The sequence below is a fragment of the Neoarius graeffei genome, chromosome 4, assembly GCF_027579695.1.
Source record: "Neoarius graeffei isolate fNeoGra1 chromosome 4, fNeoGra1.pri, whole genome shotgun sequence".
In the NCBI taxonomy this organism is placed as follows: domain Eukaryota; kingdom Metazoa; phylum Chordata; class Actinopteri; order Siluriformes; family Ariidae; genus Neoarius; species Neoarius graeffei.
The window spans coordinates 75,459,271-75,531,359 of NC_083572.1; the positions used below are offsets into that span (position 1 = coordinate 75,459,271).

The following is a 72,089-nucleotide window of genomic DNA, read 5'->3' on the forward strand; positions in this document are numbered from 1 at the left end:
ATACATTTTGTATGTTCAGAAATGATATTTTCTAAACATTTTGTCTTCAACATGCATATTTTAGACCTGAATGTAAAAAAAATGGGGATTGTCAAAGTCTAGACATAAAATATCCATGAATTAAAAGATACACTGTATTTGAGCGTGAACAGAGTCAACCTGATAAACATGCCGTTTAAATGTTTAGTTGACTTTAATCAACCCAGAGCAACACCTATGGTCACTGTAATGCTAGCTAACTCCAAGTAACAAATCAAAACAATGTCCCCAGAATGTCTCATAAAGGTCATCTCTGGAAGTAAACTGAACATCATGTTGGGCTCCCATTATGTCCTGAGGACATGATTGCACCAGGGACATCTAGGGGATGTTACAGGGACGTTATTTTGTGATGTTCAAAGAATGTTACAGGGACGTTTGGGAAAAGTCCTCTAGACTCTCTATTTATTATTATTATTATTATTATTATCTCATCTGGCCGACAGGCTTATGCCAACAGCTTGTGCCATCATGTGTTGTCCGTTGTCCGTCTGGCGTCGTCCACATTTCACGAAAATCATTTCTTCTCTCTCAATTCTTCACTGATTTTTATTCTTTTTGGCAGGAAGGTAGGTATGTAAATATGTATGCCTGGGCTCCTGCAGGCTCCTGTGGGCTCCTATGGGCTCGGAACGCCGCCTTCAGAGCTGGGGACGAGGTGGGCCTGAGGACAGCTAGGGCCAACCTGTCACGAGGCATCAGGGTGGCCAAGAGACAGTATTCCAGGTACATTGCTGACTATTTCAAGGACAGCAGAGACTCCAGGAACCTGTGGCGGGGGATTCAGACCATCACAGACTACAAGCCCTCGCCGCAGACCTGTGACAACTCCACGTCTCTACTGAATCAGTTGAACAACTTCTTCGCTCGGTTTGAGGCAGACAACAGCACCACGGCACAGAAGACCCCACCACCTCCCGGCGACCAGGTGTTCACGCTGTTCCCAGACAGCGTGAGGAGAGCTCTCAGGACGACAAATGCATGAAAAGCCCCGGGTCCTGATAACATTCCTGGTCGTATCCTGAGAGACTGTGCCGAGGAGCTCACAGATGTCTTTACAGACATCTTCAACATCTCGTTGAGCCAGGCTGTTGTCCCCACGTGCCTCAAAGCCACCACCATCATCCCGGTCCCAAAGAAGCCGTCTCCCTCCTGCTTCAATGACTACCGCCCTGTCGCACTCACTCCCATCCTCATGAAGTGCTTCGAACAGCTAGTCATGCGGCATATCAAGTCTGCCCTCCCCCCCGCCCTGGACCCTTTCCAGTTTGCATATCAGTCCAACCGTTCGACCGATGACGCCATCTCCACTGCCCTCCACTCAGCTCTCACCCACCTGGAGACAAAAGACTCGTATGTCAGAATGCTGTTCATAGACTTTAGCTCAGCATTCAACACAATCATTCCTCAGCAGCTCATTCATAAACTGGACCAGCTGGGACTCAACACCTCCCTGTGCAACTGGCTGCTGGACTTCCTGAGGGGCAGACCACAGGCTGTATGGGTCGGCAGCAACTCCTCCAGCACCATCACATTGAACACGGGGGGGCCCCCAAGGATGTGTGCTGAGCCCCCTCCTCTTCACTCTGCTGACTCACGACTGCACACCAACATCCAACTCTAATCTCTTCATTAAGTTTGCGGATGACACGACTGTGATGGGTCTCATTAACAATGGCGATGAGACAATCTACAGGAGTGAGGTGAGCCACTTGGCCTTGTGGTGCAAGGACAACAATCTCTGGCTGAACGTGGAGAAGACGAAGGAGATTGTTGTGGACTTCAGGAGAGTGCACACCCAGCATGCTCCACTATCTATCGACGGTGCTGCAGTGGAGAGGGTGAGCAGCACCAAGTTTCTGGGTGTGCACATCTCTGAAGACCTGTCCTGGAGCAACAACACTGCATCACTGGCCAAAAAAGCCCAACAGCATCTATACTTCCTCCGCAAACTGAGGAGAGCAAGAGTCCCGGCCCCCATCATGCACACATTCTACAGAGGCACCATCGAGAACATCCTGACCAGCTGCATCACCGTGTGGTACGGCGCCTGCACCATGTCCTGCTGCAAGACTCTGCAGCGCATCGTGAGAACAGCTGAGAGGATCATTGGTGTCTCTCTCCCTTCTCTAATGGATATTTATAACTCCCGCCTCACCTGCAAAGCCATCAGGATTGCAGGTGACCCCACCCACCCATCTCACAGCCTCTTCAGTCTGCTGCCGTCGGGGAGGAGACTGCGGAGTCTCCGGGCCAAAACCAGCAGGCTCAAGGACAGTTTCTTTCACCAGGCGGTCAGGAGGCTCAACTCCCTCCCTGTTCTGCCCCTCCTCCCCCTTCTGCCCCTTGCCACAAATTCTGCCCACACCCCCTGCCCCCCCTTCAGCATCTGACATGTCACCCTCATAGTTCCCCCCCAACACACACACACACTCTCAACATTCATTAACACACTGAACTCAGGGACTGCACATTTCACTTTACCTCGCTCATTTGCACTATTCCGCACTACCTCACCTTAACAGCTACTAGTTTATTGTTTATGCTGCTTATTTCATGTTTACCTGCTATACCTCAAGTGCCCTTGACTGTTTATTTGCACCAATTTATGTGTGTGTATACATATATGAGTGTTTAGTCTATGTCTAGTTCTTATCTAGAGTGTTTATACTGTGTGTGTGTGGATAGATAGATAGATAGATAGATAGATAGATAGATAGATAGATAGATAGATAGATAGATAGATAGATAGATGAGTGTTTAGTCTATGTCTAGTTCTTATCTAGAGTGTTTATACTGTTTATATTGTTTATTTCAATTATTCTATTTTTATTTATTGCATTGCCTGTTTGCACCGTGGGTCAGAGGGGACTGAAATTTCATCTGTGCTGTATGTCGAGCATGTATAGCATATTTGACAAGAAACTTGACTTGACTTGACATAGCCTCTACCCAAATCTGCATAATTGCAATTAATAATGAAGATACAGTGGTATGCAAATGTTTGTGCATCCCTGGTCAAAATTGCTGTTACTGTGAACAGTTAAGCAAGTTGAAGATGAAATGATCTCCAAAAGGCATAAAGTTAAAGATGACTCATTCCCTTTATATTTTAAGCAAAAACAATTTTTTATTTTCATCTTTTACATTTTCAAAATGACAAAAAGAGAAAAGGGCCCAACGCAAAAGTTTGGGTACCTTGCATGGTTAGTATCTAGTAACACCCCCTTTGGCAAGTATCACAGCTTGTAAACACTTTTTGTAGCCGCTAATAATCTTTCAGTTCTTACCTGGGGGATTTTCACACATTCGTCCTTGCAAAAGGCTTCCAGTTCTACAAGTTTCTTGGGCTGTCTTGCATGCACTGCTCTTTTGAGATCTATCTACAGATTTTCAATGATGTTTAGGTCAGGGGACTGTGAGGGCCAGGGCAAAACCTCCAGCTTGTGCCTCTTGAGGTATTCCATTGTAGATTTTGAGGTGTGTTTTGGATCATTGTCTTATTGTAGGACTCATCCTCTTTTTAACTTCAACTTTTTTACAGATGGTGTGATGTTTGCTTCCAGAATTTGCTGGTATTTATTCAAATCCATGCTTCCCTCGACCAATGAAATGTGCCCTGTGCCACTGGCTGCAACACAACCCCAAAGCATGATCGATCCACACCCATGCTTCAGAGTTGGAGAGGTGTTCTTTTCCTGGAATTTGGCACCCTTTTTTCTCCAACCATACCTTTGCACATTGTGGCCAAAAAGTTCTATTTTGATTTCATCAGTCCACAGGACTTGTTTCCAAAATGCATCAGGCTTATTTAGATGTTCATTTGCAAACTTCAGACGCTGAATTTTGTGGCTCGGACGCAGGAAAGGTTTTCTTCTGATGACTCTCCCATGAAGGTCATATTTGTTCAGGTGTCGCTGCATAGTAGAACAGTGCACCACTACTCCAGGGTCTGCTAAATCTTTCTGAAGGTCTTTTGCAGTCAAACAGGGGTTTTTATTTGCCTTTCTAGCAATCCAACGAGCAGTTCTTTCAGAAAGTTTTCTTCATCTTCCAGACCTCACTTTGATCTCCACCATTTGTTAACTGCCATTTCTTAATAACATTTTTTGTGCCTGGGCTTTAGGAGAGGCTTCTTTTGTGGACAGCATCCATGCATGCCATTCCTCTGCAATGTACGCCATATTGTATCACGGGAAATAGTCGCCCCAGTTTGGCTTTCTACTTCTTTAGATAACCGCAGTGAACTTGCATACCGATTTTCTTCAACCCTTCTCATCAGAAGATGCTCCTGTTGAGGTGTTAACTTCCGTGGACGACCTGCATGTCTCTGTGAGATGGTTGCAGTTCCATCTTTCTTAAATTTTTGTACCACTTTTGCTACAGTATTCTGACTGATAAGTAAAGCTTTGCTGATCTTCTTGTAGCCTTCACCTTTGTGGTGTAAAGAAATTATTTTCTTTGGGGAATTCTGAAGAGACAAGTTGAGCATCACTCTCCATCCAGCATCCAGTCACTAAAAGAGGTCATTGTTGAAGAATGGAAAAAGATTGATGTTGCAAAATGTTGCCAACTTGTTCATTCCATGCCTAGAAGACTTGGTGCTGTCATTAAAAATCATGGAGGCCATACAAAGTACTAGATGTAGTAGTTTTTGTTGTGGGGTGTACTCATTTTTGCACCACCCTAATTTGAGTAAAACTGAAAAAATGTGCAATCTAAGTTATATTATTAACCTTACTTTCACGCTATAAGTTAAACAGATGTTATATTAAACTTTGTCTTGTCAACATTTTGGAAATTGTTTGTGTTCATTGAGATATTGTTTAAAATGTTACTTTTCAAAGGGGGTGTACTCATTTACGCTCAGCACTGTAGCTTGCAACATTTATTGCACAAGGTGGCCCACTTTAGATCGTTCCTTCTGGACTAGACCGGGCCGGAGTGAGCTGTGCCATCACTCACAGTCTAGTTTTGATATGTTTAAATATAACATATATTTTGCTTGAAAACTGTGCTTGTGGTATGTTTCTTTAAAATAATGGTTTGATATGTTGATTTTTAATGCAGTGAATTTAATATATCCATCACTTATGGGTCCATATACGTTTTAGGACCACTGTATTTATTCTTAGTGAGCATTTAATTAGAGTATCGTTTTTCATTACAGACCTATTATTGATTGTGTGGGTTTGATTGTGGAGAGGTTAAGGATGCAAACACTGCCTTCTTCATGAAAGCACTGAAGCACAGTGATCATAGAAACTGCTACACTGGATAGCATAGTGTCTAATAATAATAATAATACAGAATTTTAATGCATGATGTTTCTCAGTATAAAATAAGCACAGCCATGATGCATAATACCTATTACATGAAAAGAGATTGTAGCTCACATTTATAGACTCTATAACGTGGCCGACCAGTCAGTCAAAGGCAACAGAAAAAGTCTTACATCACAATATGTGCACACTAGTACAACTACCACTATGACAGCAATATAAATGTATAATGATTATGATGACAGAAGACAGTTTGTATTTCCTAAGTGCCATGTCACTGATTTTGAATTTGTGGGACTTCTGGTGCGCCTTGTTTTCCACAATGTGTTTCAAATCTGGCTTGCTTTCAGTTGTGGCTACTCAAAGCAATTCTTTCATGTGTGTCAGTAAGAATAGTGCGATGCTTTGATTTCACATGTTTCAGGGTTGAAAAACTGCCCATTCAGCCACAAGAGCATCAGTGAAGTCAGGTACTGATATCAGGTGAGGAGGCCTGGTGTGCAGTCAGTGTTCCAGTTCATCTCAAAGATATTCAGAAGGGTTGAGGTCAGGGCTCAGTGCTGGCCCCTTGAGTTCTTCCAATCCAACCTTGGCAAGCCATATCTTCATGGACCTTGCCTTGTGCACAGGGGCATTGTCAAGACGGTACAGGTTTGGGCCATGTAGTTCCAGTAAAGTGAAATCTTAATGCTACAGTATACAAAGACATCCTAGACAATTATGTGCTTCCAACTTTGTGGCAACAGTTTGGGGAGGAGCTACATCAAATATTTTCATGATGCATGATGGTCAGGTGTCCACATACTTTTGGCCAGATAGAGTATGTAATTGTCCTACCATCTGCTAGTGGTACTCCGGAAATGTACTTTCCTTTTTTTTCTGTCCTTAAATATATAAAAGCATATAGCGCTACAGAGATACCTTCATTAATCAGCTCAGTCAAGGCACTTTAAGCACTAAAGAACGACATTAGCCATTGTTTCTAGACGCATGTTTTATTCTGAACCAGCATACTTCAATATTTGAACCCAATATGTTTGCAGAATTTTGCATTTGTAGGAAATGAAAACTGACTTTGTTAACAATTTTTAAGGTTTAAATTTTAAATAGAATCAGTGTCCGTGATTATGAAGCCCACATTTATAGGCAGATAGAGAACATGTTGGTTAAGCACACACACAGGTTTAAAAGTGACTGTATTTTTAAAAAATAAGCTAAAAGCATATATTTGATGAAAAATTACATGATAGTGTATGCAATGACTAGTGTATAACATCGTTTTTGCTGTTAATCTATAGCTTTCCCAGATAGCAGACTTGTCTTATGGTACACAGCAACACTTGTGTGTATATGAAAAGCCATGCAAACTGTATTAGTGTTTTTGGAAACAGGAAACGATACGTTGCAGAGGGTCTTTGCTCCACATTGTATCATCCCAGGCCTGGAACCAGCCAGTAAAAGTGGGTGGCTCAAAGCCCTGCTTAATGATGCTGATAGGAGTACCACAACGGCCAGAGGGGTCTGACTTCACATAATCATTAGCTGAAGGAACAAATACAAGAAAAAATATTATCTTTATCTGAATTACATTGCACTGTTATAATAACCTCATGTTACAGTGATAGTTAGGCTAATGTTGCTAGCATGTAAGGGAAGCATAGATCAAACAGGTTAGCATTGTGCAAACCTAAATCATCACACACTTATTTCAAATGGCATGAAGTTCTTCAGTAATCTCAAATAGACTTGCTTATCTCATTTCTGACACTGTATGGCACAATATTCTATCAAAAAACTGACAAAAGTATGTTGCAGAGTACTTGATTAATGCAATATCCGCCCTATGACCAGAAGTTTGCAAATTCAAATCCTTACGATTCCATGCTTCCTGGGTGGAAAGGATGGCCTTTGTCAAATCAAATTTTTGCTGACTGCTGGCATCTGTCTACAGAATAACTCACTTAACGCTACCTTCCTACGAGGTTACTTGAGCTTCAATTCAAAAAGATGAGGCTTCTGGCTTCATCTGCCTTGGAAAAAGCATGTATTAGACTTCAGTCTCTCATGGTAGCAGTCATGCAATAGCTAGTAGATGAAAATTGGCAACAAAAAAATAAATTTTTCTCTCCACTGTCCCCAGAAAAAAAATTATAACTATATATGCATGGCCCTGCTCCATCCTATAAATGAAAAAAATAACATTACATTACATTTCATTACATGGCATTTAGCAGATGCTCTTATCCAGAGTGATAGATATAATGTTCAATAATAATGTTAAACGTGTTCCTGCTAGAGCACATAGGTCATCAAAGAGAAATCTAGTAGTCATCTCAAAAACTCAGCCAAAGATGTTTATTTACAACAGACACAAAGACTGTACGCATCTCCCTACCCAAAAATCTGAGAGTCTCTCACCGGGCGGCACATTGTGTAAGTGGTTAGCACAGTTGCCTCACAGCAAGAAGGTTCTGGGTTCGAGCCCAGCAGCCAGCGGGGGCCTTTCTGTGCGGAGTTTGCATGTTCTCCCCATGTCTGCGTGAGTTTCCTCCGGGTGCTCCGGTTTCCCCCACAGTTCAAAGACATGCGGTTAGGTTAATATGGAACGGCCTTGGGCTGAGGTGCCCTTGAGCAAAGCACCTAACTGATCCCCGGGCGCTGTTAGCATGGCTGCCCACTGCTCTGGGTATGTGTGTGTCAGTGGCGGCTGGTAGTCTTTCAAACAGGGGAGGCTGGTCGGTTACGATATTTCCAGATTTTAAAAGAAAAAACACATCAATTTTGCCCATACTCTTGCCTCTGATCTGGCTGATTGTTGGCAGCGTCACAAACTGTGAAATAACAGGTTATTTTGGCCTATTAGCCTACTGTCCAATATACATGATGGTGGTGTTGGGGGAGTATATTTTAACATTTTATATTTTAAAATTGTGGCATGTGGCATGTTGTTTAAAAATTGATCATTATTGAAAGCAGCTCTTTGTCAGGAACCTCAGCAGTAACAGCAGAGTGTTCTGGAATAGGCACAAGCACTGACCTTGGGGAGCCAAACATAGAGCTGGGTGCCACACATTTCATTCAATGACACTTTCCCTATATTTTACTTATTTTGACTGAGAAATGTTTTATTGACTATTTTGATAACCCTTCACTTTTAATCCAGGTCTGTAGTGTGAAATGTTCTCGGCTGTGTTTTTGTTTAAAAATGTTTTCCAAATTGTAGCTGTGTTTAATTCATATCCAGAGAAATATATATTCCAATATAATATACTCAGCATAAACATTTTAAATAGATTCTATATTTAGGAACGAGTATTATTCCCTACCTTTTTCACCAAGTCAATTTGAGGCGTTGGTCTACCCTGCTCTTTAATTTTAATTTTTTCCTCGAAAGGAAGACTGGCAAATGGCTTCGCCAAAATTAAATCAGAAATGCTTGGCATCCGTGCGCAGCTTTCTTGCTAGCTGACTAGCCCCCTCAAGTTCAAGTTCAGTCACTCAAATAAACGAAATTTCTGGAACTAAGATAGCAAACTTGACAACACTATATTTACACTTTATTTACAATGAAAATATATACAAATTAGGGGCGGCACGGTGGTGTAGTGGTTAGCGCTGTCGCCTCACAGCAAGAAGGTCCTGGGTTCGAGCCCCGGGGCCGGCGAGGGCCTTTCTGTGTGGAGTTTGCATGTTCTCCCCGTGTCCGCGTGGGTTTCCTCCGGGTGCTCCGGTTTCCCCCACAGTCCAAAGACATGCAGGTTAGGTTAACTGGTGACTCTAAATTGACCGTAGGTGTGAATGTGAGTGTGAATGGTTGTCTGTGTCTGTGTCAGCCCTGTGATGACCTGGCGACTTGTCCAGGGTGTACCCCGCCTTTCGCCCGTAGTCAGCTGGGATAGGCTCCAGCTTGCCTGCGACCCTGTAGAAGGATAAAGCGGCTAGAGATAATGAGATGAGATATATACAAATTAAAAAAGCTGGTAGAAACCGTATGTAATGAATGAAATTGAAATGTAAGCTGATCTCTTACAATACACCACAGCACTTGCGAATCCGCATGGGACTGAACTGAGATTCACCGCTGCCTGTCTATTTGAAACGAGCTGTCAATCAAAGAAAATATCCGGCCGCTTTCACCAATCACCAGTCTCCTCGCGGAAACCTTTGCCATGTCCCCCCACTGTGAGGCTGGGAGTCCGTGGGTGGGCGTTTTCGCAGTATTTGTCCAATAATCGTCTTGCATTTTGAGATTGAAAAGCGCAGAGCTCCCAAATGCCATTGAAGTGCACTGAGGCTGGGCTGCATCGCGCTGTCACGAGGGGGAAAAACTCACACACACATTAGGCGAACTGGGGAAAGTTATAATGGAATGATTTCGCACTGTAGTTGGGTTGAGCACATATATTTCTGGATCTGCTTTCCAATGAAGGTACCGCGCCTTTTAAATCTGATACCTGGTGGGTGCGTAAGTTCCAATAGAATAACTAGAAACAAACAAAGGGAACTCACACACCTAGATGCCGATATAATAATGCACTTTTATTACATATTAAAACAAACAAAAAGTGCTACCAAAGTGAAAAGTACAAACGTTTCGGTCACAATCAGACCATCCTCAGTGCAAACAATTAAAAATAAAGACACGCCCTTATATAGACAAGGCCACATACACGGAAGACAGGTAGTAGGCCTTATTGAATGATGATTTTGATTTGACTTGTTTTCTATGAATAGTTTGTATACTTAGTCTTACGCTTATTGTCCGATGGGTTTTTTTTTAATTATTATTATTTTTCTTTTCATGTGACATTTGTTGTAATTATGTATTATGTCATTGGTTGTATGATGGCGGGAACGGTGCTGATGATAGGATGTCTTTATCCATGCACCCTAACCTGTATTCAGGCTTGGTTAAAGGCCTACTACCTGTCTTCCGTGTATGTGGCCTTGTCTATATAAGGGCGTCTTTATTTTTAATTGTTTGCACTGAGGATGGTCTGATTGTGACCGAAACGTTTGTACTTTTCACTTTGGTAGCACTTTTTGTTTGTTTTAATATGTAATAAAAGTGCATTATTATATCGGCATCTAGGTGTGCGAGTTCCCTTTGTTTGTTTCTTATGATTCTGGATCTGAAATAGCAATGTTATAAGGTCGGCTATAACATAAGCCTAGCGCAATTCATCCTACACGATGTTCGTCATTTTTAGAGGAGGCTGAGCCTCCCTCGTTGTCTTAGAGCAATCGCCCGTGGTGTGTGTGTTCACTGCTTCCGGTGGGTTAAATGCAGAGAGGAATTTCACAAGTGTGTGATGAATAAAGTTGTGCTTTTCTATAAAGTTGTGTGTTTGTCAACAGATTTCAGACAGTGGTATGGTATCTGACGGGATATGACAACCGTGTGTAGCATCAGCAGTAGGCTACCTATTTTATCTGATCCGCTCTTCTCCACTTCGTTGGCCTCGTTACCAATCCAGAGAAAGATCTAAGGAGAGAAAAGAAAGACAGAACATTGCCATCCTGTACATTCAGACCCAGCAGGCTGTATTTATTTAATTTATTAATACATCAGGTAGGTTAGCTGGGGGCCGTTTCATTGAAGTAATAGAAATAGTAGAGAAGAGATTTGTTGGAACATGCAGCGATACCTGGTCCCAGGTATCCAGCAGCATGACATCGTCTGTGGCCAAATCAGACTGAGAGAGCTCTCCTGGCACTTCCTCTGCCTAGGAACAGGACAGGGGAGAAAGAGAGAGAGAGAGAGAAGACATATATATATATATATATATATATATATATATAAAAAGCATTTATCTTAACTTTTCTTTTACTCATTTTTACTTATTACTCTTCTAGTACCAATTTGAGCCACTGCATTAAAATAACTTGTAACTGATATCCTACTAGGTCAATATCGAGGTCAGTGAAGTTAATTCAGAGTAGTAATTGTTAAACTGCAACATCCACTGACTCCTGCTCTGTGAACTCACTATGAGACGGCCGGTTTTGTTGGAGCAGCCAAACAGACGAGGTGGTTTAACTGTATTCCGCAGACTGCGGGAGGTCTGATAGTCCTGCTTTCCACCAAGAGCACACCAAAACTCCACTGAGAGAGAGAGAGATTTTAACCAATAATATTTTTGTACAGCACAGATGGTTTATAACATTAACGTAACATTAACACTGAAAGATTTGCATGTTTGAACCCTCAGTGATGTCAAAGAGAGCTGCATCTTGTAAGTAAACTGTGTTAATAGCTAATACTTAGGCAAGTTATTAGCTCCCTGCATGTTCAAAACAGGATATTTTTAATGAACACATTTTTTCCTCCATTATTGTGATGGATCAGCATCATTTCCACTCATGTTTAGAAGACAGTTCTAAAACAGCCTGCTTTTATCAGCCAATCAATATATCTTATTTATAGAGAAATTTTCATTAAAGAAATCTGAAAGGCATTTGTTTTGAGTGTGCTATTTGATGAATGATCACCTGGTTCCTTCCCCTCAGTCACTTCAGTAGCACTGCCACCTAGGGTGCTGCAGACGTATTTTGCAGCAGACATCTCCTCATCTGTGGCCCCAGCTCCTATCCACAGAAATATGGACTCTGGAGTCTTCAGCACAAACACATCATTGGTGTTCAGATTTGCAGCACAGGGATTCACCTGAGAGGAGAGAAGATCCAATGTTTACTGATAGTTTTCTATCTCAGATAGAGATTTAGTGAGATTTAACAGATTGCGCTCTACAAGGCTTTTAGCTTGGTACTGTAGTGTGTAAGTTGAAGTAATGGTACATACAATTTGTGTTTGCAAATTCTGCATGCTGCCGTACTTCATCACATTTCTATTCCATTTATATGGGTTTGTTTATAGGCATTGTTAAAGAAATTAAGTCAGTAATAGACTCTATTAGGGCAGTGATATGACATGCTCATTGCTATTTCATACATTCATTTATCTTCAATAACTACTATATCCTAAACAAGTTTACGGTGGTTCCAGCGCCAATTCTGGTTACACTGGGCACAAAGCGGGATAATTCACCACTGATGGGACATCACTCCAACGCAGGGTACTGTTCACGTGCATATTCACACTTATGGCAATTTAACATACTCAGTCTGCCCGCCTTTATGTTTTTGGACAGTAAAAGAAAACCAAAGTCCCTGGAAGAAACCCATGCAAACATGGGGAGAATGTGCAAAACTCCACACATGATCCACACAGGCAATAACCAGGACTCAGGATTGAACCCAGGACCCTGGAGTTGGAAGGCAGCAATACTAGCTACTATACCACTGTCAGACCCTTGCTCGTCTACATTTTTATTTATTGCTATATCAAAGTTAATTTGATATTAGAATAGTGTACAGGCATGAATGAGTCTTAATTTCATTAATCATGATGGGCATCAGCCATCCACTTGGCTAGCTCTCGAGCTCAAGCTCAATAGCATGACCTGGCTACAGCAAGTATCAGAACAAGAATCATATGATTTAAATGAATAAAGATGTAAACAATTAATTAACATTAAAATAGCACAGCAAAAGTGGGTAGCATCATCAAATAATAACAGGCGAATTAAAGACTTTACTACACAGATAATGCACCCAATGAAACATCCCTACTCTTATCTGATTGGCTAAACAGAGTTCTGCAGATGGACTAATTTGCATAATGTTAAGCTTTGCTAAACTCACAGAGCGACCATACAAATCTGGCAAACATGTAAGTGGATATTTATCGCAATCAAATTTTTAATTTCCCTGAGGGAGCCCGCCCAAAGGGATCAATAAAGTTCTATCTAATCTAATCTAATCTAATCTAATCTAGGAGGACAGAATGTGTATAGTATGCAATACCTGACATAAAAAAAAATACAGAAATTATTCATTTCTAGCACTACGACGTGACTGGCTACAAGGCAGTAATGGGTGTGGCTGACCTCAACAGCACGTGTAGCACGGGTGGAGCTCTGACGGATATGGAAGAGGCGTGTACTTCCTGCATTGCTTTGCCCGCCTTCTCGTGAAGTCCCGCCCAAGAAAATGATCATCGGTTTGTCCTTGTACAGGCTCATCAAATGGGGCGGTTCCTGGCCTTGAGTGACACGCACCTGTAAAGGAGATCATACAGCAGCGCTGGAGGTTACATTGAAGTTCATGTGTTCATCTTGAACTGACTATTTTAAACAAACAAAAATATTTTTTGCGCATAAATTTGGATCTGTTTGAATATGCATGTTTACAGCTATTAATTATTGGGTTCAGTGGGTTTCCTTTTATTCCTGCTTTGATGTTTGGGTCACACATGGTCATATAATCTGCAGGAATGTTGCTCATTTAATGAAATCCACACTAACTAAACATTTGAAAGACTACCAGAAAATTTACTGATAACTGAAGGTGTTTAAAAATCTTTGTACCCACACGTAAAGACATCTCAACAAATGACAAATATGCTTTTAGGCCTGCAGACATTTAAGTTATTAAAAAAACTAGGTAGAGAGACAGAAAAACCAGACACTTCTGATAGCCAGAAGCACCTGTAAAGCACGGGCGATTGCTCTAAGACAACGAGGGAGGCTCAGCCTCCTCTAAAAATGACGAACATCGTGTAGGATGAATTGCGCTAGGCTTATGTTATAGCCGACCTTATAACATTGCTATTTCAGATCCAGAATCATAGAAATATATGTGCTCAACCCAACTACAGTGTGAAATCATTCCATTATAACTTTCCCCAGTTCGCCTAATGTGTGTGTGAGTTTTTCCCCCTCGTGACAACACGATGCAGCCCAGCCTCAGTGGACTTCAATGGCATTTGGGAGCTATGCGCTTTTCAATATCAAAATGCAAGACGATTATTGGACAAATACTGCAAAAACGCCCGCCCACGGACTCCCAGCCTCACAGTGGGAGGGACATGGCAAAGCTTTCCGCGAGGAGACTGGTGATTGGTGAAAGCGGCCGGATATTTTATTTGATTGACAGCTCGTTTCAAATATAGACAGGCAGCGGTGAATTTCAGTTCAGTCCCATGCGGATTCGCAAGTGCTGTGGTGTATTGTAAGAGATCAGCTTACATTTCGATTTCATTCATTACATACGGTTTCTACCAGCTTTTTTAGTTTGTATATATTTTCATTGTAAATAAAGTGTAAATATAGTGTTGTCAAGTTTGCTATCTTGGTTCCAGAAATTTCGTTTATTTGAGTGACTGAACTTGAACTTGAGGGGGCTAGTCAGCTAGCAAGAAAGCTGTGCACGGATGCCAAGCATTGTTGATTTAATTTTGGCGAAGCCATTTGCCAGTCTTCCTTTCGAGGAAAAAATTAAAATTAAAGAGCAGGGTAGACCAATGCCTCAAATTGACTTGGTGAAAAAAGTAGGGAATAATACTCGTTCCTTTCAGCTCTCCTGGTACGAGAAAGTGAATTGGCTAACAGCAAGTGACCCACATCAACAACAGTAAATAGGCTACTTTAGTAATATGTCATGGATGGACCAAAAATATAGAATCTATTTAAAATGTTTATGCTGAGTATATTATATTGGAATATATATTTCTCTGGATATGAATTAAACACAGCTACAATTTGGAAAACATTTTTAAACAAAAACACAGCTGAGAACATTTCACACTACAGACCTGGATTAAAAGTGAAGGGTTATCAAAATTGTCAATAAAACATTTCTCAGTCAAAATAAGTAAAATATAGGGAAAGTGTCATTGAATGAAATGTGTGGCACCCAGCTCTATGTTTGGCTCCCTAAGGTCAGTGCTTGTGCCTATTCCAGAACACTCTGCTGTTACTGCTGACGTTCCTGACAAAGAGCTGCTTTCAATAATGATCAATTTTTAAACAACATGCCACAATTTTAAAATATAAAATATTAAAATATACCCCCCCCCAACACCACCATCATGTATATTGGACAGTAGGCTAATGGGCCAAAAGAACCTGTTATTTCAGTTTGTGACCCTGCCAACAATCAGCCAGATCAGAGGCAAGAGTATGGGCAAAATTGATGTGTTTTTTCTTTTTTCTTTTAAAATCTGGAAATATCATAACCGACCAGCCTCCCCTGTTTGAAAGACTACCAGCCGCCACTGCTGTAAAGGTTGCATTATCCAAGCTCTCCATGTCCAACTAACCTTGTTCAAAGAGCTTCAGAAAATTTAACATAGCAAATCCAAAACTGTTTGCAATCATCTAACAGACTTGATTCATAAACTGAGAGAAAAGAAAGGATAAAAAAATGAAACTCTGCCTTAAACTGCTGAGAACACACTGAGGTTCTGGTGTCCCTATGATTGGGAAGGTGAACCTCAGAATTTGTTATCAGTGCTATTGAGACAAGTCTGACCTGCACAGGAGATCCATCCATGGAGTCATCCAATTTGACTGTTAAAAAGGCAGAGGCGACCAACTCATCCTTCGTGCACTTCAGCCCCTGCCTAGAGCAATCAAGACCAATTTACAAATACCAGTCAGTATTACAGTCAGTTACTGAGTGAGTCAGTTAGGATTAAGGCTTATGTCTGGACTGTCTCACCAGGTGTAGATGATGTGCTTCTCGCTGCCTTTCTGTTTATAGCTGTAGAGGATCAGATAGCAGTCTCCTCCATAGAACTGATTGTAGGTGGAGGGGTCCACAGGAACCTTTTCCCCATTTTCAATACGCCACACCTGCAAAGGTAACTCAAGATTACAAAATCTTGACGAAAGTCGACTCAGGTGTTAAACGAGGTAGAACACTGAACTCTACAGTGCTGTGAAGTGACAGTAAGGCATCAGTTCAGAATGATGGCAAGTTTAGAAGACAGCTTCAGTTACCTTCCCTTGAAATGTATGATTGAAAACCTACTGTTCAAGAGCTCTCAATAATACTCACTCTAAACTGCACCTAGATGGAAATATAGAGGGTTAGTCAAAATTATGTTAACACTAATGGATTATTTTTCTCTTGCAGATAAACATACGCCATGGGCCATATCTCAACCACACATTCCAGGTTGATGGATAGGTCGCGGTGGACCGTTGCCGTGGCCTCCACACTCCTCTGATTTGACGCCCTGTGATTTCTGGTTATGGGGTGTGGTGAAGGAGCGTGTGCATAGCAGGAATGTTTGCGATATCAGTGACCTCAAGGACAGAGTAACTGAACTGAATGAACCCTTTATTGTCACTGTTACCAGTGAAATTGACCATCAACCTGTCCTTACAGAGGGGGAACAGGACAGGAAGACAGGGATAAAAGAAAAGAAACACAGTAGTAACATGAGGAAAGATGAGGAAAAAAAGAACACCCCCCCACTATGCTCCTATCAGGAGTACAGTGTGGGAGCATTTAAAAAACCTCCGCACAAGCACACAAATACACAAGTACACTTTAAAACATGGGACTTGAGGGGGGAAAGGGGGGAAGGGGGAGCAATCAGGGGTGGGGGGGAAGGGGTAAGGGGGTAGGAGGGGAGGGGAGGAGGTAGAGGTAGCCCAGTGCAAGCAAGCAGCCGTCCGCTCCTGCAGCCATGCAAACAGCGCCGGTCATGCACCCGCTTGTCACACTGGGGGTGAAAAACGGCGACCGCGGAAAATTGGGGAAGGAATGCGAAGAATGCGAGAGTGTCTCCCAGCAGTGACCTTCTGGGGGAAATGTTGCCCCAGCAACGGCCTTGATCGAGGCCGGTGCTGTTCAGGGAGCCGAATGTCGATAAGATAGGGATTGTTTGGTCTTTCGAACAGACGCAGTCTTTACACATCCACACCACTCGTCCATATCTGTCCATTTCGTCCATATCTGTCCATTTCTGTTCAATTCAATTCCATTTGGTCTCCGAAATACTTATTCCTTGCAAAGCCGAAAGCGTCTCCCAGATGACAACCATTGTTGTGGTTCAAGTTGTATAGCCACAGTCAGGTGGGTTCCCCTGAACCCAGAAACTGTGTCAATTTCGGTAGGAGACCAGTTTATCAAATCCATGCTTTTTTAGTTTAGAAATTCAATGCGGAGAAAGTCTCTCAAAAAAAAAAAAGTATAGGCAGACGAGACGAAACAAAGAGCACAAGCAGGAAAAAAAGGAGAGGAGAGCAGAGAAATGTGACCGCCTTCCGTGAGAGCACAGAGAAAAAAAAAAAGGACTGTAGTATCATCTATTCCCTGCGAAATGTGTGTCCAGACTTTAAATGGTACTGTTGCTCGCTGGTTTTTGTGTGTTGAACACGATGGCGAACAGGTTGAGACCGTCCTGTAAATCATCTTGCACATATGATGTACTGTATGTTTTGTGAATAAATGGTTTCTACCATTTAAGTGTTAACATAATTTTGACTAACCCTGTATGTGTGTGCATGGTGCCTTGCATCACATCTAGGGTGTATTCCTGCCTTCGGCCAGTGTTCCGAAATACACTGTGACTCAGACCAGGATAAAGTGGTTACTGAAGATGAATGAATGAATATACAGAGATTACAGATCTCCAGGCCAAGATCATACATGCAGTGTTTTCTGATGATATTAGACAGGTGGTTAAAAAAATGTCCATTTGTGCAATATAATCACTTGCACTACTAGTTAGAACAGATATTGATCTAATGGTAGTGCAAATTCTGGACAAAACTACTTGTAGATTATGTACTCATAACCTATGTTTAGGATTGGCTTTACACCTGGCTATTGGTCTATATGGACAGCTGAGTTGAATCATTTGATGCTCTTGATATATCACTGTAAAAATGATTTGTTTTAACTTAAAGTTAGTACCCGGGCTGCCTTAAAATTTTGAGTTCATTGAAATTCATATAGGAAGTTAAATTTTTCGCCTCATTGTGTTAACTTACTATATTAATTTCAATGAACTCAAAATTTTAAGGCAGCCCGGGTACTAACTTTTTAAGTTAGGGGCAGAATACCTTAAATCATCAGAATCTCATATTCAAAATCTACCTGTTTTCATTATCAGATTCTCATATTCAAAATCACACTTTAAAATCACATCTGCAAACAAGGTGCAAATACATTTGTATATAGTAGACTTGTGTTCTGATTTACCTGCACCTCACCCGAGCCATCATCCACCATACCGTGTTGAGCAGCCATGACTTTGTTGGAGTGCAGGCTGGATGCATCAAAGGGGATCTGCTTCACTGTGGCAATTTTCCCAATAGTGTAGGCCTTCCCTGGGCCCATGGTTTGATCCTTATCCTTCCAGTTACTGAAGTACTGTTTAAACAAGGTGGTCTCCCCACCAGCAGGCATCACCTGGATCTAATCACAAGTGATTAACAGATGTTGACATCTAGACTTCAGCTAGATGTTGACAGATTTGAGCTGTGAGGAGCTCTGATTGCATTTTTACCAGGGTTGTTTTAGGGTAATTTTGGTCCTTGATAAAATGTTCTGCAGCACTCATGGCCGCCTTACGTTCAGCATCACTGGCTTTTGGACCTAAACAGCAAAAGAAAGCCAATGGGGCAGATTACTTTAGCCTTAGAGTTCAGTTTAATTTCAGTTCAGTCCTCAATGATCCTCATGCACACTTTGATTCAATTCCAGTTTTATCACACCAAAGCAAGATATGAATTCACTTCAACTGAACTGGGTCTCTCATATTGCCAATTCTATTTTTTTCTGGCTGCGATGAACAGTACAGTTCTGTTATAAACTCATATTATTTACTTTTTATTCAACAATCAGTTAAGACCTTCTCAAGTCTGTTAAATCAGGAGAACCCTGCAGTGTTCAGCATGCCAAGATTTAGGTGAGCGTTTCTAACTTTTATATGGCTAAGTAATTTCTGGAGTAAGTAACTGATAAGGGAAACAGCACTCTGAGATCACAATGCTCACCTTTCCACAAGAAGATTCTGCCACCTTTTCCATTGTCAAGGATGTAGCATTCATTGGGAGAAAGCATCTCCTGTTTGAATGGATTGCTCTCAGCCACCACAGAGGTCTTCATGGAACCTGCAGCATCAGAAATCTAACATATACACACACATATGATTTGCATTATATCTACCAGTCTTATTAAATGACTGCAAACATGTTTTACTGGGAAAGATGCCACTCGTATTTTTCATATGAACTACATCTGGGACATGGAGAACCAAAAGCGTGATATAAATCTCAATATGTCACTCATGAGGAAATTGATGAATTGTTTTAATAAATTTGGGTACTCTATTTGTACATGCGTTGATATAATAAAAAGAAAATCACATGTTGGCTTGAAGATGTGAAGTTGATTTTTTCGTGTTGAAAAACTCACATTTTTCATACAAAATACATCACGGATCTCAGGGATATATTTCCTGATATTTCACTCTGATGATGTCACTTCCAGTGGTTTCCCGCTGACTTGACGCGTGTTGTCAAAATGATGAACCAGTTCAAAATTTAAATTCTTTTGATTAACTTGCATTGTTTTTTTGTGGATATGTCCAAATAATATAAAGAACATTACACGGTGGTGTGAAGGTATGAAGTTTATCTTCTCATTTGCTTCACTCACTCATGAAATATACATTCACCACTCAAAGATAAACTCTGTAATATCCTATATATAAGACGTATTTAATGATTCGTTATGCATTTAATATTTATGAATGCCATTTAAATCATATTTATTTCATATTTGCAATCATAAATGTTTCATATTTACACACACAAAACCACAGCGAATGGTTTACCATGTAAAGAGTGCCCTGCTTGTTGGTTCTATCAGCAGCTGCATCATCATCATCAGCACTTCCTGCTGGGATGTCGGGTTTGGGTCCAAGAACCTAAAAATATGAAATCCTTGAAACAAACACTTCCAGTAGTTCAGTGACTAAGTGTTTCCTACAGTTAAATCCACCCAAGTTCGACAGCTTGTATGAGGAATTAGTGGCACAGTCTTTAATGCTTTATGTTGAGGCTTAGAATCTCAATTTCATTTGAGATTATATATCTATATTTGCAATTGTTGTGATTGTTTAAAAATAGTTTGCCCCATCACTCTGAATGTCAGCAGTCAGCCAGGGTAAGGTTTTTCGACGATAGTTTTGCACTGGATCTACAATGCTAATGTAGTAAATCTTGAGACAAGATTATAGCTGCCAGTTTCACACTTTGTAAACTGCATGCCAAAATCATTACACATTCTCCCCAAATTATGTTGAATTGTTCAGTACCTCAAATAAGCCTGCGTATATGGTGTCTGTCACAGAAGCCATTATCATTTTCATCAGCAGTACATAGTTTGGTGTTATGGTATAAGAATGCATGGAATTAGTTAGATTAGATTAGATTCACTTTATTCATCCCACATCAGGGAAATTCACGTGTTACAGTAGCAAGAAAATGTCAAACAGATAACAAATAAAAATTAGATAAACGAAGGATTAAATACAGAGGGCTACTTGCATTATCTACCGTGAAAAAGTATAGAAAAATTGCCTTGTTGAGAGGCTCGAAAAAATTGCACATTACAGGTAGACTCTGTATATATATACACACACATATATACATAAATAATATTATATATGCATAAAAATAGTTTAGGGCCTATATTATTGCACATAATAATTGCATCGATGAGAGATGGCAGAGGTAGTAGTGGTGAAGTAGTGCAAATTAAATGACAAACAGGTTATTGGTGCTACGAATTGCATTAGAATCAATTTGGATGATAATTTCACTTAATATAATACTGTACATAGTGGTTGCATAGCTTCAGTGCAAAACTAAAGAAGACCATGCAGGTCTTGGCTCACTGACTGTAGTGTAAGAGTAATTTTTTTTTTTTACCAGACTATTTCTGTAATAATGTACTTTCATGTCCAATTCTCTTGGAAAATGCCTCAATAAAAAGTTATTTAGAAGCATTTGTGTATCAGTTAGTCCATTTCTACCCTCAATGACCCTTACCTTAATAACGGCCTCCGGCTCTGAGCCCTCATCAATCATCTCCAGCTTGGCACGACCACTACGTTCGTTATCGCGGATGTCAATGGCTAGCTGAGATGCTTTCAGGCGTTCATATCGGTTACACTTACTGCCACACCACTGATAAATGTCCTGAAACGATAACACAAAACCATGCCAAACAGTGTTATTCTTGGTATTACTATAAGTTACTGTGTATGTGTCATGCAAAGAGTGCAAAATAACTAGTGTGGTCTCAAACTGATTATTTTTCTGTAGTGTCCTGGTGTCCACTGTGAAGCCTGTACAAACTATTAAGTAGTCAATTGCAGCCTATTCAGTTGCTGTTTGCTAGATTTTCTAGCAACTGAATAGGCTCCAAAAGAGGAATGCTATGCTTCTCTTTTCTAGAAACTCTTCTCTGTACTGCAACAGTGACCAAAACCAGACTTTCATTCAAGTTTTCTTGATAACTAATGGATATTAAAATGAATTTTAGCATTTGGAACAAAGGTTTCGGCGGCACGGTGGTGTAGTGGTTAGCGCTGTCGCCTCACAGCAAGAAGGTCCTGGGTTCGAGCCCCGGGGCCGGCGAGGGCCTTTCTGTGTGGAGTTTGCATGTTCTCCCCGTGTCCGCGTGGGTTTCCTCCGGGTGCTCCGGTTTCCCCCACAGTCCAAAGACATGCAGGTTAGGTTAACTGGTGACTCTAAATTGACCGTAGGTGTGAATGTGAGTGTGAATGGTTGTCTGTGTCTATGTGTCAGCCCTGTGATGACCTGGCGACTTGTCCAGGGTGTACCCCGCCTTTCGCCCGTAGTCAGCTGGGATAGGCTCCAGCTTGCCTGCGACCCTGTAGAAGGATAAAGCGGCTAGAGATAATGAGATGAGATGAACAAAGGTTTCATTTCCTCATGCTTAAAAGACTCTGGATGACACAATACAAGTAATTAATTCCTATGTAATAATCAATTATTATAAATGATTAGATTCTTGCTAGTGTTAATGATATATATTCTGTTGCATAATAATGTCTGAAAGATAAAGGATATGACACATCGTGCTAAGGATAACTGTCCAACAAGTTCCTGTACGCTGCTTTGTGACACCTGACCTTGCCCAGGTCGATGATGAAACAGTCTCCCTGGTTGAAGCTGGCCCATGACAGAGAAACCTCAGTGGCACGGGTCATCCTCCGCCCTTTAACATGGAGCAATCGCTTCACGTCCATGTCATTGATCACCACGTGTTGAAAGCCAGAGGCCACACCACCTTGCTGTGTGTATGAAGGAGGAGTAGCAAAGAGACATCACTGCCCTGAACACTGAAAACTCAGAGCTGAAAAAACTGCTGCATGAAAAATTCCTAAATATAGATATTTGAGCAGTGGAGCTCCTGATAAGTGTATGAGCAAAATATTTGCAAGGGCACAAACTCAACCTGAATAGAATAATAATATTATTATACATTTCTATGTTTATATATCATTATATGGACATCGTATGGTCGCAAAAGCCATCAAAATCAGCTCGATGCATAACCATATTCTCTTAAGTATGGTACTCTGCTATTAATTAAACTCTTATCTCTGTACTCTGCTAATATTCTGTTCCACACAAGTTCTCTAAACACTGGTTCTGTTATTCAACCGGTAAATCAGTGTCAACATATCCAGTACATTACATTTTACATCATACTTAAATGTTAAATCAACAAGGGCATGATGCTGAAGGCTCTGAAGATGTTAAAAGTTAAAAAAAAAAATTACACAAAGCAAACTAACACTTTTTCACATTCCGGCCATCAGTAAAACATTGCCTAGAAAAAAAATCTCTTTGCTAACCAGCAACATCCAAACAATCAGAAAACAAAGAAGTGTCTTTACTCTGTCAATCATGTTGCAGGTTGATTTACAAACTCACCCACCTGCATTAGCATTTAGACAGCATGTAACCTAGATATGTCTTTTAGGTTGTGGTTTTGGAAGGAACAGTAAAGGTATTTTCAGATGAACTCGCTGACTCTAATTCAGCTCTTTCAGTGATTCATCAGTGTAGGTGTGACGCAACACTGCAGATGTTTAATACTGTAAATGCTGATTCATTACTGTAGGCATGAATGCATTGTATTTTGCTCTTTGTTATTCCATTAAAATGTTTTTCTTTCTGTTCTCATCACACTTTTTTTCACTGTTTGTGTGCTGTCCTCACACAGGAGACACACAAACACAGTGCTATAAAGTATTCAGCATGAAGGGAAATTTTCCAGTTTTTCCAGTGGGCTAAAAAATGTTTTTTCCGATTTTCTCGTGGGCTCGGTGCATGTGTTTACTAGATCAGACCGTTTGTCTTGCCACTACTAGAGTTCACAAAAACTAAAAAACAAATGTACGGTCTCATGACTCATGGTTGTAATATCACATGGGTGGCATGAGTTGACAGAGTAGAAGTATAATATTGTACTCCAACTTTACTCTCAGCAACAAAGGAATAAAGGATGACTATCTCTCTGCTCTGATACAGACTTTGGGAATGAGGATGTTAGTGCAAGAAAAAACAACAACAAAGACTGTCTTATTAATTTACAAAAGAACAAACCCACATCTTTAATCTAATTAATATTTCAGAAGGAACATATGATGTTTGAAGAATGTTGGTACATTTCAGTTTCTATGTGATAAAAAGAATATGCTACCTTGTACATAACACCGGACTTGAAGTAGCCAAGGAAGGTGAGGGACTCGTTGTTCTGGACCTCACGGAACTGAACTGGACTTCCACCCAAGAAGTCATCCAACTGGATAGCAAAGATTGCTGCAGCTCCACGCTCATCCTGGGAACACTCATCCCCTAAGCAGACATGACATATACATGACATATACAGACTGTGTGTGTGTGTGTGTGTGTGTGTGTGTGTGTGTGTGTGTGTGTGTGTGTGTGTGTGTGTGTGTACTTGCTACATATTGAGGATGGAAATAAATTTTTTATCAACAGAGTTAGGGCAGTTTTGGGAAGTAGGGACATTTTGGCTGGTCCTCACATCTTCAAAGGGCTGTATGAGGGTTAAGACTTACTTTTAGGGCTCAGGTTGGAATTAGGTTCAGGTTAGGGTAAGAGTTTGGGTTAAGCATTTAATTGTGATGATTAATGTTAGGGTAAGGGACTAGGGAATACATTATGTCAATAAGTGTCTCCACAAAAATAGAAATACAAGTGTGTGTGTGTGTGTGCTTCATTTTAAATACTTCAAAATGTGAACCAAGAAATACTGTAGGTATAAGTGAATTCAGTAAATGTTTATTATTAAATGCTTTGTTAACTGAAAAATGTTAGCTCTTTTTGGAACAATCTAGATAATCTAGTTCACTTTAAATAGGTAAATGTTTCACACCATACACACACACACATTTTATATATATATATATATATATATATATATATATATATATATATATACACACATACACACACACACACATACATACAGTGCTCAGCGTAAATGAGTACACCCCCTTTGAAAAGTAACATTTTAAACAGTATCTCAATGAACACAAACAGTTTCCAAAATGTTGAAAAGACAAAGTTTAATATAACATCTGTTTAACTTATAACAGGAAAGTAAGGTTAATAATATAAACTTGGATTACACATTTTTCAGTTTTACTCAAATTAGGGTGGTGCAAAAATGACTACACCCCACAACAAAAACTACTACATCTAGTACTTTGTATGGCCTCCATGATTTTTAATGACAGCACCAAGTCTTCTCGGCATGGAATGAACAAGTTGGCGACATTTTGCAACATCAATCTTTTTCCATTCTTCAACAATGACCTCTTTTAGTGACTGGATGCTGGATGGAGAGTGATGCTCAACTTGTCTCTTCAGAATTCCTCAAAGAAAATAATTTCTTTACACCACAAAGGTGAAGGCTACAAGATGATCAGCAAAGCTTTACTTATAAGTCAGAATACTGTAGCAAAAGTGGTACAAAAATTTAAGAAAGATGGAACTGCTACCATCTCCCAGAGATGTCCAGGTCATCCACGGAAGGTACCACCTCGACAGGAGTGTCTTCTGATGAGAAGTGTTGAAGAAAATTGGCATGCAAGTTCACTGCGGTTATCTAAAGAAGTAGAAAGCCAAATTGGGGTGATTATTTCCCATGACACAATACGGCGTACACTGCAGAGGAATGGCATGCATGGATGCCGGCCACGAAAGAAGCCTCTCCTAAAGCCCAAGCACAAAAAAGCCTGCCTAGAGTTTGCCAGGGCCCATGCTGACAAAGATGAAGACTACTGGGACTCTATACTCTGGAGTGATGAGACCAAGATAAATGTTTTTGGAACTGATGGCTTCAAAACTGTATGGCGTTGCAAAGGTGAGGAATACAAAGAAAAATGCATGGTGCCTACAGTGAAACATGGTGGTGGCAGTGTCCTTATGTGGGGCTGCATGAGTGCTGCTGGTGTCGGGGAGCTGCATTTCATTGATGTCATCTTGAATTCACAGATGTATTGCTCTATACTGAAAGAGAAGATGCTACCATCACTCCGTGCCCTGGGTCGTTGTGCACTTTTCCAACATGACTAAACACACATTGAAGGCCACTGTTGGATTTCTGAAGAAGAACAGGGTGAAAGTGATTCAGTGGCCAAGTATGTCTCCTGATCTGAACCCAATCGAACACCTACGGGGAATTCTGAAGAGACAAGTTGAGCATCACTCTCCATCCAGCATCCAGTCACTAAAAGAGGTCATTGTTGAAGAATGGAAAAAGACTGATGTTGCAAAATGTCGCCAACTTGTTCATTCCATGCCTAGAAGACTTGGTGCTGTCATTAAAAATCATGGAGGCCATACAAAGTACTAGATGTAGTAGTTTTTGTTGTGAGGTGTACTTATTTTTGCACCACCCTAATTTGAGTAAAACTGAAAAATATGTAATCTAAGTTTATATTATTAACCTTACTTTCCGGGCGGCATGGTGGTGTAGTGGTTAGCGCTGTCGCCTCACAGCAAGAAGGTCCTGGGTTCGAGCCCCGTGGCCGGCGAGGGCCTTTCTGTGCAGAGTTTGCATGTTCTCCCCGTATCCGCGTGGGTTTCCTCCGGGTGCTCTGGTTTCCCCCACAGTCCAAAGACATGCAGGTTAGGTTAACTGGTGACTCTAAATTGACCGTAGGTGTGAATGTTTGTCTGTGTCTATGTGTCAGCCCTGTGATGACCTGGCGACTTGTCCAGGGTGTACCCTGCCTTTCGCCCGTAGTCAGCTGGGATAGGCTCCAGCTTGCCTGCGACCCTGTATAAGGATAAAGCGGCTACAGATAATGAGATGAGATGAGACCTTACTTTCCTGTTATAAGTTAAACAGATGTTATATTAAACTTTGTCTTTTCAACATTTTGGAAGTTGTTTGTGTTCATTGAGATATTGTTTAAAATGTTACTTTTCAAAGAGGGTGTACTCATTTACGCTTATGAGAGAGACTTTTTTGACTTTTTTTGACTTTCAAACTTCATTTAATACAAATTGCTTACACATGCATACCATGTCCTTAAAACAAAGTCTTTACAAGTCTTTACCAGTATTTAAAAATCATTAAAAAATATAAGAGTAAAAATGCAGCCTAAAATAGATAAATAAATAAATACACATATATGCACAACTCTGATAAAATTGACACAGTTAATCAGGCTGCAAGTCCTCTAACAGGCTGTTAAAATTAAGTGTATCATCCTCCAGATAACACACAGCATCTTTATAACACCATATCCTCTCAAAAGCCCCAAGATCATTCATTTCACTGTAAAAACGAAAATCAATTAAAATTCTTGATTTCACCAACATCATAAACACCATTAAAATATTGTAACCTGAGTCAAACTCTATTTTATTTCGCCTACTCACATAAATAGCCATTTTGGATTGTCCAAGTAAAAAGTTTAATAATTGACATTTAAACCTGCGCTTCTGGCAATATTTAAACCCTAAAATAAAAGTTTCCATTAAAAAGTTTTCATTAAAACCGCCAAATAACCTTTCTAAAAGGGTAAAAAGAGGTTTCAGTCTCACACATTGCATGAAAGCATGAAAAATGGTTTCCTTCATTGTGCAAAAGGGACACTGTTCACTTACACTGGGATTTAAAACTGAAATAAAAGCATTAACCGCCACTGCCCCATGTAAAATCCTCCATTGTAAGTCCCCGCATTTCTTAGGTAATGGTGACTTGTGAAAGACCCTCCATTGTGGTTTAACCTCCTCAGTGATTTGCAAAACAGCACGCCACGGAGTGTCATTCTTTTATCAAGGTGTTTTTTGTTCATAGCCAGAACACATAGTTTATACAATACCTTACCAGAGGCAAGGTTACAACCAAGAAAAAATATGGGCTCGGATTTAAGTAAAACACCTGAGGAGTCATCCAAATCTGCAGTTACAGTAAAATTAGGAAATACATCAGAGTCATTTGGAGACAACAAGCCCACAGAAAAATCGTTCAACAACTTATTTTCGTCTTCTGTAAAGAACCCCTTCCACTTTCCAAGAAGATGCTTTATCATTCGAAATGGCCTTACTCCTAATTGGTTAGCCACTGGATTCGCATTTTGAAACAAAGGACCTGCGAAATTGATCAAGTCATTCAGGGTGAGAACTTTAACCTCACAGAGAACTCCATTGAGGGCAGGAAAAGACTGATCATGTGAGAGGTCTAATATGGAGCCACTGATCAAAGGCTCTTGCAGAAACCAAAAGAGAGATGTAGAGCTCATAGTCCTCCCAATCTTGAAAAGACTCCATACTTTAAAAAGGTTCCGATAAAAAATAGGAAATTTCTTCAAGTTCAGACGTTTAGGGTCCATCCAGAAAAACATCTTATCAAGCCCCAGCCCCTCAAAAGTGCGCAGAATGACACAAGTTACAGCTTCCCAGCTGCTCTTCGCAGTCCCACTAAGCAGTCTCTGTATGAACTGTAGACGAAAAGCAGCCGTCCTGCTCTATAAATGAACCAACCCGTGTCCCCCTTCTTCTCTGGGTAAAAACAAAACACTTTGTGGCACCCAGTGTAGGTTGTCCCCAAAAAAATTAACCAGAACAGATTGAATTTTTGAAAGCACATTGACAGGAGGGTCTATACAGGCCAGCCGGTGCCAGAGGGATGATGCAACCAGGTTGTTTATTATAAGTGCTCTGCCTCTATAAGACAATTTATTCATTAAAAAGTCCCATCTACTAAGACGGCCTTTCACTTTCTCTAAAACACCTTCAAAGTTTTTCTGCATAAAATCATTATTCCCGATAAACACCCCCAGGTATTTAAAACCTTCTCTGCACCAATGTAGGTCCTCAGGTAAACTGGGTGGACCATTCTTCCAGTCCCCTATCAACAAAGCCACACTCTTTCCCCAATTTACTTTAGTAGAGGATAGCAATTTAAAATCATTAAGTAATCCCAACATGGCATTCACATCCCTCTGGCTCTTAACAAGAATAGCCACATCGTCAGCATAAGGTGATAATTTAAACTTAAAAGTGCAATTTGGAAGCATTACACCTTCAACCTCATTTCTCAGTTTAATCAAAGGTGGCTCTATCGCCAAGGAATATAACATCCCAGACAAGGGACAGCCTTGTCTAATACCTCTAAACACTTTAAAAGGGGCACACAAGTCACCATTAACCTTTAGTATGCTTTCAATGTCACGATATAAGACTTTTATATATTTAATAAAATCAGAATTAAAACCGGGCGGCACGGTGGTGTAGTGGTTAGCGCTGTCGCCTCACAGCAAGAAGGTCCTGGGTTCGAGCCCCGGGGCCGGCGAGGGCCTTTCTGTGTGGAGTTTGCATGTTCTCCCCGTGTCCGCGTGGGTTTCCTCCGGGTGCTCCGGTTTCCCCCACAGTCCAAAGACATGCAGGTTAGGTTAACTGATGACTCTAAATTGACCATAGGTGTGAATGTGAGTGTGAATGGTTGTCTGTGTCTATGTGTCAGCCCTGTGATGACCTGGCGACTTGTCCAGGGTGTACCCCGCCTTTCGCCCGTAGTCAGCTGGGATAGGCTCCAGCTTGCCTGCGACCCTGTAGAAGGATAAAGCGGCTAGAGATAATGAGATGAGATGAGAATTAAAACCAAATGCGGCCAAGACATTCCATAAATAGTTATGCTCAATTCTGTCAAACGCTTTCTGATTGTCTATTGAGATAAGTCCAAAATCTAAATTTAGACGCTGTCCAACATCCACAATATCTCTAATGAACCAAATGTTGTCATAAATCAACCTTCCAGGCACACAATAAGTCTGGTCAGGATGGATGACCTCTCCTACCACTTTTCTAAGCCTATTGGCCAGAACCTTTGAGAGCACTTTATATTCCACACATAGGACGGAGACAGGCCTCCATGACCTTATGTCATTTAGATCCCCTTTTTTTTGGCAACAGCGTCACCACAGCTCTTCGGCAACTTTGTGGCAGCCACCCATTGGTTAAACTGTCACTCCAGCAAATCTGTGCCTACTTCAGGCCAGAAAGCTTTGTAGAATACAACTGGTAGACCATCAATCCCCGGAGCCTTTCCACTCTCCATACTTTGGAGGGCTGTAAACACTTCCTCCAGGGTTATCACCCCTCCGAGGATTGCATTTGCCGAGCTGGACATCTGGGGTAAATTGTTCAGAAAGACATTCTCTGGAGCCTGCTCATAGGAGATCTCACTCTTGTAAAGATTCTCAAAAAATGCCCGTGCTCTTTTACGAATGTCAGTGTGAGCATACAGAATAGTGCCATCTTCTGACGACAAAGATTGCATTAGCTTTTTTTGACCGTTTTTCTTTTCCAAATTAAAAAAGAATTTGGTAGGTGCATCCATGAGTTCAATAGACTGAAAACGTGACCTGACCAGAGCTCCTTGAGCCTTAACCCCTAATAACTCGGCCAGTAAGTTCTTTTTAATTTTCAATTTTTCCGTTACATTGCCAGTTGTGTCCCCTTGAAGATTCAAAATCTCAATCTCTAAGGCAGTCATACGATTGGAGATGTCCCTCGTGACATTGAAGCTATACTGTTGGGACAACATTTTTATCTGGACCTTAGCAAAATCCCACCACTGCTGTATTGACCTAAAACAGGCTTTGTACTCTTACACTGATCCCAAAAAAAATTAAAAACATCCCTAAAATGCTTGTCTTGCAATAAACTGGTATTAAAATGCCAGTAAGCACTCTTTGGTTTAAAAGTACTAATAAATATGTTGCATGTTACCATACAGTGATCAGAAAACCCAACTAGTACAATGTTACAACTCCTAAAGAAATTGAACTGGTGTTTGAACCCATAAAATCTATCTAGCCTTGCCAAGGACAGCATGTTATTATATGAGTGGACCCATGTATACTGCCTCTGATTTAAATGGAAACTTCTCCAAACATCTACAAGATTGTGAACCTTTAAAATTTCAACTAACTTTTTACGAGATGGCATGTGAGGCTCTATATGATTGCGATCTATGCCATTCTCCATGCAATTAAAATCTCCCCCAACAAGCAAGATGTCTTCACAATCACAAGTTTTAAGAACATCATCCAGTGTTTGTAGAAAAAGTATGCGCTCTAACGCATCAGTAGGTGCATAAACACAAACAAACACAAAGGTTTTACCATCATATTTGGCTCTTACTTTTAAAAGCCTGCCTTTAATGATTTCATTAATTTCATAGGAGCATGGAATAAAATTGTGGCTAAAAAGAATACCAACACCCCCACTATTTGAGGTGTTATGACTCAAAACTGATACACCAGTAAGTTCACTCGCCCAGTCATCACCATTCCTTATATCTGTGTGAGTTTCTTGAACAAACGCAACATCAATTCTCTTTTGTTTAAAAGTTTCAAACACAATAGCTCTCTTATTTCGTTCCCTTGCTCCATTTAAATTCAACGAAGCAATTAGAAATTCACACATAAGGAAATATAAAATATAGAACTTAAGATACATAATGATCATAGAGAAAAATTACAATTGATTTTTAACATCACTATCATTTAACTTGCCCAGTATCTTTTTTAAACGGAAGATTTGATTTGATTTTATTCGATCATAATGTAAAATGAAGTACAAAATACATTAAAATCAGGATTACACAAGAAAGCGCAAGCACTTATTTCCATTGTGGTCCCATTAAAACACGTAAAACAGCAATGGCAACGGTATGATTTGACTTAATATTGACTCACTGTACTATGTAAATGGTGAAAATAATAATAACAACAACCACAATAATAAAATAATAATAATAATAATAATAATAATAATAATAATAATAATAATAATAATAAATTGACTTAAATTGACTAGACTAATAGACAATGAAAATGCATTGTATAGACTAAACTGGAATTTGATTTCAAAAAGTATGACTAGTACCTATGGATAATTATAAAGTAAAATGTTGTATATATTATTAGTAAATATTAAATGATGATTAAATGATGATAAAGATAATATAATAGCAAATAATAATAACATTAAGGAAAAGACAGCAAAAACAATGAAAATAGAAATAATCTGACTAACAGCAAACAAACAAAAAATAAAGTAATATAAATGATAATAAAAAAGTATAAAGTAATATGAATAATAATATTAATAACAAACGTTTTTATAGATAGAAATACGATAAGATCAACTAAACAACAGTGAAAAAAGGGGAAAAGCTATACAGACAACAGAACAGTAATATAAATTTTGAAAAAAAAATTTAGTAAAATAAAAAGGTGTTATTTTCTTGCTGTCTAAGACCATTAAAAAGGTGATTCTTCACTGACAGTTTGAAACTGGACTTGTTCTGAATACTTTTAATATTGTTGGGGAGTTGATTCCAAATTTTGATTGCTGAGTAATAAAATGATGTTTTTCCAAATGATTTTACATGTGGAACGTGCAGAGCATTGTTACTGGATCTGGTATTGATATTGTGAACCTGGTTAATATTAATAAAATTATCATTGAGATAGTCTGGTGCCTGATGATGGATGATGCTATAGACCATATTTAACTTTAGTTGATGGACTCTTAGCTCAACTGGCAGCATACGGACCTGTTCAAATTCCTGTGCCCCAATATGGGTTCTGGCTGGTGCATTCAAAAGATACCGAATGACTTTGTTCTGGGTACACTGCAGCCTGTACTTGTGCTTCTGAGTGAGGCCAGTGTACCAAGATGCCCTCTTGATCGGTAAATCTGACATAAACAGTTTGGTCTTTGCAATAAACTGATCAACATCTGCAAAATGATCATCAATCCTTACATTCCTAGCATGTTTGGTTTTGGTTAAAAACGCTTTGATATCTTCGACACTGTAATTCTGTTGAGAAAAGCCGCTTGTGCGTAGATTGCAGGTAACACTACAGTCAGACGCATAATCGCTCTCACTATCAGGCACATCAACTGTCAGACTCTTCTTCTTTGCTTTGCCTTTAGAGCCTGGATGACCCCTTTTCTTAGACGGCATTTTAAAAACATTTTCAGTTTCTATAGGAGGGTTATATTCGTTAATAACTTCATTAAAGATTTGTTCCACTAGATCAGTGTAACTCAGTGGTGTAGTGGAGATTTTTAAAGCGGGGGTACGCGATTCGTGACGTCATCGATTTGATATCATGTCAGAAGCGGTAGCCTTTGTTTGGTCGCCTATGTTTGGTATGAATGATTTGTATAAATGTTACGTTCTTTTAACAACACAAGAGGGCACAAGAAGACACTTTTTTCCAGACATTTTTATGTGTGCAATTTTCATTCGTGTTTGTCAGTACAGCCCAACTGTTATGGCGAAAAGCCGCGGTTTATTTTGTCTCCAATAAATATGCCGAAATGGCTAAAGAGGAACAAATTCGCCTTCTCCTTCCGAATGCATCGTCGCAGACAGCACCACTCTGCTGCTGGAACTCAACATAAACCTTGCATAGGTTTAACATGGGGCGGCACGGTGGTGTAGTGGTTAGCGCTGTCGCCTCACAGCAAGAAGGTCCTGGGTTCGAGCCCCGGGGCCAGCGAGGGCCTTTCTGTGTGGAGTTTGCATGTTCTCCCCGTGTCCGCGTGGGTTTCCTCTGGGTGCTCCGGTTTCCCCCACAGTCCAAAGACATGCAGGTTAGGTTAACTGGTGACTCTAAATTGACCGTAGGTGTGAATGTGAGTGTGAATGGTTGTCTATGTGTCAGCCCTGTGATGACCTGGCGACTTGTCCAGGGTGTACCCCGCCTTTCGCCCGTAGTCAGCTGGGATAGGCTCCAGCTTGCCTGCGACCCTGTAGAAGGATAAAGCGGCTAGAGATAATGAGATGAGATGAGATGAGGTTTAACATGGACTATCAGGCATGAAGCCAAAATATTGGAAATTATGATACACAAACACCTTTGTTCATGTTCGATTCATGTTCATTTGAGCCGAGCTGCATTCGGAATTCGATATTTTTACTAGCCTACTTACTGCTGTGGCAACAGCTACAGCATGTGTCCAGAAGTTCAAAAAAAGTCACGTCACTCACTCACATCGCATACAAACCAGCAATGGGCTGAAATTTATTATAAAAGGCACCAATCGAATAAATCAAGCATTTAGTCTGGCGCGATTGAGGCACCTGCATATACAAAATACATGACATGCAGCCATTGGGTTAAGCCCTACCATGCACTCCTTCTTAAAGACTTGAGTATTTCTTTAAATTTATTGTCATTTCACATTTTTGGATGTACAACAAAACACTAAACAGGAAGGCCACAAAGATTATGAATTTCAAATCATATATATCATACAGTATGTGGTGAAATTATCCGCGTAAGGATGACCAGGCAGGTGATTATATCAGTTCTGTTGCCCTCTCGGTGCTGCTACCATGAACGCCCGGAAATCACACACACACAGAGAGAGAGAGACCCTACTGTTATTATTAGGCTATTCAAAATCATAGGCCTATACTGAGCAAAAATCGCATTAGAACTTCAAAGATCATGAAGCATTAAACCGACAGATGGCGGAGTCAACCGTTTACATAATTCTAATATCTCGGCTGCGTTTAGAATGCATTCTACTTTGCGTCGCTACGTTTTACGTAACGTTCGATTGGGGGGGGGGGGGGGGGGCATTGATGATGAGCACAAAGGCACGTGTCACTTACTGTAGAGCGTATAAACTCAGGCCATTGAATGACAGTTTTTTTTTTTTAATCTCACCTCGGGAGAAGTGGGTGGACGGCGTACCCCCGCGTACCACGCCCACTACACCCCTGGTGTAACTACCCTGCGAAGCAGCGGGCATTTCAGATTCCGAAACGAGATCCATTGAGTCACCATCTTCTGGTGTCTCAGCCGGAGGGGCTACCTCTCCTTCACCATTCCCATCACCCGCACCTTCACCCTCCTCACCCGTAGGTGCCTCATCATTCTCAGTATTGGGTGTTTCCTGAGATCTTTCGTCACTGGGGATACCCTCTTTTAAATTCACATTATTCAGTTTCACCTTATCTGGACAATTACGCGCCAGGTGCCCCAGCTGTCCACAGGGATGTGATTTTTCCGCGAATTCGCGGAATTCCGCTTTTTTCACCTCAAAAGTTGAAAAAAAAAATGTTTCCGATTTTTCCCTCAAATCTACATTCGTATCCTATTCGTTCCGACTTTGTTTGAAAGATGGCAGCCTCGGATTTGCATCTTTATGCCTCGATCACGGAGGCTGCCATCTTTCAACTCTTTGTTTGAAGCGAGCGCGTTCATTGGTTGTTACAGAGCGATGGGCCAATCACCTACCTCGTTTCATCTCATTGACGTAATTACGTCATTTACGCAATTACGTCATTGAGATGAAACGAGGTACGTGATTGGCCCATCGCTCTGTAACAACCAATGAACGCGCTTGTTAGCTGTACGTAAGCTCGCTTCAAACAAAGAGTTGAAAGATGGCAGCCTCCGTGATCGAGGCATAAAGATGCAAATCGAGTTAAAGAAATCGACAGAATAGTGAAAAACAAGTTCCGCTGGGAATGGTTGGAGAAAGAGGTTGCTACAGACGTTGGACATAAGACTGAGACATTTGTTCAGCGTTTTCGTTCTTTGGGGAGAGGGCAGAGGTCTCTGGCTGTCAAGTTTGGGGATACTATCCCCAAACTCATACATGTCAACCTATACGGAATGTCCGTATTTTATATGGTTTTCATTCAATAAACGTAGTATACGGGCGTATGAATAAAGTTATACGGATTTGAAAAAAAAAACTTCAATATTTATTTAGAGCTATAATCAATTCCCATGATGATAAAATAGCGCATAACATTTACAAATGTACTGTACACCACAGACAGCCAGTAAAGAGTCTTATGAAATCGCGCGTTATCTTGTGGTAGCGAGACTTCGTTCCACTTCTGATCATGCGCACACCGCACTGCGAGAATCCCGCCAACCTGGAAGTAATATTTCCACCTGAGCGACTTTCACTAGCGACTGAAAAGATTCTGAATGGGCACTCCGGCAAGATCAACACAGACACTTGCTGTGACATGCAGCCTCGTGAGGTATTGGTGCGGAGTGCTAAAAAAGCTGTCATGGGGTACAATTCAGAACATTAGAGTGACAGTTTGTGTTTTTGTCAAACATTGGAGCTTTGTATTCATTCTGAAGGTTTATTGTTATTAATATTGAATAAAAAGTAACTTGGATATATCTTTGTTAATTATCATTCAAATTTTAGGCAAATTATTTTAATTTGCATCTTATACGGATTTTATAAGGGAAATACGGATTTTGGAGGTTGGTTATACAGGTTTGAGTGACCAAAGGTTGACATGTATGGGATACTGGGACCTCCCCTGCCCGAACTACGAGCGTCCAAAGTCGGGCTGGAGCCCGGGATAGAAACGAAACCTAAGCGGAGCGCCGCGGCTCGCCTCGGGGCGAATTACGTCCCAAGGCGCGGGGCTAGCGGGCCCTGCTCGCGCTGGTTCTTTGGGGGGGTGTGAGTGAGTGAGTGTGAGTGAGTGTGTGAGAGAGTGAGCGTGTGTGTCAGAGTTGCATGTTGACCATTAAATTGGCTTGAATTTGTTAATCATGACAAGTTTTTTCTTGTGTGTTTTGCTTGCCATTTTAGTACAATTAAGTCAGAAAACCCCAAAACCCAGGAGCTTCGGGGGGCTTCCCCCCTTGTCCCCCCACCAGGGCGCTGCCCTGGACCAGCTGGGGGCCTGCGGCCCCTAGACCCCCGCCTAAGATTTTCAGATAATTTCACCAGCCCCAAATCACATCCCTGTGTCCACATCCAAAACATTTCATTGTATTTGTGGTCACATAAATCATGTAATTAAAATCATCCACCTTAATATTCAGAGAGATTTCAAGTTCTCCCTTGTCTTTCAAAATTATATAAGCGAACCTTCGAAACGAGACAACATGCTTTAATAGCGGAGATTTGGTTGCCATCGGTATCATTTTTGGGGGAGATACTACTTTTCCGTAACGAGATAAGACCTCTGTAAGCACATCATTGCTAATAAAAGAGGGCACATTAGAAAGCATTACTTTTCTTGAAGGGCTCGACAAAGGTAAAACGGGGAGAAAAACCTCTTCAACCACTACCCCCGTCTCCACCATTTCGTTTACCAAATCAACAGAAGCAAGGAATAAAACCACTGCCCTGTTCATGCGAGACGCAGACAAAACATTGTCATGACCAATTAAACCTCCCACAGCCAAACTGATCTCCTCCACTGAAAGAGGTGAATCTATTTTAATACCATGCTTCCTTGTTAGAAAGCCGAAACGCTGCTCAGGTGCACTTCGCGCCGCCATACTTCCAAAAGGAAGCAGATGCCTGGCACGTGCACTTTTAACAAAATTCAAACAACAATAAACTAACAAACCGTATACAACAAAAAGAAATAGAAAGATAGAAAAAAGGTAGAAAAAGGACAAAAGTTTATGGCACGGCGGCCAAACTTTCAGCACGCACTCACTCACACACGCTCCACTCCACCCACTCGCACCGCACATGCGCAGAAAGAGAGAGAGAGAGCACTAGAGTGAACAATAGCCAAGTAATTTCCGAAACTAAATTTACTTAATGTTTTACAATTAATCCTAGCAGTACCTTTTATCCATGAGCTTAATGGTTATACCCTTAACATGGCTTTAATAAAACACTCATTCATCATCCCTTGAGAAACTGAAAGTGAGAAGTTAATAAGATTTAGCTTCCCTTATTTAACGGCTATTCTTCTGTATCATTTTGTTTGTTCTGTAGCAATCATCATGCTAAAACTGTAATAAAACATTAGAAACTGTTCAAGCTGCTCAAAAACTTTTGACTGGCATGGACAGACAGGCAGGGAGCTATGAGTGATGGATAGATATGCACTCACTAGCTACTTCAGCATGAACACCTGTATGTCTGCTCATTTATGCAGTTATCCTGATAAAGTAGACACTGAGTACATATTGGATATGTGGGCAGACAGACAAAGACAGAGAGAGGGTCTCACCAAGCCATATGTGGATGGTGTAGGCTGGAGCAGGAGTGGTGTAGAGAAGGAGGTAGGCATCTCCAGTGTAGAAGTTGCCATAAAGCTGCTTGGGCACGGGCACCGGGTTCATATTTTCCATCCTCCATATCTGCAGGCCTGGCTGTTTTCCTGCACTCTGGAACTCCTTGTGAACCACCATGATCTCTGTAATTACGAACACACACATGACTGTTCCACATAAAATAGACTGCAGACACACATAGAAAACACAATCATTCGGATGAGTGCATGATGGTGTGAATTCCAAAGGGTCACATCCACTGGGGAGATGTGATTATCTGTGACAAACATGCATGTGCACCTGCTTAGTTGCACAAAGATAATGACATGCTCAGGAAGCAGCAGAGAATGTTTGGCTAATTTCTCAGCATCAAAACAAGAATTATATTAAATAAATCTACAATAAAGGCGGGACGGTGGTGTAGTGGTTAGCGCTGTCGCCTCACAGCACGAAGGTCCGGGTTCGAGCCCCGTGGCCGGCGAGGGCCTTTCTGTGTGGAGTTTGCATGTTCTCCCCGTGTCCGCGTGGGTTTCCTCCGGGTGCTCCGGTTTCCCCCACAGTCCAAAGACATGCAGGTTAGGTTAACTGGTGACTCTAAATTGAGCGTAGGTGTGAATGTGAATGGTTGTCTGTGTCTATGTGTCAGCCCTGTGATGACCTGGCAACTTGTCCAGGGTGTACCCCACCTTTCGCCCATAGTCAGCTGGGATAGGCTCCAGCTTGCCTGCGACCCTGTAGAACAGGATAAAGCGGCTAGAGATAATGAGATGAGATGAAATCTACAATAAAGTCATTAAGAAAAATAAGATAACCAGAAGTAAGGAAAGCCTGGAGTGGCATAATGTAAACAGTCTGCTGCCAGAGGACCTGACAGTACAAGATGGGATGTATTGAAGTTTGTATAGAGTACGAGTTGGTAGACCAATGAAGAGAGCATTACAATAATCAACATGAGAGCTAATAAAAGCATGAGATAATGTTTTAGTATCTCATATTTCAGAAAGGTTAAAGACAGGCAATGTTACAAATGTGGAGAAAAAGTCAGATTGATGGGAAATGCAATGTAAGTCTCAACAGTCTACACTATTAGAACATTAAGATACCTAACAACCTGCACCAATAAATAGGAACCTGAACAGACACACCCTCAGTGTCAACAGGGGAATAGGCAGTCTAAATACAGTATTTGTGGTCAGAGTCTATTGTCAAAACTTGTATTTCTGGAATGATAAGGCTTAGTGTTAGGAACTAAGGTTGAATGTGTTCACATATCATATGACCATGTTTACAAATGATTGCGTATGATTAAAAAAAAAAAAAAGGGTTGGATAAAGAACTGAGCCTTGGGGCAGTCCTGGCTTATGTTTTCAGAGATGATAAACTATTGGAAAACTACTGCATTATGCTTTACATGATCAAAAGCCACCATGAGATCAAGGAAATGAAGAATGTTTAGTGAACCAGGATCAACAAATATCTGAAAAAAACCCAGCTGATTCAAAAGAGCTGATTCTCAATGTGCACAAAATTCAGACTTAAAAATCATTCATAAAGGTTCCTTTCAGTGAGAAATGTTTAAAGTTGCATGGCCATCACTTCTTCCTTATTATGGGTTGGAAAAGCGGTTGGAGAGTGGGACGGGTCATGTTAGTTTAAGGACTTCAGTAACTTATAAATACCTTACATTAGCCATGTTTGGGGTACAAAGGTATTTATTAGATATACTGTATATTATATAAGGTAGATAAACTGTTCAACCTTGACTATGACATGTCTGATAATTACATACAAGTTCACTTTGTGATAAACAATTATATAATTACTATTTTATGTCATCAAACAACATGTCATAAATGATAGTTGCAACACAACACTTTTTCTGGTTAATTTTATACAGATGGAGTTTGAACACATCCAGCATCCAGTCACTAAAAGAGGTCATTGTTGAAGAATGGAAAAAGACTGATGTTGCAAAATGTCGCCAACTTGTTCATTCCATGCCGAGAAGACTTGGTGCTGTCATTAAAAATCATGGAGGCCATACAAAGTACTAGATGTAGTAGTTTTTGTAGTGGGGTGTACTCATTTTTGCACCACCCTAATTTGAGTAAAACTGAAAAATGTGTAATCTAAATTATATAATTAACCTTACTTTTATGTTAGGCAGCACGTGGTGTAGTGGTTAGCGCTGTCGCCTCACAACAAGAAGGTCTGGGTTTGAGCCCCGTGGCCGGCGAGGGCCTTTGTGTGGAGTTTGCATGTTCTCCCCGTGTCCGTGTGGGTTTCCTCCAGGTGCTCCAGTTTCCCCCACAGTCCAAAGACATGCAGGTTAGGTTAACTGGTGACTCTAAATTGACCGTAGGTGTGAATGTGAGTGTGAATGGTTGTCTGTGTCTATGTGTCAGCCCTGTGATGACCTGGCGACTTGTCCAGGGTGTACCCCGCCTTTCGCCTGTAGTCAGCTGGGATAGGCTCCAGCTTGCCTGCGACCCTGTAGAACATGATAAAGCGGCTAGAGATAATGAGATGAGACTTTCATGTTATAAGTTAAACAGATGTTATATTAATGACATTGTCCCCACCAAGCGCTGCAAAATATATCCTAACCAAAAACCTTGGATTAACAGTGAAGTACGCTCCATGCTACATGCACGCTCCACCGCTTTTGCCTCTGGCGAGGCAGATGGATATAAAAAGGCCAGATATGACCTACGCAGATCCATCAGGGAAGCCAAGAGGCAGTACAGACTGAAGCTGGAAGGTTATTACAACACCTCAGACTCTAGATGCATGTGGCAGGGCCTGCAACACATCACCATGACCATAACCGAAGTGAGCAAGGTCTTCAGGAGGACTAACCCCCGAAAGGCAGCCGGCCCTGACAACATCCCCGGCCGTGCTTTGAGGGCCTGCTCCACACAGTTAGCAGAGGTCTTCACAGACATTTTCAACCTGTCCCTCTCCATGTCTTCTGTGCCCACATGCTTCAAGACCACCACCATAGTGCCCCTCCCAAAGAAAAACAATATAACATGCCTGAATGACTATCGCCCAATTGCACTCACTTCAGTTGTAATGAAGTGTTTTGAGAGGATAGTCATGTCATACATCAAAAAGGACATCCCAGACACAATAGACCCCCTTCAATTCGCATATCGTCAGAACCGTTCAACTGATGATGCCGTCAATGCAGCCATCCACACAGCCTTGTCACACCTGAAACACAGGGACACCTATGTTCGAATGCTGTTTGTGGACTACAGTTCAGCCTTCAACATCATCATCCCCAGCAGACTGACAGAGAAGCTCTCCACCCTTGGACTGACATCCTCCCTCTGCTGCTGGGTTCTGGACTTTCTCACAAACAGACCCCAGGCTGTCAGAGTCGGGACCAGAACATCCAGCACCAAGACAGTGAGCACAGAGACCCCCCAAGGCTGTGTGCTCAGTCCACTCCTGTACACCCTCTTCACCTATGACTGCACCCCCACCCAGAGCAACACTTCCATCATCAAGTTTGCTGACGACACCACTGTCATTGGGCTGATCACCGGCAGAGATGAGAGCACCTACAGGGAGGAGGTGGCTCGGCTGGTCTCCTGGTGCCAGGAAAATAACCTCTCCTTGAATGCTGAGAAGACCAAGGAGATGATTATTGACCCGAGGAAGAGGAGGAGAGACCAGCACGCCTCACTGCACATCAACGGGACACAGGTGGAGAGGGTGAAAACATTTAAATTCCTCGGAACTCAAATCAGTGAGGATCTCACCTGGACACACAACACACAGCAGACCATCAAGAAGGCTCAACAGAGACTCTTCTTCCTGAGGAAGCTGAGGAAATTTGGACTGTCCACCAAACTCCTCAGCAACTTCTACAGGTGCACAGTGGAGAGCATCCTGACAAATTCCATCACTGTGTGGTACAGGAACTGCACAACTCAGGACAGAAAGGCTCTCCAGCGTGTCATTAAAATGGCACAGTTAAAAATGGCACAGGAATGACAATGTTCTTGTGTTTGTTCCTGTTATCAGACTGGACTTGCAACATCAAACACTTATACAGGAAGGGACAGAGCAGGCTATACTTCCTTAGGAGGCTGCGGTCCTTTAACATCTGTAGGAAACTCCTGTGGATGTTCTATCAGTCTGTGGTCGCCAGTGTCCTGTTTTACACCGTGGTGTGCTGGGGGGGCAGCACATCCAAGAAGGACACATCCAGGCTGGACAAACTGATCAGGCGGGCTGGCTCTGTGATCGGCATGAAGCTGGACTCTCTGGTGACAGTGGCAGAGAAGAGGTCTATGGACAAACTATTGAACATCATGGACAATGCCAGTCACCCTCTGCACACTGTCATCAGCAACCAGAGGAGCCTGTTCAGTGACCGAATGCTCCTTCCCAAGTGCAGGACGAACAGACTTAAAAACTCCTTTGTCCCTCACGCCATCAGACTGTACAACTCCTCTCTGGGGGGACGAGGGGTAACAGGAGGACAGAGGATGGGAAGGAGCAGTAGCCTAGCCTAACAATAAGCAATACCGGACAATGTGCAATATAATGTGCAATATCTCTCCTGCTGCCACCCCCCCACCTCCCCTCCCCCTTGTCCCCATATGTCATCTCATCTCATTATCTCTAGCCGCTTTATCCTTCTACAGGGTCGCAGGCAAGCTGGAGCCTATCCCAGCTGACTACGGGCGAAAGGCGGGGTACACCCTGGACAAGTCGCCAGGTCATCACAGGGCTGACACATAGACACAGACAACCATTCACACTCACATTCACACCTACGGTCAATTTAGAGTCACCAGTTAACCTAACCTGCATGTCTTTGGACTGTGGGGGAAACCGGAGCACCCGGAGGAAACCCATGCGGACACGGGGAGAACATGCAAACTCCGCACAGAAGGGCCCTCGCCGGCCACGGGACTCGAACCCGGACCTTCTTGCTGTGAGGCGACAGCGCTAACCACTACACCACCGTGCCGCCCTCCCTATATCTTATTCTTTTTATATTTGTATATGTAAATACTTAATTTATTTAAATTTATCTAGAAGTTTCCTCTATTTCTTTTCTCTGTTTATCTGTAATGATGCTGCTGGAATCTTAATTTCCCTGAGGGAACCCACCCAAAGGGATCAATAAAGTTTTATCTAATCTAATCTAATCATTATGTTCCTTTTTATGCTCTTGAAGAGTCGTTGGGATGATCCATTGATTACCCCAACGACTCTCTAGGCCGTTCACACCCAGCCCCCAGTGACCCACTCCAACAGGATGACTCAGCGACACCTTAGGATTGCTTTTCATCCATGAGAGGATAAATATCTGATACTCCCTACGAGTCAGACAGAGCTGAAGAAGCCTTTCGGATGAGAGGTGAAATGTCTTCAAGAATCTTCAAGCAAGTCCAGTTGCTCTCTTTTACTACCCACAGTTTACTATGACCTGGATGACTGAGAATCTTCACAGACACGTCTATAACTCTTCAAAGGGAAGGTGGAATTGTGATTTATTCTATCCATTTCAAAACAAAGCATTTTATGTGACTCGGCACAGATAAAGGGAGTCGGCCTTTATTAGATTTGCATGCCACTTTTGAAGTTTGATATAAATTATTTTTAATACTTTTGTAATAATTACTTGTGTGTTTGTACCAAAACAATTATTTGCCTCAGGCTCAGTGAATATCGATGAAGAATAACAGAGACGAGGCGATTATTCATTGATATTCACGAAGCCTGAAGCAAATAATTTTTTTTGGGGGGGGGCTTTTTTCACCTTTTTATTGGATAGGACAATGTAGAGACAGGAAATGAGCAGGAGAGAGACGGGGAGGGATCAGGAAATGAGGGTCGGAATCGAACCTGGGTCCCCGGATTTACGGTATGGCGCCTTATCCACGTGAGCCACAACGCCCCCAGAAATAGTTGTTAATTGTTGATAGAAACAAAAACACAGTTTTTTTTTTCCCCTGCTGAGTCATGTGAATCAATTCAAGGAAAGTTCAGTTCTAAGCACATTTGCTCGAAAGAATCGAATCATGAATCAGTTCCTAAAAGAATCATAATAATCTCCTCGCGTGCATGGAGAATGTGGGACCTGCCCTCATGTATATAATGCAGTAAAAGACAGTATTAAAACGGTGTAGGGTTTAATATACATAAACAGGTAATTCCAGAATTGTAAGTCGCACGATGCTGACATGAACTTATAGACAGAAATCTGAAACATTAATTCAAGCAGATTTCATAGTTATTACATCGTTACCGAACAGGAAAAAAAGCAGTGATGAAGTTACATCACCTACAACACACATTAATATGTTTTCTTTTTTTATGAAAAACCTATCAAAGTAGGTAATTTCACTTACAGAGTGTTTGGTGCTAAACTGAGACACTGAAAGACCCCTGAGCTGGTCAGTGATAGCCTGCTGTGCAGAAATATGTGTAATGATGATTTAATAGAACTTGCCTGGATTGTTGATGAACTGAGTGACTGGTTGATGTGGATGGAGAAGCTGGAAAGGTGTAAAAGCTGCACCTTCGTGAGCACAATTTATAAGGAGGACGTGAACTACCTCTGTGTCTCCTCCTCTCCCTGCATGGTCTGACCAACGCCCAGTTGCTAAAGGCTGAGCCCTTAAACTGGCAGAGCTTCTTTACCAGCTGTAAGTGCTGGTACACAGGAAAGTTTCTGAATGTTATTACAGACATTACATTATACGGCATTTAGCAGGCGTTCTTATCCAGATATAACACCACAGTAAGGCAACTAGAAAATCTCAAACATTTATTGATCCATGTTGTCAATAAAGAAGCTGGAAAATAATTGACCTCTGTGCTGTTCATGTTTAGTTCCAAACCTTTATTTTCTACCATTTTCATTTGATCTGTTTTTGAAGAGCAATTGGTTCTGAGATACAAATAAACACAACATTATTATTACAAGACAAAGAAAACAAAGTTTAATTCACTAGCATTGTAAGAATCTTAACTAAATACAGGAAAATGTGAGTTTTGTACGTAAAAATATTTAAATAATATTGGCTGGCGTTGAGTGGTCTATCAGATATATTCCATTCAGCTAGCACAGGGCTTTTCAAAGTGTGGGGCGCGCTCCCCCTGGGGGGCGCCAGAGTTCTTCAGGGGGGGCGCAACGTGAGAGACAAAATGGATCGATTTTTAGTACCTAAAGCTACAGGGAGTGAGGAGACGGCCAAGCAAAAAAACAGAGCCTCCAGGATGTTGCGATTTGCAACTTCAGCGCAAATTCAACCAATCCCCACGAATTCAGGGCGGTGTTGCAATTATATCCAATCACCGCAACTTTCCCGCATATTTGACCAATCGTTGGCGTCGTCTTGAGGCGACATCGACAAACTACCTTCCGCCTTACTTCCGGATGTCTATGTTCAAGAGAAGCAGCAACAGTGTTGCCAGATTGGGCGGTTTCAAGTGCATTTTGGCTGGTTTTGAATATATTTTGGACTGGAAAACGTCAGCAGTATCTGGCAACATTGCATGATGTGTGAGTCAGTGTTTATGTCGGCTTAAATTCTGTTACTGAAAGTGTGTTATGTTTACAGTGAAGGACTGTGTGCACTTTTTTTTTTTTACTTAATATAAGAAATTAATGGATGCCAACATTTTTGCCAAAATGGTATTTTATTTTCCATTGTTTAGGCAGCTTCAGCATCATACTGTGAGATTCTGTTCAAATTGTTTTTATTTCTTCTATGAAGCCTTAGCCATTTATTTTATTAGTTTATAATTATTGTTTAATTTAGTCTTCAGGAGAGACTGCCTGCACACAGTACTAGTATTAATAGTTTTTTTTTCTTACATGAAAGCTGAGGCATTTATATTATATTTTAAGGTAACTTCATGTTGTGCTGTGAGGTTCTATGCACTTTAACTTTTGAACCAACAGGTGCATTTGGATAAGTAAAGCCTATTTTTCTGCATTTTTGTAGTCCTGGTAATCTTTTATATTAGTAAAGATGTTTATAGGACCATTTCTCAGTGTCTGTTTTTTTAATCAATAGTTTTTCAGTAATAACTTAATATTTAACATATCACTCAATTTTAATCACAAAAAGAGAAAATCGCAACAATTTCTCGCAACTTTCACTTCCTCCCGCAATGTAATCGCAACAAAAACCTAAAAAACACCGCAACTTTCATCGCAATTTTTTGGACACCCCCCCCCCGCAACATCAGACATTTTAGCCCGCAACAATCACAGAAAAGGCCCGCGGAATCCTGGGGGGACTGGAAAAAGAAGGAAGTATGACCACGATTATTTAAAGTTTGGATTTTCATGGACTGGATCTGAAGATGCTCCACTACAGTGTGTTGTCTGCCAAGAGGTGCTAGCTAACGATGCTATGAGATGTTTAAAATGTGTAAAACAAGATGTTTTAAAAAGCACAGATGTTTAAAATGTGAAAAAGAAAAAAATAATGTGTACAACAACCATTTTTTTTTAAATACGAATGGAACATTTAAGTATAGCAACAACAAAAATTGTAAGGGGGGGCGCTGTTGTTTATTTGCTCTCCGAGGGGGGTCTGACTCTCCCACACTTTGAAAACCCCTGAGCTAGCATTATATTGAATGAGTCGAAACTTACCAATATGTTTACTGTGGGTGCCGCTGGCAAACAAAGAAATGGTTCTGTGCATGCGCGGCAGAAAATTCTCTCATTGAATATTCGCATCAGCTCCGACATGTGACATCATTTTGTCTTGACAACCATGCAATATCTCATCTCATCTCATTATCTCTAGCCGCTTTATCCTTCTACAGGGTTGCAGGCAAGCTGGAGCCTATCCCAGCTGACTACGGGCGAAAGGCGGGGTACACCCTGGACAAGTCGCCAGGTCATCACAGGGCTGACACATAGACACAGACAACCATTCACACTCACATTCACACCTACGCTCAATTTAGAGTCACCAGTTAACCTAACCTGCATGTCTTTGGACTGTGGGGGAAACCGGAGCACCCGGAGGAAACCCACGCGGACACGGGGAGAACATGCAAACTCCGCACAGAAAGGCCCTCGCCGGCCACGGGGCTCGAACCCGGACCTTCTTGCTGTGAGGCGACAGCGCTAACCACTACACCACCGTGCCGCCCACCATGCAATATCATAAACCATATTCAGTGCTAATTCTGCATTGGGTAGAGTGACATAATACACGTAGGATAAGCGATGTGCTAACAATATTGCATGCTATCAAACCAAATGAATGAAACCCACGAGAAGGGAATAGAATACATGCTTTTATTCCATCGAAAAGTGTCCTGTATGTATAATAACATACTATATTGTATTGTTCTATCCATCACCCAAATACTGTCCGGTCAAGGGTGGTCCTATGGTGAAATCTTTCCACTGATAGAGTAAACAGTCAGTCAGTAATATTCAGTAACTGTATGAACTGCACTTAAATATTGTGTGGATTTTATAAACTGACAGCAAAGTGTGTTTTACTGATTTAAAAAAAAAAAGTGTAGAGCGTTGTGGCAGCGGGGGCGTGGTCAAGCGCCGGTCTGTGACAGGAGGGCGGAGTCAGGGAAGGTGAGTGGCAGAATCACTACACCTGAGAGCAATTAACCTGTGTTTGTGTCTTCCCAGTGACCGCGCCCTACTTAAGGAGGGAGAGCGAGAGCAGAGGGGCTCTGGCTGAACCAGGCGCTGAGTGTGTGTGTGTATATGTATGTATCTGAAAAGGGCATACATAATTGTTAGACTGAAAAGTGTGGCAAATAAATGTGCTGTCAAACCTGATCTCTGTCCTGCCGTCCTCTGTGCTCCACCCACGAACGCTGAACCGTTACAAGCGTACTAGCAATACTACATAAGTTATGCTACTATGGAGCACACTATGACTCATAGGGGAATGGCATTTGCTGTTTATGGAAGAGACCATTAAATGCAGAAATATATTTTCAGACAAATGCAAATGCTGTATTGTTTCACTGATTGGAAAAGGGAACAAAACATGATTGTTTAGACACAAGTTAAAGGTGCCCTTCCACCAAAAACGTTTAATACTGGCTCTTTTTGAAATACCATAGTTCGACATAGAACAACAGGTTCTCCCGCCACCCACTCCTCCAGCAAACAAGAACAGCCTGAAACAGGAGAACCACAGCATTTTTTTCACCAAAACCGGCTCACAGGGCATTCATTCATACTAGAGACCACTGCACAATTAATGAAAAAACGATGCAAGGAGACCTTTAAACAAATGGTTCCTTTTAAATAAAAAATGAAAGCACTATCTGAGCTGCGCCAAAACCACACCAAAAGAACATTACATACATATTGATGTGTTTGGCGTCTTGGGTGATTTTTGTGCTTAGTGGCCTAAATCTGGCAGAGATGTACTGAGTCTGTGTGTGATTGTGCAATGTGTGCAATCAGTTGCACAAGGAGAGGTTGAGAGCCTAAACCTGTCACAGCAAGCTCAGCACATTCAGCTTTTGTCTCCTGTTTGGACTGAACACACATGCATGCAACCTGCCCTTCGGAATAATTCCATTGCTAACTCATCTGAAGGAATGACTTGATTGTGGTTGTTCACTGTCAGAAAAAAAAACTACTGGTCAGATTTGAATGTACAACATACAACTTCCAGTTAGGTGCCTTAATATTGCTCCTCTAATTAAAGGTCCTCCAGTGATGATTTGTAAAATCCCAGGTTATTAAGTTTTGTGGGGGGGTCCGTGAGTGTTATAAGGGACATGCAGAACCTGTGAATCTGCAGAGATCTGCAACGCACAAAGCGTATGCGCACTGTCACCAGAAACGTACTGATTAAATCAACCTGACTGCATGCACAATCAGTCAAGTCTTACACAAATGCTTTTATGCAGACATGAACAACATGATAAAACTATGACACTGAAATAAATATGCCAATAGTTCTAACCAATTTCAATCAGTTAGAACTTTTGAATCTGGTTCCTCACGAAGTTTCTTCCTCATGTCGTCTGAGGGAGTTTTCCTTGCCACCATCGCCACAGGCTCACTCATTGGGGATAGATTAGTGGTAAAATTAGCTCATGTTTTAAGTAATTCAAATTCTGTAAAGCTGCTTTGTGACAAGATTTGACTTGACTTGATGCATAACTGAGAAAGGTGGAACAGTCATCAAAACATCTAAACAAAGACTGCCTTGAAGAAGTGCTTTCAGGAGGTTAAACAAGTCTTTGCAAGAGAAGAGATCTGAACCTGCATCACCACTGTGCCTCCACCTTTCCCACTGGGACAGTGGAAATTTTACTCTGTTTAGACAGCACCATTCTAGCCACTCCCATTCATAACTTGGTTCACTAAAATGTACACTCACCCACTCTCATACAAATGGCTTGTTGTATGTTTTGTTTTTTTCACACTTGTAGGCAATGAGAGACTTTTTTTTACTTCCAATAAAAACATGGTTAAAAACAAGACATTAATTGGTCTGTAAAGGTGGATGAGTTTCACAAGAAGGTAACCTGTTACCTTCCAGTCAACCTGTGGATTCTGGAGAGAAAGCTGAAACATATTTAGGGCAGAACTCCTACCAGATACTCCTATCTCTCTTTTCTTATTTGTTCTTCAGAGTCACATTAATACCAGCAGCCGGAGATGCCAAGGACGCCACACCTCGCTCAAGAGGAACTGTACCACAGATTTCTCCACTTCATTCTGGTCTGACTAAATAATGAATAAATCTTCTGTGGCAGTGGGGGCGTGGTCAAGCGCCGGTCTGTGACAGGAGGGCGGAGTCAGGGAAGGTGAGTGGCAGAATCACTACACCTGAGAGCAATTAACCTGTGTTTGTGTGTCTTCCCAGTGACCGCGCCCTATTTAGGGAGGGAGAGCGAGAGCAGAGGGGATCTCTCCCGAACCAGACACCTGATGTGTGTGGGCGCGTGTGTCTGTGCCCAACATATTGTGTTCACTGAAAAGTGTAACAATAAAACTATTTGTTGAACCTGATCTCTGTCCTGCCGTCCTCTGTGCATCACCCCTCTGTAAGAACTACTACAGTGGTGCCGAAACCCGGGAAATTGGAGCACAGCAGCCTAACAGCCCCATGGAGTCCTCCCCGTTCGCCGAACTGGTCCACGCCCTCGCCACGGCCCAGCAACGCCAGCACCAGGCGCTACTCACCCTCCGAAAGGAGCAAGAAGAGCGGTTTGAGGCCCTGGTGTTGGCCCAACAAGAAGATCGGGAGGTGTTCCGGCACCTCCTCGCGTCGGCGGGGTCCACCAGCGCTCTGACCACGGGCCTGTCTCCCCTCACTGTCATTAAGATGGGCCCGCAGGACGACCCCGAGGCGTTCATCACGCTCTTCGAGCAAGTTGCCGAAGCCTCGGGGTGGCCGATGGAGCAGCGCGCGGCGCACCTCCTCCCCCTGCTATCGGGAGAGGCACAGCTGGCCGCGCTACAGCTCCCCGCCGACCGCCGGCTGGCCTACGCGGACCTCCGCCGGGCCGTCCTCCAGCGCGTCCTCCAGAACAGCAGCGCCAGCGCTTCCGCATGTTGTGCTTGGAGGAAGTCGGCCGGCTGGTCACGTTTGGCCAGCAGCTCCGGGACGCCTGCTGGTGGTGGCTGAGGGCCGACAACCGCGACGCTGAGGGAATCATCGACCAGGTGGTACTGGAACAGTTCGCCGCTCGCTTGCCGGCAGGAACTGCGGAGTGGGTCCGGTGCCACCGCCCGGCGTCGCTGGATCGGGCAGTCAAGCTGGCGGAGGACCATTTGGCGGCTGTCCCAGGGGCAGGACAGCAGATGGCATCTTCTCTTCTCTCCTCTTCTCTCTCTCTCTCTCTCTCTCTCTCTCCCTCCTCCTGTGTCCCATCCTCTCCCCATTCCCCCACCACGGAGGCGGGGGCCGGCACCACCCCAGCCGGCCCGCCGCACCCGCGGTGCCCTCCCATTTCTCCCTTCTGTGTCTGTCTCTCCCCCACCTCAGGTGAGTGAGCCCCAGATCACCGGTGCAGAGGGAAAGCCCGGGCCGGTTTGCTGGCGCTGCGGGGAGCCGGGCCACCTTCAACAGCAGTGCACGACGATGGAGGTGGGCGCAGTGGTTCGGATCCCCGACGCGCCAGAGGCCGCCCTCGATCGGGCCGGAGCGTATCGCATACCGGTGAGTATCCAAGGGGCTACATATCAGGCGTTGGTGGATTCTGGTTGTAATCAGACCTCAATTCGCCAAAGCCTGGTTCAAGACGAGGCATTGGGGGGAGCACAAGGGGTGAAGGTGTTGTGTGTGCACGGGGATGTTCACCACTACCCTTTGGTGTCGGTCCACATTATTTTCAGAGGGGAAAAATTTATAGTGAAGGCGGCGGTTAATCCTCGCCTTACCCACTCTTTAATTTTGGGGACTGATTGGCCGGGATTTCGGGGTTTAATGACACGCCTAGTAGAGAGTGGGTCCTGCCATTTGACAGGGGGAGGTCCCGGTGTCGCTTTGGTGGGAGCAGCTGTCACAGAGCCATCTACGTCATCTCCACGTCAGAGTGAGGAGCCGCTGGCTCCTCCTCTCTCTATTGGGGAATCCCTCGCGGATTTCCCATTAGAGCAGTCGCGAGACGAGACTCTGCGGCATGCGTTTGACCAAGTGAGAGTAATCGATGGTCAAACGCTTCAGCTGAACGCCACCCCGTCCTTCCCCTACTTCGCGATTATGAAGGATAGATTATACCGAGTGACGCAGGACACTCAAACCAAAGAGCGAGTCACGCAGCTTTTAATTCCGAAGAGCCGCCGGGAATTGGTATTCCAGGCGGCTCACTTTAATCCCATGGCGGGACACTTGGGGCAGGATAAAACACTAGCCCAAATAATGGCCCGATTCTATTGGCCGGGGATTCGCGGCGATGTCCGTAGGTGGTGTACGGCATGCCGCGAATGCCAGTTAGTAAATCCAGCGGCCATTCCAAAAGCGCCTTTGCGCCCTCTTCCATTAATCGAGACCCCATTTGAGAGAACTGGGATGGATCTCGTCGGGCCATTAGATCGGTCAGCACGAGGGTACCGCTTTATATTAGTTCTGGTGGACTATGCAACGCGATACCCGGAAGCCGTGCCTCTGCGCAATATGAATGAATGAATGAATGAATGAATTTATTTATTTCGAACATGTATAAAAATGTATGTAACTATTTGTACATACAAAAGAAAGAAAATGAAAAAAGTGACAAAAAAAGAATAAATAAAATAACATAAAGAGCTAAGACATTACAATACACCGCACATTGTTCGAAAAAGGAGTGGGAAGAAGTACAATACTTTTTTTTTAATTTCCCACCCCTTTTTAACTACCCCGAAATCCAAACTACATTAATACACCTATAAAAATATATACCATATATACACTTCATGATTATCCATATAAATATATAATTACAAAAATATATACTACATACCATATATATATATATATATATATATATATATATATATATACACACACACACATTATATATATACACACACATATATACATATATACATACACACACACACACACACACACACATATATATATATATATACACACATACACTTCATAAATATCTATATAAATATTTAGTTACAAAATTAAATATATACTTCATTCCATATATACACTTCATAAATATCTATATAAATATATAATTACAAAAATAAATATCTACTACATACCTATCCCTGTAAATATGAAGATATCTATCCCCATAAATAAATATATACCATATACTAAGTTAGTTCTAATATAACAATCAACCCTATTCTATTTATCCCTCATCATCCTCCGTTAACATACTTCCTCTTCAATATACTTGTTTAAAAATATTTTTGTACCTTTTTTTAAACAGATTTATATTTGCACTTTGTTTTATTTCTGTCTCCAGTCTGTTCCATAAAGTCACCCCACAGCTCGATACGCACATGCTTTTCATATTTGTTCTAACCTTTTGTTTTTTAAAATTTAGGTCTCCCCTTAGATTATATCCCCCCTCTCTCTCACTAAACATTCCTTGTATATTTTTCGGCAATAGATTATTTCTTGCTTTGTACATTATTTGTGCTGTTCTGAATTTGACCAGATCCATAAATTTCAACATGTGTGATTTTATGAAGAGTGAGTTTGTGTGTTCTCTGTATCCTGTTTTGTTTATTGTCCTTATTGCTCTTTTCTGTATTGTACATATCGGCTGCAGAGTGGTTTTGTAGGTGTTTCCCCAGACTTCGACACAATAAGTCAGATATGGCAAAAATAATGAGCAATATAGAGTATGCAAAGATTTACAATCAAGAATATCTTTTGTTTTCCACAGAATTGCCGAGCACTTTGCCAGTTTTGCTCGTACATATCCTACATGAGGTTTCCAGCAGACTTTAGGATCCAAAATCACACCAAGAAATTTAATTTCCTGTACCATTTCTATCTTAGTATTGTCTATTATCAATTCTACATTACAATCTATTTTGTGTCTCCCAAACAACATAATCTTTGTTTTGCTTAGATTTAATGATTTATTTTTGTCAAACCATAGTTTTAGTTTATTTATTTCAGTTGTGATTATCTCTAAAGTCTGCTGCAAATTCTCACCGGAACAAAAAATATTGGTGTCATCTGCAAACAAAACAAATTTCAGTACTTGCAAAATTGTACATATGTCATTGATATATATTATGAATAATTTCTGACCTAATATTGACCCCTGTGGTACCCCGCATGTAATGTTCATGAAATCAGATTTATGGTCACCTATCTGCACAAACTGTTGCCTGTTTCTTAGATAGCTCGACAGCCAGCTCCACCCAACTCCCCTAACACCACACTTATCTAGTTTACTTAATAATATGCTATGATCAATAGTATCAAATGCTTTTTTTTTTTTTAGGTCCACAAATACTCCAATTGCTATTTTTTTATTGTCTATACATTTTGTGATTTTCCTCTTAGTTCCATTAGTGCCATCGATGTTGATCTGTCCGTTCTGAATCCATATTGACTGTCTGTAAGGAGGTTGTGTTTTTCAATGAATTTGTCCAATCTATCTGAAAAAAGTTTTTCGAGTATTTTGGAGAATTGGGGGAGTAAAGAAACAGGCCTGTAGTTTGTGAAATGGTGTCTATCTCCATTTTTAAACAATGGTATCACTTTTGCAATTTTCATTTTGTCTGGAAATGTACCTGATTGAAAAGATAAATTGCAGATGTGGGTGAGTGGTTTCACAATTCCCTCAATAACTGTCTTTACTGTTAACATGTCTATATCATTCCAGTCTGCAGAAGTTTTGTTTTTACATTTTCTTACAATTTGGATAATTTCTTCCTCATCAGTTGCAGTTAGAAAAATTGTACTTGGATTTCTGTCCCCCATATCTTCTATGTCCCCACATTGTGTTGTCTCGGTTTCCTTTATTTTTGCCGCCAAATCTGGTCCCACATTTACAAAGAATTGATTAAAACCATTCACCACATCCTCCATATTATTTATGGTCTTATCATTTTCAGTGTAATACTCCAGGTAATTTGTAGTTTTGGATCCATTTCTCACAATACCATTTAGTACAGTCCATATACCTTTCATATTTTTATTTTTCTAATTTATTATAATAGTCTTTCTTACATATCCTTATAATATTAGTTAATTTATTTTTATATTTTTTATATTTTTCCTCTGCCTCTATAGTTCGATGCTTTAAGAATTGTCTGTATAATATATTTTTCTTTTTCCAGGCATTTTGTAGCCCCTTGGTGACCCACGGACTATTTGTATATTTATGTATATTACTGTATTTCTTTATAGGACAATTTTTATTATATAGTTCATTGAATATTATTAAAATCCTCATATGCTTTATCAACATCTTTTTCTTTATAAACTACATTCCAGTCCTGTATTATTAAATCATTTTTTAGTGCAATCATGGTTTCTTCAGTTTTCACTCTTATATATTTATTATTTTTAGTAACCTTTTTCTTGCTATAATTACAGTAATATACATTAAAAATAGGTAGGTGGTCACTGATGTCTGTTAATAGTAGTCCGCTCTATATTTTCCAGGATATTAGTAAATATATTATCTATTAAAGTGGTGCTGTGAGAAGTGATCCTGCTTGGTCTAGTAATAGTTGGATACAGTCCCATACTGAACATTGAGTTAATGAACTCTTCTGTCATTTTGTGTTTCTTATGATTAGAGGTCGATGTTAAAATCACCACAGATGTACATGACCTTCGGAGTTGATTTTATAAACATACTTTCCATCCAATCTATAAAAACTTCTATGCTTGATCCAGGAGATCTGTATATACAGCTCACCATTATATTTTTCATTTTTTCACAACATATTTCTATTGTAATACACTCCATCCAATCATCAACAGCTACCGTCATTTTATTATTAATTTTATATTCCAAATTATTATCAACATATATTGCCACTCCCCCTCCTCTTTTGTTCTTTCTATTGATATAATTTAATTCATACCCGTTCAGCTCAAAATCTACTCCCATCTCATCGTTGATCCAAGTTTCTGATATGGCTATTATATTGAATGGAGTATTAAACTGACTGAGATATTCCTTCATTTTATGGAAATTGGCATACAGACTTCTGGTATTGAAATGAATAAGTGATATCTTATTTCCGTCTCTGATCTTTGCATTGTATTGATATTCAGTGTAATACCGGCAGCTGATATTGATGTTGCTGAAAAGATTATTTTCCGGATCAATATTATTTCCCATATCTTGTATTTTGTGCTCAGTATAATGGAAAGTGTCCAGTTCTTGTGTCCAGTGTCCAATCCTTGTGTCATGATTGTAAATTGCTTTGATTGGCTCCCTCAGAATTTGTCCAGTTCCCCAATATCTCGGATGACCAAGATCTTGGCCTCTTCTGGAGATCCCTTCAGCTTGATGAAAATCTTGCAGTTTTGTGTCCAAATGTTCTGGATTTTCCCCTGTTTCCTTAGGAGTCTCGCCTTTTTTGCAATGTCTGCATTTTTTTTGGTTAAGTGCTCATTTAAAAACACATCTGAGCCTTTCAGTTTCTTCCCTTGTTTTAACAATTGCATCTTATGCTTTCTGTTGGCAAATCTCATTATTACCACCGGTTTGCCTGTGTTGCTTCTCCATGGGAGAGGGTGACATGCTTCGATGTTAGTGCTTTTTACCTCAATCCCCTTGGAGTGCAGGAATGCTAACACCTGTTTCTCCACAGAGTTAGCATCCTCCTCATTCAGTTCCTCTCCATCTCTTCTCGCCACTGCTCCAGCATATGAGCGGGGTTGAATTTGCAGTCTGGTCACAATGATGTCATTTATCCGGGTGTACTGCTCCAGCTCCTCCACTCGGTTCTCGAGAATGGCGATCCTCTTTTCCTTCTCCTTGTTCTGCAGCCTCAGAGCTTTGACCTCTTCTACCAGGTCCAGGATGGTCTTCTGCTGCATCCTGACAGCAGAGATTTCTTCACCCAGAAAGTCGAGGGATTTTTTTAATATCGTCTATCTCCTCGACCGTAGGAGCTTTCTTCGGGGGCATTGTGTTGGTTGTTGTTACGCGGCCTGCTCCCGCGCTACCTCTTGGCCTGCTCCCGCGCAGCCTCTTGGCCTGCTCCCGCGCAGCCTCTCGGCCCGCTCTCGTGCAGCCTCGCTCCCGCGCAACCTCTCGGTCCGCTATCGCGCAGCCTCGCTCCCGCGCAACCTCTCGGTCCGCTCTCAATATCTCAGCACGCAGTATTGCAGAGGCGCTCTTCCGCGTCATCTCCCGAGTTGGAATCCCGAAAGAGATTCTGACTGATCAAGGCACTACGTTTATGTCATGAACACTGCGCGAACTGTATGGGTTATTGGGGATTAAGCCGATCCGCACCAGCGTGTATCACCCACAAACGGATGGTTTAGTGGAACGGTTCAACCGCACCCTCAAAAATATTATTAAAAAATTCGTGAGGACGCACGTAATTGGGATAAGTGGCTCGAACCCTTGTTGTTCTCAGTGCGAGAGGTTCCCCAAGCCTCCACGGGGTTCTCCCTGTTCGAATTATTATATGGGCGTAAGCTGCGTGGCATCCTGGACATGCTGCGGGAAAATTGGGAGGAGGGACCTTCACAAAGCAAGAACGAAATTCAGTACGTTATGGACCTGCGCGCAAAACTCCACATGCTCACCCACCTAACTCAGGAGAATTTGCGGCAGGCCCAGGAACGGCAAGCCCGCCTGTACAACAAGGGTACGCGCCTTAGAGAGTTCACACTGGGAGATAAGGTACTCGTACTGTTGCCCACGTTGAGCTCCAAATTGATCGCCAAGTGGCAAGGGCCCTTTGAGGTCACACGGCGAGTCGGGGATGTCGACTATGAGGTGAGGCGAACGGACAGGGGTGGGGTGCTACAGATTTACCACCTCAATCTGCTTAAACTCTGGAATGAGGAGGTCCCCGTGGCGTTGGTGTCAGTGGTTCCGGAGAAGGCGGAGCTGGGGCCGGAGGTTCAAAAAGGGACATTGGCATCACGTACCTCTCCGGTCCCCTGTGGAGACCACCTCTCCCCGACCCAACTCACGGAGGTCGCCCAGTTGCAGACCGAGTTTTTGGATGTGTTCTCGCCCCTGCCCGGTCGCACTAACCTCATAGAGCACCACATAGAGACGCCCCCGGGGGTGGTAGTGCGTAGCCACCCTTACAGGCTACCCGAACACAAAAAAAAGGTGGTTGGGGAAGAACTTCAGACCATGCTCGAAATGGGCATCGTCGAGGAGTCCCACAGTGACTGGAGCAGCCCGGTGGTCTTGGTACCCAAGGCCGACGGGTCGGTCTGGTTCTGTGTGGACTATAGAAAAGTCAACACGGTGTCTAAATTCGACGCGTACCCAATGCCTCGTATTGATGAGTTGCTCGATCGACTAGGCACGGCTCGCTTTTATTCGACACTGGATTTGACGAAGGGATATTGGCAGATCCCCTTGACTCCACTATCCCGAGAAAAAACGGCCTTTTCCACACCGTTTGGTTTACACCAATTTGTCACACTTCCGTTTGGGCTGTTTGGGGCACCCGCGACGTTTCAGCGGCTGATGGATAGGGTCCTCCGCCCCCACGCCACCTATGCGGCCGCGTATCTAGATGATATAATCATCTATAGTAATGACTGGCCGAGGCACCTTGAACATCTGAGGGTCGTCCTTAAGTCGCTGAGGCGAGCGGGGCTCACAGCTAACCCAAAGAAGTGTGCGATTGGGCGGGTGGAAGTACGGTATCTGGGCTTCCACTTGGGCAATGGGCAGGTGCGTCCCCAAATTAATAAGACGGCAGCGATTGCGGCCTGCCCAAGACCAAAAAGGGGGTGACACAGTTCCTGGGGCTGGCTGGCTATTACCGTAGGTTTATCCCTAATTATTCGGATGTCACCAGCCCGCTGACTGATCTCACTAAAAAGGGGGCACCAGATCCGGTCCAGTGGACGGAGCAATGCCAGCGGGCTTTTTCAGAGGTAAAGGCTGCACTGTGTGGGGGGCCACTTTTACACTTCCTTGACTTTTCTCTCCCTTTTGTGTTACAGACCGATGCGTCGGACAGAGGGCTGGGGGCAGTTTTGTCCCAGGAGGTGGAGGGGGAGGACCACCCCGTCCTCTACATCAGTAGGAAGCTGTCAGTGCGTGAGGGGTGCTACAGCACCATTGAAAAGGAGTGTCTGGCGATCAAGTGGGCGGTCCTCGCCCTCCGTTATTACCTGCTGGGGAGCCCTTTCACCCTCTGTTCGGACCACGCGCCCCTCCAGTGGCTCCACCGCATGAAAGATGCCAACGCGCGGATCACCCGTTGGTATCTGGCACTCCAACCCTTTAATTTCAAGGTGGTCCACAGGCTGGGGGCGCAGATGGTCATGGCGGACTTCCTCTCCCGTCAAGGGGGGGGGGGGGGGGGGGAGTCGGCTGCGGGCCGGACAGCTGCCCGGCCTGAGTCGGGCGGTGGGGGTATGTGGCAGCGGGGGCGTGGTCAAGCGCCGGTCTGTGACAGGGCGGAGTCAGGGAAGGTGAGTGGCAGAATCACTACACCTGAGAGCAATTAACCTGTGTTTGTGTGTCTTCCCAGTGACCGCGCCCTATTTAAGGAGGGAGAGCGAGAGCAGAGGGGATCTCTCCCGAACCAGACACCTGATGTGTGTGGGCGCATTTGTCTGTGCCTAACATATTGTGTTCACTGAAAAGTGTAACAATAAAACTATTTGTTGAACCTGATCTCTGTCCTGCCGTCCTCTGTGCTCCACCCCTCCGTAAGAACTGCTACATCTTCATTCAGTTTTCCATTCTCAGGTTTATATCCTATGATGGAAACATAATGTAAAATAATGCCTTTGCTAAATTTTTTTTTTTAAAGTTGTATTAGTCTGGAAAAAAACAACCCACCACAAACAGACATGGGGGGGGGGACCCTCACCAAAATGTCTGGTAGTTTCTGTAGACACTGTTTCAATGAGACATGTAAGAGAGAGGATTATCACAAGAGTTCTCTCATCTCATTATCTCTATAACAGCTTTATCCTGTTCTACAGGGTTGCAGGCAAGCTGGAGCCTATCCCAGCTGACTACAGGCAAAAGGTTATCACAAGAGTTAGATTATTTAAAAGAAAGAAAGAACTTACACCTAGTTGTTTCTATTTTGATGAAAGCATTGTCTATAAAGACTGTCTATATTGGGTGGCACGGTGGTGTAGTGGTTAGCACCGTCGCCTCACAGCAAGAAGGTTCGAGGTTCGAGTCCAGCTGCTGATGGGGGCCTTTCTGTGCGGAGTTTGCATGTTCTTCCCATGTCTGTGTGGGTTTCCTCTGGGTGCTCTGGTTTCCCCCACAGTCCAAAGACATGCAGTTAGGTTAACATGGGGCGGCCTTGGGATGAAGTGCCCTTGAGCAAGATACCTAACCCCTGACTGCTCCCCAGGCGCTGCAGTATAGCTGCCCACTGCTCTGTGTGTTCACTGCTTCAGATGGGTTAAATGCAGAGGATGAGTCTCACTGTGCTTGAAGTATGCATGTGACAAATAAAAGGTTTCTACTTCTATATGTGCTGCCCAGTCTCATTTGTCTAGACTAAAACATGGTAGCTAATGTAGTCTAATAAAGTTGTTGGCAGTGTTTCAACTTTGTTTTCCCAATATGTTAACTACAAGGTGATCTGCTGTCTTTGCAGGAGAAAGGCTTTGTGCTGGATTTTATTTTGCTTGGAGAAGCAGCTTTGGGAACAAAAAGTCGGCAGTTCGATTCCCTGGACCAGCAGGAATGGCTGAAGTGTCCGTCTTGCAAGGCACCTAACCACCAGCTGCTCTCCAGGCTGCTCTGGGTATGTTGTATGTTGCTCTGGATAATGCCATTGCTAAATCCCATTAATGCAATGTAATATGCTCAGTTTCATCAGTGTTTCCACATATGGGATTTAGAATGAGTAACTCTCACTATAGTTACAGCATCAAGGTTTCGCAACACTATGAAGTGCATAACATTTAAACATACTGTACCTACTGCACACACAGCACCCAAATTGATCTGTTGAATCTTAAGCAGCAAGAAACATTATACTTATAATAACAAAGTGCTGAAACTGTGTCTGATGGCAGATTTCACACAAGCAACATAGAAATTCAGTATTTTGGGATAACATTACATCTGTGACGATATTTCTGGCCCTCATTCCAACAATGAGACCTGCTCTTTACAACCAAAACTAATGTGAAATAGACCTGTATGGAGCAAGACTGGGCAAGAAAGATGTTCAGGTTTAACACTCAAGTCATGCATGTCTTTTTCACTCATTCCATCTTTCCAGTTTGAACTGATTATCACATAATATTCACTGCTATAGTTGCAGTATGAAATTCTTTGTCTGTGAAGATTCTCATCTAGGTCATAGTAAACTGTGGGTGGTAAAAAGAGCAACTGGACTTGCCTGAAGCTTCTTGAAGACGTTTCACCTCTCATCCAAAAGGCTGCTTCAGTTCTGTTTGACTAATAGGGAGTATCAGGTATTTATCCTCTCATGGATGAAAAGTAATCCTAAGGTGTCATTGAGTCATCCTGTTGGTGTGGGTCACTGGGGGCTGGGTGTGAATGGCCTAGAGAGTCGTTGGGGTGATCAGTGGATTGTTGGTTCTCTCTGTCCTCCTGTGAGTCACTGAAAACAGCTGGGTTTTGGTGTGCATTCAGTTGTCTGGGAAGTGTGCCAAGGACTGCATTGTAGGTGGCTGATAAATGATGTCTTAGACCACCACCTCTGTTCAGTGATGGTCGTTCCAGGTTGACAAAAATGGCTTCTTTAACTCCTTGCTCATACCAACGCTCCTCTCTGGCTAAAATGCGTATGTTGCAATCCCGAAATGAGTGTCCTTTGTTGTTAAGATGAAGATAGACAGCAGAGTCCTGGCCTGAGGAACTGGATCTCCTGTGCTGAGTCATGTGCCTGTGAAGTGGTTGTTTTGTTTCCCCAATATACGGGTCCGTGCATTCCTCACTGCACTGAATTGCATACACTACATTGTCCTGTTTGTCTGGCTATTCTGTCCTTAGGGTGGACCAGTTTCTGCTTCAGGGTGTTACTGGGTCTGAAATGTACTGGAATGTTATGTTTGTAGAAGAACCTCCTGAGTTTCTCAGATAGACCAGAAATGTATGGAATGACAATGTTCTTGCATTTGTTCCTGTTATCCTCCTTGTCCGTTATGTTCCTTTTTCTGCTCTTGAAAAAACCCAGTTGGGATACCCACAGTTCTGAAGTGCTTTCTTGATGTGATTCTGCTCCTTCTCTTTTCCCTCTACCATTGTAGGAATGTTCTGAGCCCTGTGTTGCAAGGTCCTAATGACCCCCAATTTGTGTTCCAGTGGGTGGTGCGAGTCGAAGAGTAGGTACTGGTCTGTGTGTGGGTTTCTGGTAGACCTCGATGCTAAGGCTTCTGTCTTGTCTAATGTGTATATCACAATCCAAGAAGGCTAGATTATTCCCACTGACATCCTCCAGAGTGAAATTGATGTTGACATCCACTGCATTGATGTGCTTGGAGAAGGCTTCCACCTCATGGGTTTTGATTATAACCCAGGTGTCATCCACATATCTGAACCAATGGCTGGGAGCAACTCCTGAAAAAGTGGCCAAAGCTTTATGTTCCGCTTTCTTTCTTACTTGAGCCCATGGGCGTCCTCACCATTGAACAGAGGTGGAAAAACACAGGTGCAGAAAGTAAAAACCCTGCCACATTTTTGCTCCAGCCAATTCAGTGAACCAGCTGATCCTAATTACCACATCCCCTAAGCCAAGTTGATGAGCTAATTGGTGAAATCACCTGTGTTGAGAGCACAGGCAGAAGGAAAACCTAAGCAGGACTTTTACTTTGTCAATCCAGTTTTTCCACCTCTGCCATTGAATGTGGATGTGTCCCCTTCACATTTCATAATTCTTCATTTGCCCCCCACACACACACACACTTAACATAAAATATTAGTTCACCCAGCGCCGTTTCTATTGCTTCGTGAAAGAACCCATTCCACTCGATCGATAAGAGAATCCACAGATCACTGAAAATCCACTCTGGGTTTTCTGGGCGTTACCTACAACAACTCACCACCCACAAGTGAAGTGAATCTCAGTGCAAGCAGAGAAATTTTGGTGCAAGGTGCAGCTGCTCAAAAGTGGAGGAGGTAACGTCAGCCCCCTTGCCACCTCACAATGTCTAGCTTTTGCTAAAACCTTATTCTTTTGTTATATGCCCTCAATTAACCCTAGGCCATGTTAAATTAATGTTCAACTAAACAATGAAATAAGCTTAGCCTAATGGGGTATTCTTGGTTGATGATGAATTGTTTGCAGTATTTGCTCCCTCCCCAGACACAATGGACATAAGGAAATTCTTTACAAAGAAGCGGAAAGTAAGTCAAAATTTCCCAACAGGACAGGGTTCTTTTGTCCCAATGGAAATGTTAGTGCAGTTAGCTGGCTAGTCAATGTTAGGAGATGTATCAGCTAGCTTAATGTTAGCTATAATTTAATTCAAACCCAGTAGGTCTACCTTACTGTAATGCCAAGAATGAGGTCAAGTCTGCTCTGATGATATTTATTGATTCCCTGTTGTGATTTGAAGAACTTGTTTTGTCTGGTCTTTGCCGGTTTTCTGGAAAGTAACATGGGAAATCAGTGTATGGGGAAGGAATAGTAGAAAGGAAAGCGATGGAGAGAGATGGATGTTATTCCAGGTGGATTGTGAAGGAAAGGGGGATAAAAGTTATAAAGTGGTAGAAATTATGGTGGCACCAATGTAAGAAGGAGTTATATCTATAAATCTATTTGTTATACTAATCTGTAAATGTTACTGTAGTACCACCATTGCATGTAGGTTGACAAAACTGCACTTGTTCATTGTGTGAAGTTGTCTTTTATGTGTCATTGCTTGACAGTGTAATTTTGTGTTATGAAGACTGCATGATGCCATGCCATTTTTGTTATGAGTATCGCTAAATCGGAAAAAAGTAAAATGCACCCACTAAAGTCACTATTTGTTGGTGGTTAACAAAATTGCACCTGTTCATTGTGTGAAGTTATTTTTTTGTGTCACCGTTGCTTGACACAGTGTGATTTTGTGTTATGAAGTTTGCATGATGCCATGTCATGCCTGTTCACTGTGTGAAATTATGAATATTCTTATTTTTAAACATACAGTTGAGTGTCACTATTGCTTGGCACAGTGGCATGTTGTGTTACATCTAAAATTAAATAAAAAAGGAAACACAAAATAAAAAGTAAAATGCACCCATAAAGCCATTGTTGGTGATAAATTGTGTCACATTCATCTCATTATCTTCGGCAGAGCAGTGGGTTTAAAAACAGGCTGATGAATATATGGACTAGTTGAATGAGGACTTATTGTTGAGTCTCTAAAATAGTCATTGAATTAAGTGACTTTTGTAGGTAAAATTAGGTGTTTAACAACCTGTTAAAAATACACCAGAATGCAGGAAATGGCATCTAATTAATTACAATTTTTCTGGGGGAGGACCCCAGACCCCCCGCCAGTGCCCCCCCCATAAATATTAAAAATGTTTCTGATGCCCCTGCTTGAGCCACAAAAATTAAACAGGAAAGTGGATTTGATTTTACTGTTTGCTACAGATCCAGCAAACAGTGGCTCATAGGGTCAGGTGTGGAAGAGCCCCACCATTTATATCAGCCATTTAACAACATTAATCATCATAAAGGCCTCATTCACATCTCCACATGTTTTCAAATCTATCTGAACACTAATTAATTACTTCTTTTGCATGGGCAGTGATTTAAAAAAAGTAAGACTATTTGACAATATATAAGCCAATGTGAATTGAATTGCTCACCTTACTGGATATTGTGCAAACGCATTTAGCTTCCATAGCATTATTGCACCTAATGATCAAAAATGAGACAACAAGTGCTAGGAGAGGTCCATCACTGCCCTGTATTCACTTTTCAATTAAGGAGGCACAGTGGATAGGCAATTAATTACAGGGTTGCCAAATTGGGATAGTTCAATACTTGACCAAGATCCTGTTTATTTATTTATTTATTTGTTTATTTATTTTTGAAATAAATAATCTAATTTCTCATGCAATTTCACAAAAGTTATGTAGACATAATGAGTCTGTGCTTTTCATTATTTTTATTGCAAGTTATATTGGGAGAGAATTAACTTTTCAAGGTGCTGTGCTTAACAACATCACTTTAAAAACAAGTGAACACACACACAAACAAAACCGTAACTACTTAGTATAGATAAATATGAGGGTGTGTGTATGTGATGAATATGAGATTCTGTTGCAGATAAAATGTTTTGTAAATATGAAAATGGCATGCTGAAGAACTTGCTGCAGTCAGCAAAACCCATACTAAACAACTTCTCAATGTTTTCCTGCCTGCTTGAATAGGGCAGGTTTTGACATAAGGCTAATCTACAGTCTTAGAAATAGTAAAGCAGTGGTTCTCAATCTTTTTTTAGCATGGACCCCTAGTATATACTGGCTAATCCTTGGAGGACCCCCCGCCCCCAATACACACACACACACACACACACACACACACACACACACACACACACACACACACAATATCTATATTAATATATAATTATAATGTATTTAAATTATAAATAGCTGTTTACACTACATATTTTCATAAATCAACAATTGTTACATTTAAAATTAAATTTAATAATAGATTTGATATCCTGTCTGCTATTCACATTGCTTTAAGATTAACAGTAACGTGTTTGGTCATTGATATTAACATTTCATTTTGCCCATCAGTGTTAAACTCACATGGGAAGGGCACTCCAAAATGAGCAAGCTACGCTACTTTAGTGAGAGTGTTTATAAATGTGAAAACAAGTCTTCAGCTTTTCTGAAATTGAATGGGCCTAAATATTTATTTAAAGTAAATTTTTAAATATTTAACAATTTCACCTGTCTAGAATTTTAATTTTTTTTAGAAACAATCCCATGGACCTCCGTAATTAGGCCACTGACCACAAGGGGTCCACAGGAACCTGTTTCAGAAACACGGTACGAAAGCTACTAGTAGAACCTTTGGAACTAAATGAGTTCGTGTAGTATTTCAGTGGTTAAAGCACTAATTTGGCCAAAATAAAAATGTCCACAATTCCCCCCTTACCCCAGAAGCAGCTGATCAGCCAAGACATGACTAATGTCTCATAGTTGCTTTTGAGTTTGCTTTTTTTTTTTTAGAATTGGGGTGGGTTTGATCTTAGTGACTCTGATCATACTGTTGTTGATGCCAGATGGGGTGGTTTGAGTATTTCAGGATTTTCATGCACACTGGTTTCTAAATTTTATACAGAATGTGAAAAAAGCACCCAGTGAGTGGCAGTTCTGTGAGGGGAACCAAATTGTTGACGAGAGTAGAGAGCACTCAAAGGAGAATGGCCAGACTGGGTTGTGTAAACAAGAAGCCTACTCTAACTCAAATAACCACTATTTACAATCATCATGAGCAGAAGAAACATCTCAGAATGCACAATACATGGAACCTGGAGGTGACTGGGCTGCAGAAGTCCATATCCTATTCTACTGTTGTCAGCCAAGAACAGGAATCTAAGGACTCAGATGCACCAAAACTGGACAGTTGGAAAAGGACCAGAAAAGATCAATTTTTGGTGATCATGTACTAGTAGTATTACTGAGCCTTTTAATGCAAGTGTCTGATTATTTTGCCATGCTGGTTGGCATGCAGTTTGCTTGTTAGCTGCATTAGCCTTGCAGCTCCAGTTTAAAAAACAAAAGAAAGAAGCAAACTCTGGGCATGCCTTTGTTGATTTATGATAACTGTTTAGAATTTATTTGTAGCTAAATTGTTTGTTCAGGGTTCTGTGTCAGTGACTGTAAGGTTGTGATTTCAAATATCAGTATTGCCAGCGAGCCATTTGAAGAAGAGCCTAACTCCCAACTGCTCGTTTTTGTGCTTGAATTGGATTGTTTCACTTTGGATAAAAGGTCCTAGCAAAATTAATATATGTAAAGGTAAATTTGATGTTTGCCACTCTACCTGGCTATATCATTTACTCTTGGTGGTAAATGCTTGGAACCATAAAGATTTGATGATAATCTCAAAGCACTCTTTGAATACCGGTCATGCATGTTCAAATTTCCCTATGTTCTGCAGCTGAGCTTGCACCAGGTCCAGCATTTCCATGAGATATTGCGTCTAACACATCCATAGCGGGGCAAAAACAAGCAATCCACACAACCAAAGACAAAAATGCAAGCTAAGGACAATATACCCTAACCCAACATCTCTGGCTAGCTCCACTTATTCTCCATAGCCCCTTCATAATCCTATTAAATTATAATCCAATTTATAATTTATAATAGCAATCTAGCTACATATATTTATATATATACATATATTGTATACGTGTGAAAATTGGGGTCCAAAAATCATCACCTATAGCTGTTTTTATTTAGTCAGTTATGAAAATTACTTAGTTGACGTACTCTTTATTTAAAACTGATACAAACTGATTTTTAACTATGAGAAAGTTTTGTATTAAATTAAAATATATTGGAATATTATATTCACAGACTGCTCGTTTCAGTTTTTCTAATGGTTGACAGTAGAACTGTATTTAATTCTAACAGTAGTACACTGCTAACATACAGGGTTAGTTGTTGGAGTCTCTTAAAGACACATGACACACTCAGACTGCTTCTCTTGTGTGATAGATATATTCATGCAGCTTTCACTTTCAGCTTTCATGTATGTAAAGTTTACTTGCATGTGAAGTGGCATATATGTGTTCATCAAAACCCTGTTTGCTGAAGGTTCTCATCTAATCTTTTTCAGTCTCTTTTCTCATTTGGTCCAACTTGCCTTGTGCAACCCTTTTGGGGGAATAAAACAAAACCTCATACATTAATAATAATTTTAAAAACTCAGTGAAAGGACACCACATGACTATCACACAAGTGAGAAGCAGGTGACTCAAAAGTCTTTATTTAAACACATGCAAGGCCATACTTCAGAAAATTGCAGTGAAATAAAAAAAAAAATAGTAAATAACCAATCCAAATAATGTAAATGATGAGTAATTGGGAACCAGCAGTGAGACAGTAAACTTATATGGAGTAGCCAGTAATACTGTTATTATGAACATTTCAAATCATCATTATTAGCTTTTTATTACATTTGGGAAAGGGATCAATATTTTGGGCAAATTTAAAAAGCAGCACTGCACAACAAGAAGGTAATTCCTAAATTCTTTTTAGCCAGGAAAAACAAACAAACAAACAAACAAACAAACAAAAAACCGTGTTGACTTTAGTACATGTTTTAAACCATGGTAAAATGTATTCATTTATTAATTCACCTTAGGTAAATATTTTACTCCGGTCAGATTACAGTGGATTCAGGGATTCAGATCTTTGGAACACTGGGCATGACTACATCCCGGATGGGACCCCAGTTCATCACAGGGCACCGTGCATACACATTGACATTCATTCGCATAGGGGCTATTTAGTGTAGCCAAACCTTCTCTTGATGTTTTTGGGAGGTTGGAGGAAACCAGAGAACTCTGGGGGAACCCACACATGCAAAAAAAAAACAAAACAAAACACAAAAACCATGCAGAATTCTGCATAAGCAATAATCTGAGCTTGGGATCAAACTGGGAGATCCTGGAGCTGTGAAGTGGAAACATTATTATATGATTATAATAATAATAAAACATGATTATAACCCGAGGGGTGGTGTAGTGGTTAGCACTGTCGCCTCACAGCAAGAAGGTTCTGGGTTCGAGCCCAGCGGCCGACGACGGCCTTTCTGTGCGGAGTTTGCATGTTCTCTCCGTGTCTGCATGGGTTTCCTCCGGGTGCTCCGGTTTCCCCCACAGTCCAAAGACATGCAGGTTAGGTTAACTGGTGACTCTAAATTGACCGTAGGTGTGAGTGTGAATGGTTGTTTGCCTCTGTGTGTCAGTCCTGCAATAACCTGGTGACTTGTCCAGGGTATACCCCGCCTCCCGCCTATAGTCAGCTGGGATAGGCTCCAGCTTGCCTGCGACCCTGTAGAACAGGATAAGCGGCTACAGATAATGGGTGGATTATAACCTGAGATAAAGGGGAGATAATTATTTGAATAGTAAATACTTTATATTGACATATATAGACTTTTTTTTTGACAGTTCTAAAAGACTTGACCTAAATACTTTATATCAACAGACTGGAAATAGCTCTGCCACAAGCTGAGCAGCCTCTTTACACACACCCATCATAATGTGTACTGTATGGTCATTCACATTGTACTATCAGTATCTGTGATGTGGCTTAGGGGCTCAGTGGGTCATTTTCAGTATATAGTTCAACTGCAGTGTTACACATTATTTGACAATCATATTAGTAAAAGCTCTGTTTCATTAAAACTATTGGAGTCTGCTTTATTTTTGACTATAAAAATGATATTTTCTGATATTATCATCAGGTATTATATTAATTTATTATTAGCTGCATTTTTTCATTTCAATTGGTCCTTAAATATTATATTAATTATTGAGTATACGAACAAACAAACAAACAAACAAAACTCACAGGCACTTCTCTCACACAATACATTGTGTCAATCTAGCTAGTCATTGCTAAACAATATGCTGCAATAACATTTTCTACTGTGTGTAGAAAAACTGTATTCTCTTCACAGTAAATCTAAGCGTCTATTGGCAAAAACAGGAGTTTTTCCAAATCACAGTTGCCAAATGATATCAAACATTTCCAGCTTAAACACAAATCCTACTTGTCCACACACACAATGGATAATGTATTTCAAAACATAACTCTTAAAACAGGCATTCATGCCAAGCTGTTGTAAAATCCTAAAATGGGTATTAAAGGAACAGTCCACCGTACTTCCATAATGAAATATGCTCTTATCTGAATTGAGATGAGCTGCTCCGTACCTCTCCGAGCTTTGCGCGACCTCCCAGTCAGTCAGACGCGCTGTCACTCCTGTTAGCAATGTAGCTAGGCTCAGTATGGCCAATGGTATTTTTTGGGGCTGTAGTTAGATGCGACCAAACTCTTCCGCGTTTTTCCTGTTTACATAGGTTTATATGACCAGTGACAGAGGTGGAAAAACCCGGGTGCAGAAAGTAAAAACCCTGCCACATTTTTGCTCCAGCCAATTCAATGAACCAGCTGATCCTAATTACCACATCCCCTAAGCCAGGTTGATGAGCTAATTGGTGAAATCACCTGTGTTGAGAGCACAGGCAGAAGGAAAACCTAAGCAGGACTTTTACTTTGTCAATCCAGTTTTTCCACCTCTGACCAGTGATATGAAACAAGTTCAGTTACACAAATTGAAACGTAGTGATTTTCTATGCTATGGAAAGTCCGCACTATAATGACAGACGTACTAACACCTTCTGCGCGCTTCGACAGCGCATTGATACGGAGCTCAGTATCAATGCGCTGCCGAAGCGCGCAGAAGGTGTTAGTACGCCTGTCATTATAGTGCGGACTTTCCATAGCATAGAAAATCGCTACGTTTCAATTTGTGTAACTGAACTTGTTTCATATCACTGGTCATATAAACCTATGTAAACAGGAAAAACGCGGAAGAGTTTGGTCGCATCTAACTACAGCCCCAAAAAATACCGTTGGCCATGCTGAGCCTAGCTACATTGCTAACAGGAGTGACAGCGCGTCTGACTGCGTCTGACTGACTGGGAGGTCGCGCAAAGCTCGGAGAGGTACGGAGCAGCTCGTCTCAATTCAGATAAGAGCATATTTCATTATGGAAGTACGGTGGACTGTTCCTTTAAACCAGAAAAATATAAACACTCTTGGGGACTGAGAAGTAAGACATGACCATTGTCTTATAAAATGATCGAACCGTGAGGTCAGGAGGGTGTCACTTTACAACATGGAGATCAGGTCTGCTGGTCAGGACCTCACCTGAGCTCGGCATTCAGTTTCTCCATGGCTGCTTGGCGCGCTTCTGCTTTTTGCTGTGAGCGGCGCAGGACATCTCTGAGTGTCTGCAAGTGGTCCAGCGTGTCCACCAGCTCACCACGCACTGTCTTCATTTGACTTTCCAGCAGTTGTGTGCGGTGCAGAGAGTTACGCCGTTCTCGCTTACTGCGTTGCACCTTCTCCTCCAGCTCAGACACTGACAGAAGGAAAAAGACAGAGAAAGAAGAGTCTGATAGAATTTGCCTCATTATTGGCTCCTTGATAAGCTATGTATTCAAACTGTATTCAGCTTCACTTGCTGCTTCAAATGCATTTGATGCAATGTAATGTAATGCATTGTACCTGTGGGACAAGCTTTAGAATGGTGCAATTATTAACACACACAGTCACTCACAGTGTTCCAGTACTGACTTAAAATAAATATCAGACTCAGTTCGTAGATATTAAGCAAGTAAATGACCATTAAACCAACACAAAGAGAGCTGTGATACAGACCCATGTTGTCTCCACAAGTGATTTTTTCTGTACCCATCTCAGTCTTCTTGTCCAGCATGCTTTTGGTCTCCTGTAGCATCTTCTCCATCTGAGCCAGCTGTGAGGCTTTAGCTCCACTGGCCCTGCGGATCATCAGCAGTTCCCGCTCCTTCTCACTCAGGTCACCAGGAAACTTATTCATGTCCTCCTGAAGCTGGCTGCACAGCCAACACCCACACTCTTCAAGACTCAGTAGGACGCTGATCAACAAATGCTTGGAATAAATACACAGTGCAGTGTCATGTGGAAACACGACTCCAAGCAGAAACTGTTACTGTTCACAAAGCAACAACTGACACTATATAATGCGGTATATGAAGGATTACTATTACACCACTTCTGAGCTAAATACTTAGCTGTACTAGTACTGTTAAGTAAGTCTTCCTTTACTGTTGCTGTCCTTTTTAACTATCCCCTTTGGTGGAAAATGCCTCCTCCTTATGTACCTCAAATTCAAGCCAGAAAACAAACAAAGACAAACAAACTGTGATCTAATGGTCATGAGATCTGTCTCATACTAGGCCTCTGGTTAACTGACCTCATTAACCCTGAGAATTGTCAGGGACAGAGAACACACTCATCTGACACAGCCTTATACTATTCCTATACAGTGGTGCTTGAAAGTTTGTGAACCCTTTAGAATTTTCTATATTTCTGTGTAAATAACATCATCAGATTTTCACACAAGTCCTAAAAGTAGATCAAGAGAACCAAGTTAAACAAATGAGACAAAAATATTCTACTCGGTCATTTATTTATTGAGGAAAATGACCCAATATTACATATCTGTGAGTGGCAAAAGTATGTGAACCTTTGCTTTCAGTATCTAGTGTGACCCCCTTGTGCAGCAATAACTGCAACGAAACATTTCCGGTAACTGTTGATCAGTCCTGCACACCAGCTTGGAGGAATTTTAGCCCATTCCCCCGTACAGAACAGCTTCAACTCTGGGATGTTGGTGGGTTTCCTCACATGAACTGCTTGCTTCAGGTCCTTCCACAACATTTCGATTGGATTAAGGTTCAGGACTTTGATTTGGCCATTCCAAAACAGTAAGTTTATTCTTCTTTAACCATTCTTTGGTAGAACGACTTGTGTGCTTAGGGTCGTTGTCTTGCTGCATGACCCACCTTCTCTTGAGATTCAGTTCATGGACAGATGTCCTGACATTTTCCTTTAGAATTCGCTGGTATAATTCAGAATTCATTGCTCCATCAATAATGGCAAGCCATCCTGGCCCAGATGCAGCA

General features: G+C 41.7%; 2 protein-coding genes and 1 long non-coding RNA gene across 4 annotated transcripts in view; 1 reads left to right on the forward strand and 2 right to left on the reverse strand.

Annotated features, from left to right (window-relative positions):
• Window positions 1–6,297: 6,297 nt before the first annotated feature.
• scinla (scinderin like a) lies at window positions 6,298–44,387 on the reverse strand. The gene is made up of 17 exons (XM_060919721.1): window positions 44,279–44,387; window positions 37,758–37,943; window positions 23,928–24,082; window positions 22,348–22,509; window positions 21,239–21,388; window positions 20,020–20,112; window positions 19,178–19,310; window positions 18,688–18,776; window positions 18,381–18,596; window positions 15,885–16,018; window positions 15,696–15,786; window positions 13,271–13,441; window positions 11,814–11,988; window positions 11,312–11,427; window positions 10,970–11,047; window positions 10,746–10,806; window positions 6,298–6,863 (listed from the first exon to the last, which is right to left on the reverse strand). The coding sequence occupies exons 2-17, from the start codon at window positions 37,936–37,938 to the stop codon at window positions 6,694–6,696; spliced, it is 2,175 nt and encodes a 724-aa protein (XP_060775704.1). The 5' UTR covers window positions 37,939–37,943; window positions 44,279–44,387; the 3' UTR covers window positions 6,298–6,693.
• A 4,681-nt stretch (window positions 44,388–49,068) lies between these two features.
• LOC132885257 (uncharacterized) overlaps window positions 49,069–72,089 on the forward strand; it is an 85,475-nt gene continuing 62,454 nt past the window's right edge. The window contains exons 1-3 of one of the 2 annotated variants that reach the window (XR_009654572.1): window positions 49,069–49,312; window positions 49,425–49,599; window positions 60,005–60,154. This is a non-coding gene — a long non-coding RNA (uncharacterized LOC132885257). Of the gene's footprint in view, window positions 49,313–49,424; window positions 49,600–60,004; window positions 63,765–72,089 lie in introns of those variants that run through there. The other variant, XR_009654571.1, reaches the window with a different exon arrangement.
• On the reverse strand, window positions 70,138–71,229 carry si:ch73-389b16.1 (coiled-coil domain-containing protein 18). Its single transcript, XM_060918326.1, has 2 exons — window positions 70,801–71,229; window positions 70,138–70,501 (listed from the first exon to the last, which is right to left on the reverse strand). Exons 1-2 carry the CDS (start codon window positions 70,979–70,981, stop codon window positions 70,284–70,286), a joined length of 399 nt encoding a protein of 132 aa, XP_060774309.1. The 5' UTR covers window positions 70,982–71,229; the 3' UTR covers window positions 70,138–70,283.

Coding starts and splice junctions, on each gene's coding strand:
- scinla (XM_060919721.1), bottom strand. CDS start 37,938: ATGGTGGTTCACAAGGAGTTCCAGAGTGCAGGAAAACAGCCAGGCCTG. Junction 21,389..22,347: donor TCATCATCGACCTGGGCAAG/GTCAGGTGTCAC, acceptor TTATCGTTTCAG/GACATTTATCAGTGGTGTGG. Junction 6,864..10,745: donor GAGCGGATCAGATAAAATAG/GTAGCCTACTGC, acceptor TTGTTCCTTCAG/CTAATGATTATGTGAAGTCA.
- si:ch73-389b16.1 (XM_060918326.1), bottom strand. CDS start 70,981: ATGAATAAGTTTCCTGGTGACCTGAGTGAGAAGGAGCGGGAACTGCTG. Junction 70,502..70,800: donor CACTTGTGGAGACAACATGG/GTCTGTATCACA, acceptor TCCTTCTGTCAG/TGTCTGAGCTGGAGGAGAAG.